The sequence below is a fragment of the Apium graveolens genome, chromosome 2 (assembly GCF_009905375.1).
Source record: "Apium graveolens cultivar Ventura chromosome 2, ASM990537v1, whole genome shotgun sequence".
NCBI lineage: Eukaryota > Viridiplantae > Streptophyta > Magnoliopsida > Apiales > Apiaceae > Apium > Apium graveolens.
Window position 1 is genome coordinate 321,019,650 of NC_133648.1, and position 72,089 is coordinate 321,091,738.

Sequence of the window (72,089 nt, forward strand, 5' to 3'; positions counted from 1 at the left end):
TGACAAGAATATTACTGGTCTTGAAGATTTTATTGATCATGATCAGCTGAGATTTGAAAATGAAAACTCAAGTACTAATACTGAAAATCCTGACAGTCTAAGTACTGATACTGTAAACTCTGATGGATTAAACTCTAATGTTATTGAAATTGTGGTGACTACGCCAAAGGAAGATGCACCTATGCAGGGGAAGCATACTCAAGAATATACCACATCTCAAGAAGCATCAGAACACACATCTGGCTCTTCAAGTTCTGATTCGTCAAGTTCTGATAAGCCAAGTTCTGATAGTGCTGAAAATCTAAATTCTGAAGAATCCAACTCAGAGAGCATAGTTTCAGGGGGGAGCATCAGAAAATTAAAATGAAGACATCATGGATCATGGGGGAGCATCCAGTTCTAGAGAAAACCTTCCATCTGCAAGGAAGTGGACTAAATCACATACACCTGATTTGATAATTGGAAATCCTGATGCAGGTGTCAGAACTAGAACATGTACTTCAAACGAATGTCTTTACAATTCTTTTCTCTCTCAGACTGAGCCAAAGAAAGTGGAAGAAGCTCTTCAAGATGTTGATTGGGTGCAAGCAATGCAGGAAGAGTTAAATGAATTTGAAAGAAACAAAGTCTGGACCCTAGTGCCAAGACCAAAGAATAGGTCTGTTGTTGGTACAAAGTGGGTGTTCAGAAACAAAACTGACAGTGATGGCATAATTACAAGGAATAAGGCAAGGCTGGTTGCAAACGGATATTCTCAACAAGAGGGAATTGATTATGATGAAACATTTTCACCAGTTGCTAGGTTCGAAGCCATAAGGATATTTTTTGCTTATGCTGCTCACAAAAAGTTTACTGTCTTTCAAATGGATGTGAAAAGTGCTTTTCTCAATGGAGAATTGGAGGAGGAAGTATATGTTGAACAACCTTCAGGCTTTGTAGATTCCAAACATCCAGATTATGTCTACAGGCTTAATAAAGCACTTTATGGACTTAAGCAAACTCCTAGAGCATGGTATGAGACTTTAGCTCAGTTTCTTCTGAAAAGTGGATTCAACAGAGGAACAATAGACAAAATACTGTTCTACCTCAACCATGGAAAGGACTTACTTCTGGTCCATATTTATGTTGATGATATCATTTTTGGGTCTACAAATGACAGACTTTGCAAGAAGTTTGCCAAACTGATGCAATAAAGGTATCAGATGAGTATGATGGGGGAACTTAGCTATTTTCTGGGCCTTCAAGTCAAGCAAAATGAAGAAGGCACTTTTATTTGTCAAACTAAGTACACCAGAAACTTGCTGAAGAAATTTGGAATGCAAGATTGTTCAAGTGCATCCACTCCCATGGCCACTGCAACAAAACTGGATAAGGATACTGGTAAATCAGTAGATATTACTGATTACAGAGGTATGATTGGCTCTCTACTCTATCTAACTGCTAGTAGACCTGATATCATGTATGCTACCTGTCTTTGTGCAAGATTTCAAGCAGATCCAAGAGAACCTCACTTAACAGTTGTGAAAAGAATTTTTAAATATCTTAAGGGAACAGCTGATCTGGGATTATGGTATCCCAGAGAATCAGATTTTAAACTAATAGGTTACTCAGATGCAGATTTTGCAGGTTGTAAAATTGACAGGAAAAGCACAAGTGGAAGCTGCCAATTTCTTGGAGGCAGATTGGTTTCTTGGTTTAGCAAGAAACAAAAGTCAATTTCCACATCAACTGTAGAAGCAGAATATATTGTTGCAGGAAGTTGTTGTGCACAGATTCTTTGGATGAAGAATCAGTTACTGGATTATGGGTTAACATATTTCAAAATCCCTATTTACTGTGATAATCAAAGTGCTATTGCTATGACAGGTAATCCAGTTCAACACTCTATGACAAAGCACATCAGCATCAGGTACCACTTCATCAGGGAACATGTAGATGAAGGTACAGTGGAGTTGCACTTTGTTCCAACAGATCAACAACTAGCAGATATCTTCACAAAACCATTGTGTGAAGCTACCTTTACAAGATTGGTAAATGAACTTGGAATGGTTTCAGGTTCTTTCTCTAAATCTGCTTAGTTTTGTTCTGTTGCATCAGACTTTATGATCAGTATTTACAGAATTTAATCTCTTTGTGTATTCTGTGCTTAATTGAAAAATATGTTTAAGTACTGATTGGTGTCTGATATATGTTTCTAAACTCTGATAAGTGATATGTCTATTTAAGTAACTATTTAATCCTATGAGGATAACTGTGCTAGATGCTGAACTAGTAGTCTTCAATAAATAAGGGATCCCATGTAAGAAGTAATTATTTCTGTGGAAATCTATTGACACAAGCAAATTCTGATAATTGAGCTTAGTTGAGTTTACTTTGTCTATCTTATTACTAAGTCACAAACTAGAATAATGTTACTCATCTGTTAAGTTCTGATGCTAGTAAATCTGTTGAATGTACTAAGTGATGATAAACCTCACTTATCAAAAGAAAAAAAAATGAAACAAGGATTAAAAATCAGGTACTCCTTTGAGATCTAGAGTAAAAATGTGGAAGGGAAGATCCAAGTGCATTGCTGGTATTAAGTAATATGCATCAGAAAAGCAAATAAAATATTTTCTTGGTGACTTTTCACACTCTATAATTACTGGAGAAATACTCTGATAATAGCATAAATTCTGATAAGCAGTCGTGACTCACTTACACTGAGAAGCCACTGTAAAAAGGAATTTAAAAAGATGCACAAAATTAGCACACAATAGTTGAGGTGGACTCAAGCATGAACTCATTCATCAGTAGGTTTCAGGATAATAACAGTTCCTTAGCAAAGTTTTAGTTATGCCTTATTTCTAAGATGTACTGAAGTGAATCAGACTTTACTCTTTGTCTGATATTTAGCTTAATGCACACACTAATCACTCCATATGAATGATGAAAATCACTGTGGTGATCTATGTTATTTTAGATGAACAGTCATTGTGTCACATTGCACACATTCTGAGGACAAGTTCTGATTACATATTCTGATGATTAAGTTCTGAAGAATATAAATCAGAATTTGTGAGAGGACTTACTAAGATAGGCATTTCTTTTTCGAGTTAAAAAATTATGTTCTGATGACTGTTAAGTTCTGATATAAGTCTAAGTTCTGATATTAACGTATGATTCTTTACTTGACTTATTTGTGGATAAAATTTGGAAACAGTCTCAGTTTAAACCTGAATATGTTGAAGTGGAAGATTAATAGTCACTATGGTTAGGGATAGTGGTACTCGTACTTGAACAGTCAACTTTTACTTGCTTCTTGTGCGCATTAAATCATGTTTTCCCTTTCCAATGAATGTTTTTCTTTTTCCAAGTCTGGGGAGACGAGGTAAAATTAATTCTACCTGTCAGCATTAAATTTCTTTGCGTCTCCTGGCATTCTCCTGCCTATATAAGCAACCACTTCACTTCAGCCTTCCCATCAAATCTTTTCTCACAAACTCATCTTCATACTTTTTCTGTCAAAAACACCATGGTCAGATACAATATGTTTTTGAACTACGAAACCTTCAACATGGAGCTGAGCTGTGCCGATTGGCAGCAGGAATGGCACGTCACTGCCATTCCTGATGAGATATGGGACTCTGTTCCCCAGGAGGTACTCACCCACCTCCTGTTCTTCTACATGGACTACCATCGCCATCTGGAGCGATTGGAGGAGGAAAGGCTGGAAGCTCTCTGCCAGCAAGAGCGAATCATTCGACTAGCCATTCTGTTTATCGAGAGTAGGAAGAAGAAATGGTTTATTTTCTTCTTCCTATTTTTCTTCATCATCAGCCTTGCCCTGCTTCTTGAGCTAGGACAAAGGTTGTTGACGTTAGGTTTAGCAGCTTAGGGAAATCTTGTACAAGTTCTGATATAATTTAAATTTCATGAATGTATTCTCTTGATATATTAATGAAATTTGTTTTTGTTTCAAGATCTTATCTATGAGATATTTTAATGCATTGTTAAATCCTGATACATATTCATATTCTGATGACCATATAATTTCTGTTTTAATTTAAGTTCTGATTTTCCTTTATCAGTACTTACTCATCTGATTTATCTTGGTCATTTTCACTCGATTTATTTTCAGAATATTGATGTTGCAGTGAACAATAATTAAATAAGTGGGAACGATTTCAATTCTGAATTAAAACTGTTTCACCTTGATTAATGGAATAAATGGGTAAGTGGAACGGTTTCTCCTTGACAAACTACAATTGGGTAAGTAATGATTACTGTTTTCTCGCACCCAGTAACTATCCGTTATTACTGCATGTCTGACAGGTGTCCAACGGTAACATTTTTTTTAAAAGTATAAGTAAGACAGAGAGAGGATTTTTTAATCTTTTATTTCCTTTCATACTTTTTCTCTCTACTTGATTTTACTCTCTTTCTTCTTCTCACGTTGGTTTTTCATACAGACATTTTATCAAACACCTAACAGGCACTCTTAAATATCAATTTTTCTCATGGCACCAAAGGATTTAATCATTGATGAAGTTAAATTTGTTCCAAACAACTATGCTGCAATTCTTGATCATGCTGAAGCTCCATCTGAATTACATTTTGTGCAAGATCTTCTTGCACACAGTGAGAATGGGTATGCATTGACCCAGCCTTCAGTCTTTTCGAGCCAACAAGTTCTGACATTTTGGCGGACTGGGCACTTTGATAATGGTGGTACGCATGGCACTCCCAGTATTGTTTTCGAAGTGGGTGATTCTTCATATGTAGTCACTCCTGGTACAATACGCAAGGCTCTACATCTCCCAAAAGGATGTACTTTTTCAATTCCAGAGGAATCAGCTCTCCAGGAGTGAATGGCCAGTTTGGGATATGAACAGAGTTTGGCAAAGCTTGGGCAGTTGAAACGGGCTCATATCAGGAGGGAATGGAGCTTCTTCTTCGACTGCATCACTAAAGCTTTCGGAAACAAGTGTTCGAATTTTGATGTTATTCCCATAATGAGTCAGCACATCGGGTATGCTATTATAAACCAAACTCATTTTGATTTTGCAACTGTAATAATTGGTTTTATTGGGGATAGGATGATAGAGGATAGGAATGTTGTTTACTTTGCTAGATTCTGTCAACTTATATATACTTTTTATACTGATGAACCTCAATTAGTCAGTTCCTCAACTCCACCTTTTAAGGTTGCAAAATGCTACTTTAATGACCTAATAAATGCTGACACTAAGAAATCAGTGGTTAGACCTTTACAGATTCCTCATTCTGTAAAACAGATCTTAGTAAATGCTGATCCTGATACTTATAGATCTGTTTATACTGATGTCCAACCAACATCAACCTCTCAAATACCACAACAACCATCAGCACCTACCACTCATTCTACTCAACCAACCCTCAGGCAATATATCAAATCCTATCTCTCCACTTCATAGACAGTTCAGCCCTCATCCTCAGCACCTACTGTGAAGCCTTCATCTTCCAAACCTAAGAGGACAAAGACTGTTCCTCAAACACCTCAAAAGAGAAGGAGGATTGCTTTGAGAGATGAATCTGATACTGAGGAACAGGTTCCTTCTTCAGAACCTGTTGTTAAAGAAGCTGAGAAAGTGACTTTTCAGAAGGATTCTGGAATTGGGGGATCTAGGCTTCTCAAGAGGCTTAGAAGAATGACTGTTCCTGACACTCCCAAGGAATCCATATCTACAAAGAGATACAAGAAACAGAGGGCAAAAAGGCCAGTTTCAGATGATGAAGAAGCAGCAGCTAAGGAAGGGGATCAGGAATCTCTGATCTCACAAGAAAAGGAATTTGCTAAAGTCACTTCTTCTTCATCAACTCCATCTTAGGAAGCTTTTTCTGAAAAGGTCAACACACCATCTGTATCTCCTGTTGATCCAGGCACAAGTGCTGATATTGATGTTCAGACCTTGGTTGTGCCTGAAGTAATTCTCTTAGAAGCTCCAACATCAACTAATCCATCAACAACACATGTTACTGATGCTGTACAAACTCCAGAGTTATCTACTACACCTTCTCTGCATCTAAATGCTGATGATCAGAATATAGGTGAGCATCAGGATATGGTTGTTGATCAGAACTTAGAATCAGATCAGCAATTAGAGGATGCTGAAGCCTTCATTGCTACTCACACTGTTGTTTTATCAGAAGATGCTGATTCTTTAAGTTCTGATACTGCAAATGCTGGAGATACTGGTGATGCTGCTTCAAATGTAGATGCTGATGAAGCAGGTCCTTCAGGACATGCTCCTCAACAAACTATTCTTAAGTCAGAACTTGTTAAGAAGTTTGTTACCAGAGAGGCACCAATGCCTTGGAGTGAAACTCTTGCAGGACAGGAGTGGACTAAGGAATGGAACTCAGTCACCTGTGTTCCAACTGCAAAGCATCTTGCTGAGCAATTGACAAAAGCTGATGAGATGTTAAATACTGATGATTTCAAAACACAGTTTAGAGTCACTGTATTGAGTACTAAACATTTAAAAGGTCTTCATTCACATACTCATGCAGAGTTACATCTCTTAAGGGAAGAACTAATGAAGTAAGAACAAGTTCACAAGATTGATAAGAAAAAGTTCTTCCAACCTACCTTTGATAGGATTGCTTATATTGAGAAGACTCAAGACACACAACAAGCTCAGATTGATGATATTCTGAAAAATCAAGCTTCTCAGCAATCTCAACTTACTGAAATCCAAGCTTCAGTGGAATTGCTTGTCTCTCTTCTACTACCTGCTGATGCCAAAAAGGGGGAGAAAGTAATAAAGTCCAAATGCAAGACTGACAAGACACTGAAAGGAAAGGATGATGAAAAGGATGATCAAGGAAACTCTGGAATGGGTAGAGGTCATAGTCAAGGTAGAGGTTTCTCATCAAGAAAAGCTGAAATCACAAGTCACAGGACAAGTTCTGATACTGGGAAAAGAATTAGTTCTGCTACTGGTAAAAGGATAAGTTCTGATGAACTTTTAGATCTTGATGAAGAAATGTCAAGACAGTTATTTCTTCAGGAAAATCCAGGAATGGACTTGGAGAGTTTAATGGAAGAAGAAGCCAGACTTAAATCAGAAAAAGTCACATCTAAATCTGAAGCTTCTGGTAAAAAGACACTTCCAAAACTCAAAGGAATTGTCATAAAAGAAAGGACATATACTGAAGCAACATTGGCTAAATCACAACCGCAGATAGATCCAAGATCCAAGGGTAAAGAAAAGGTTGGTGAACCTATCAAGGTTTATGTGCCTCCTGAGAATGAAGAAATCACTGATGAAAAGGATGATCTTGCTCTGACTTCAAGAAAAGTTCTTAAAACAACCTCTGACATGGCTCAAGTTGTTCAGAGTCAAGATAAAGTAAGTTCTGATATTCCAAAGAAGCAAGTAACCTCTGACACAGCTCAAGTTAACTTGATATCAGAAGATAGACCAAAGACACTCCTACCAGGATTCACTAAAGCAAAACAGACTCAACCTCTGAAGACTGATGCAAGTGGTTTTGAAGCAAGAGTAGTTATTGGAAAGGAAGCAAGAGATAAAACTGGATTGAGAAGTGCTGATGAAAGAAGAATACAGAACACTACCAATGATCCAACTTCCTTGAGTGAACTAGGTATTGGAGCAACTCCTGAGAGATTGAATCAACTAGAGTCTGTACAAATGGTTTACCATACCTACTTGAAAGAACACATCTTGTTGTACTTCATGACAGATGGTAGGGTTTATCATATAAGGCAAAATGCCATTCCATTGAAGTATTTTGAAGAATTGGAGCATGTACTATTCTTACTTCAAGTAGATGACAGATTGACAGGAAGTGCTATAAACTATTTGAAGGATCAGATTCAGAGACAGAAAAGGCTTTATTCTGTTAAGTCTGACAGCACATATGTTCCAAAGTACAGAGATCACAAGGGTGATATAGTTAAAATGAAGCCCAACACTGCTAAAATTATAACTACCTTTCTAGGTTACAGGGCTGTGGAATTCAATCTTGAGTCTGATAAAGCTTATTTGATCAGACTGGATCAGGATATAAGAAAAGCAAAGGTTAATGATCTCAGGGCTGCAATCTTTCAAATTGGTGAAGATACTGCAGAGCTTAAAGATGCTAAAAGGAGGATGATTGATGAACTTAGATATGCTGAGAGATGTTTGTTGAAGAACTATCTCAGAACAACTCCTGACATCAGAGAGATCAGAAGATGAAGCCAAGTCAAGATCTACAACTGATTAAATTCTGATATTTGTACAGACTGAAGCTGTTATCAGAAGTTAAATGTTGGTAAAGCTTTAAGGACTATAAGTTGTAGTTATCTAGTCTAATTCTCATGCATTTGTACTTAATGTTTTTGACATCATCAAATATATGTTAAACTTGTATATTATGCTAATTTACAAGTTGGGGGAGATTGTTAGATATATTTGATAATGTCATGGCTAATATGATTTATGTTTAGTTTTCAGATCTTACTTAAACAGGATAAATCAGTACTTACTGGAAGTCAGGACTTAAGGATATCAGTACTTATATTATCAGGAGATAATCATCAGAAGATGGATATCAGAACTTAAGTGTCGAAGGACGTTCAGATAAGGACAGTAGCTGATTAAAGGAAAGAAGATCGAGATAAACATAAGAAGAGATATGCATGAAGAAGGAGTTCCGTGAAGAATGAAATACTTGGAAGAAAAGATATCTGATTGATATATTTTAGGAAGCAGAATTATATTCCATATCAATTAGCGATTATCTTGTAACTGTGTAGTATATAAACACAGACATAGGGTTTACACTATAAGTGTTATCATATTCGAAGAGATTATTAATTGTAACCCTAGCAGCTCTCGTGATATTTGTTCATCACTGAGAGGTAACAGTTCAATACTGTAACAGAGTTTATTGTTTCAATAAAGTTTGTTTTCTGTTACTTGAAATATTAAAAGTTCGATTTGATTGTATTTTACACTGTATTCACCCCCTCTACAGTGTGTGTGACCTAACAGACTAGTATACCACAAGGTACTTCTGATGATGATCCCACTCACACATCAAGTTCCATTTCCGATCATGTGAAAAGGATGATGAATGTGGGGGTGGATCCTGGTAGTAGCTCTACTCCTAACGAAGTAGAGTAACCTAGAAAAAGTAAGCGTGCAAGGCTAGTCAAGGACTTTGGAAGTGATTACATCACTTACAATATCGAGGACGAACCTTCAACTTTCCGTAAGGCCATGGATTCTTCGGAGTCGAGGCACTGGAAAGGCGTTGTGAAGAGTGAGATGGACTCCATTGTTTCTCACGGAACATGGGAGTTAGTCGATCTCCCTCCTGGGTGTTCTACTATAGGATGTAAGTGGATTTTCAAGAGGAAGTTAAACCCTGATGGTTCAATAGATAAGTACAAGGTTAGGCTAGTTGCTAAGGGCTTTAGGCAAAGAGAAGGAATTGACTATTTTGATACATACTCTCCTGTTGCTAGAATGACAACAATCAGATTGTTTATTGCATTGGCTTCCGTACATGGTCTTATCATCCATCAGATGGATGTAAAGACAGCTTTTCTTCATGGTGACCTTGAAGAAGAGATTTATATGGATCTGCCTGAGGGATTTGTTGCTTTTGGTAACGAGAGGAAAGTATGTAAGTTAGTCAAATCCATTTATGGCCTAAAACAAGCTCCTATAGACTGGCACAAGAAGTTTGATGAAACTGTTTTAGGCTTTGAGTTTTTAGTTAATGAAAGTGACAAGTGCGTCTACTATAAGGTTAGAGAAAATGAATGTGTGATTGTGTGCCTATATGTGGATGATATTTTGTTGTTTGGAACCAATATTGAGATTATTAACGAGATAAAGAGTTTCTTGAAAAGGCACTTTGAGATGAAGGATACGGGTGAAGCTAGTGTGATTCTTGGGATCAAGTTGACTCGGTCAACCGATGGAATAACCTTGTCACAGTCTCATTATATAGAGAAATCTATACTTGAGAAGTATGATTATTCAAATTGTAGAATCGCTAGTACTCCATTCGATCATAAAGTTGGCCTTATCAAGAATAGTTCAGGTGTTCATGTGTCTCAGTTAAGGTATTCTCAGATTATTGGGAGTTTGCAATATCTTGCTAATGTGACTATACCAGATATTTCTTATTCTCTGTCTAAATTAGCTAGATATACAAGCTGTCCGAACAAGACTCATTGGGAGGCACTGGATAGAGTTCTTAGATATCTCAAGGGAACAATTTCTCTTGGATTGCATTACCGGAGATTTCCGGGGGGTACTCGAGGGGTACAGTGATGCAAGCTGGATAGCTAAGAAATCCGGTTCCAATGGAGTGACTGGATATGTGTTTACCCTTGCGGGTAGAGCAGTATCCTGGAAGTCTTCTAGACAGACTTTGATTACTCGGTCTACTTTTGAGGCTGAGTTGTGTGCACTTAATGCCACGGGGACGGAGGCTGAATGGTTACATGGACTCATGAGTATGTTACATGTAGTAAGCAAGCCGCTTCCTGCCATTTCTGTTCATTGTGATAGCCGTACAACTATCGACAAAGTCAGAAGTGTTAAGTATAATGCTAAAACAAAGAGACACATCCAAGTTAGGCTTAAGTCTATAAGGGGTCTTGTGTCTTATAGGATTATTTCTACTGAGTTCATAGGAACTCATGATAATATAGCTGATCCTTTGACTAAGGGGCTTGAGCATGTTGTGGTCCTTAAGTCGAGGTTGGGGATGTGACTGATAACCCATCATGGTTCATCTATAGCGGGAACCCAATACACCTGAGAGGAGATCCCTCGAAGTGTATTCAATGTGGTAATACGAAGTTGTAAGGATGAATCGGTAGTACCTTTACTTTATATAGACTGATACTTGCGTATCTGAGTCTATCCCCTGGAAACTCAAAAGGTACTGAAACTGCAAGTATATCAAGAGTTTTATAACTCTGAATGGGGTCAAGTCGTAAGACGAGATGTAGGCAGTACATCTTTGGAGATGCCCAGCTAAGCGAATGTTATTGTAAGGTCACAATTAGAGGAAAGGGTTATTCCTTGAGGCATTCGACGAACAACATCGAGACACGACCATAATGTCTCAAAGCCGTAGATCTGACCATAGCCTTTGACTTGTCGTCGTCTATGGAGTGTGGTTACACTTCACGGATAAAGATTCAAGGTGAAATATTCCATCTATATCCGGTAGCCATCGAAGTAGAGGACTTAGGAGGGTTCAAACCCGGGAGGGTACCGACTCTGAAAAACAAGTCATGATAAAATCTGATATGCATTTCTGTATGGATTTGTGGGGGATTGTTAGAAAATGGAAAGTTTGAGGCATATTTTAGACATGTTCTTATGTAATTTCCTAAATCTAATTGTTAGAGGTTGTTCTTTGTAATGAGTACTTAAACTTTCATGTTTGGATCTAAGTCATTTTCTTAGTGTAATCCATAAAGAAATTGAGTTGAAGTTAGTAGTTTGAAAAGGGTTGTGTGGGTTTGTCCCACATTGATTAAGTAAGCAAGGAAGTTTATTTAATGTTTAATTATAATATTTACTGACTTATTATATTATTTTAATATGAATATTGAATATGAATATCAGGATTTGGAAAATACACTGAATTGATTATCCACCGGGGTACAAAATGCACTGGACTGATTATCCGTCGGAGTACAAAGTGTACATTATCCGTCGGGGTACAAAGTGTACATTATCCGTCGTGGTACAAAGTGTGCATTATCCACCGGAGTACAAAGTGTGCATTATCCACCGGGGTACAAAGTGTACATTATCCGTCGGGGTACAAAGTGTGCATTATCCACCGGGGTACAAAGTGTGCATTATCCACCGGGGTACAAAGTGTACAATATCCGTCGGGGTACTAAGTGAGCATTATCCATCGGTGTACAATGTATGGATTATCCATCGGTGTACTAAGCATTATCCACCGGGGATGGGCTGTTTCTGATTCTGAAAGTATTCATTAAATGCATTTAAGTCAAAATATTTATTTTAATTAATATAACATATTCAATTATGTTTTGGGGTGTAATATATATACTGAACAAAACATTTTGGAATATAGAGGTTGAAATACGTTGAAATATACATACGTGAAACCCTAGCTATCATCTTCCTCTTTTTCTCTCCTCCAAAATTATACAGATTAGCATATGTTTTGGCGACTGAGGTCTGATCGTTGTTTGTACATCGAGTTGCTGTGAACCGGTGTGTTGTTGCTGTTTTATCCTGGGAGAGTTATTGCAGTCTCTGAACATAGTAAATGAGGGTAATAAACTCTTCAAGAACAACCTCTTCCTCTCGAGGGATTGGTGACTCAGTTGTGATTGAAAGTTTAATTACGCTAAGCTTTCTTTCTCTTCTTATTTTTTTTACAATTGCTGATTTATTTTTTCTTACGACCTTCGTGTTTTGTTTTCGTTATCGGTGTTATTGCCTTATTCTTGTTATTGGTTATATAACTGCCTCATTGTGTTAGTATAATAGTTATTTACTATTGTTGTTTTCCCAACATGCTATATCCTTCCCGGACACTATCATAGACGGTATTATTGGGTACGATTAATTGATTGATTGATTTCATGAGACGGACTAACATGAGAGCTGTATAGAATATAAGGTAGAATTATAGATGAAAATTGATTTTCAAGTTTGTGTGCTAGCACTAAAAGCGTTTTTGTCAAAAACAAAATTGCATGACATTAACAAAGGTTAATTTCAAGTATTCATAGTTGAAGTTAAAAGTGTGTGGAACATAAAGCAGCCATAGAGTCTAAAATATGAATCAACAGGGTCATATACTCGTATGATTTTAGCAACTGAAAGGTGACATTATTAAGAAAAGGTGGGGGGAGGGGTAGCAAACATAAATTATGGAGAAATTTGGGACAGTAAACTACAACACAACAAAAGTTATGGACAGATACCCCTTTCCGCTGCAAAATAAACAATCTATCTCCATTGACGTACAGTTTATACACTTCTTCCAAATAAATGAAACTGCGGTCTCACGAGGTCCTTAATCTAGTAGGACTACTCATATTATAGATTTGATTTTCCTTTTTTTCATAATTTTTACTGTGTTTCTGTCATATCCGAATTTAAAAATATTGGAGTCTAATTAATGAATGAAGTATATGATAAAAGTTTCTTTCTCTTGAAAAATTACTTAAAATTTAATGAACTTCTTTTATCCTCAATATATATTTGAATCTGTCTCATGTATCTTATTACTTTAATGAAATTATAAAAATAAATTATTTCCATCATATTGAAATATTAAAAAAAATTATTTTAAAAAATTAATATTTAATCAAATTATTACTTAATTATATACAATTTTAAAACATTATAAAATGGATGCAACTATGAAAGCACATATCCAAGTACAACCTTATCGCGAGGGAAGTGGAGATACTATTAGAACAAAGGACGATGCATTACCGTGAACTCTTAATATAATAGGTTGATCTTACTCATTGTTCTTCGATAAACTTCATTTATAATAATATCAAATCGCCAGTGATATTCCATGATTACCCATCTTAGGTTCCCAGATAATTTTATAGTAAGCATTTCTAGTAACGTATATACTTTACCTTACATTTTAATGTGAAGAGGATTTTGGTAATTATAATAAGATGTGATGATTTTTTTAGAGTATGCTGCAAACTATCTAAATTTATGAGCGGAATCCTAGTTACGGATTTCAGAAATCGGAACTAATCGTTTGAGTTACCGATTTGTGTTTTATTGAATGATTTTTAAAAATTCGGATGATTTATCAAATAAGTCAAATATATTTTTGACCAATTTATTAACAATATATTGAAAACTCGGCTGATTTATATAACAAGAGTGGAACGAAAGAAGTACAATTTTAACGTCTATAGTACGATTTTCAATTTTGCGGGTTATGCAGTAGAACAAGGCGATTAAGAAATGGCGGGAGAGGTTATGTATGCAGTAGCAGAACCTGGAACATGGTGCTGCAGCTGCTCAAGAATCAGCAGACCTGCCATACTGCAAAGTGGAAAATGTCACACCGTTCATTCAATTTAGTTTGTATTCAATCCATGATCAATTAATTCCTGCTGATAACTGCAGCTTTTTATGGTTCATTAAATTCTTCAACAAGATATTTACAAATTGCATTCTGTTGCTGTAAATCTAATATACCAAGTAAAAAGGTTTACATAAACTGTATGTACAACAATACCATTAATTTACATGTCAAACTAGCTAGTACACCAAATAAAAAGCTGAAAGACAAGTTTAACATATGTAGTGCAAACAGAGGTGTAACGGAACAGGATGATTCTGATGTCGAAAATCAGCAGGGACTGGCTTCCGAGGAGTCGAAAAGTTCAGGATGAAGCTTTCCCCTGCAAACAGGGCAAACGGAGTTTTTTGACAGCCATGTATCAGCACATTGTATGTGAAAGCCATGATTACAGCCCGGGACTAGCCGTACCTGATGATCATCAGCAATGTTATCTAAACAAACCGCGCATTCGCTCCCCATAACCAAGTCTTTTCCAGTCATTTTCGGAAGTTTCTCCAGCTCTGCAGCTGACAAACCTTTACCAGAAGTTGGCTTTTCAGCTAACCTCAACTCCTGGTTCGCGCCGTTGCTAGCAGCATACCATAGTAAACATATGTACACTAAGAACACGGCACTCATGCCTGCGCAGGGGAGAAATAGCGCGAGGAATACTGATAGAAGCATTTTAAAAAAAAAATGAAATAAGTTGAAAATAGGAGGAAATTAAATTGAGAAGGTGGTGTGATTAAGAAGGACAAAGGTAGGGAAGGAGAATTTATAAAGGATGGGATGGAAAGGAAGGAAATAATAAGGAGGTGTTTGGGTGAGATGGAATATGAGAAATGAGGTGGGAAAGAGTGAAGTTGTTCAGATTGTGGGGCTATAGAGGGGGTGACGTGTATTTATATCAGGACGGTAACCGCAATATTGGGAAGCCAAACAATGCAGAAACATATCAGAAATTCCAGTATTACTAATTGGTTTTGCAGTTTGAGAATATGACGTGTTTCTGTAAGGTGTATGAGAAAGGGAAATGAATCAACTCCAGAGATATCTGGCATAGTGTTTGCGAATTGCAGAATTTATAATAGCGTCGTAAATTTGAGATTAAAAGTCCGATTCTTCATAATCGTCACAGAATATATCAAGATTATCTATCGGTACGGCAACACGAGTATAATTAGTATAGGAGTTTGAAACTAGCGAGAGCGGGCTCTGTATTGAGGTGCTTTCCACTTTCTAGTGAAATGCACACATAATTCATATAGCAAGGACACTTTGTGCCCGTTTGGAAAATTTTAAAATAAGTAATTTATAACTTAAAATGATTAAGTGCGAAATAAGTGATAAGTTGATAAATACTTATAAGTTCTATAAGTGTTTGGATAAATTTACTTATAATTCAGAAGTTTTTTTACTTAATTGAATTAAAACAAATAATTATTAACTACAATTATATTAGTTCTTGAATCTTAAATTATAACATATTTAAAAATTTATATTTTAAAATCAAAACTTTAGAAAAATGTGAAAAAATGAAAATAAGTTGGAAAAAAGTACGTTATTGCCAACTTTCAACTTATCAACTTATAAGTTGTAAATTCAGTTTATAAATTGGGTCGACAAACACTCGTTGATAAGCTGTTACGGCCTATAAGCCATAACTGGCTTATAAATATATTTCCAAACAGGCCTTTTATGGTGCTAACAAAAGTCGTTTGTGTTGATTGTCTATACTTATAGAAAGAATATTCTTTTAGAAATAATTGTACATTTCTTGTGATTTACAGATTCTGATGTCACATTACTTATGTTATGTACTCGCCTTAGTACACCTTCCATGTTGGTTCCGGCCTTAGCTCATATACACGAAACTTTACAATTAAGCCTACGAACGCCAGGTGTCTGGTTTTATGTTAGATCGATGTAATGCTATCAAGTTCATCTACCTTCTTTGTACTCTCTCCGTTACGTACACTATTTACACGTAATTCGATATTTCAATAAAATATAGTTTTAAAATATTTTTTTAACTTTTTTTAATAAAAATTTAAACATTAAGCTTTTTTTCAGAATTTTTTTTTAAAAAAATATATTATGAAAGTATACTTTAAACGAGAATTTAAAAGCGTGCTGAAAAATAACGTAAATAATTCAGTGGGACTGAGGGAGTATATATGTGTAACCGTTGCCTTGTTTTAGTGTAAGTGAGTTCCAGACGGAACAAATTAGACACTGTTATCGCAAAGATTACATAGCAGTTGAGATTTAAGAGGTTAAATGTTCTAAAAATAATTGTATTTAAACTTCTAATGATTTCTTACGTCTTGCGTAAATGCTACTCTTTTTGTAGCTGAATAAATGCAACCCAACAATTGAAGTATTACGTGGACGATTTGAGGTAAGTTAATTTCTGGCTCAATCATTACAAAATGGTGATTAGTTAAGTAGTCTGATTTCGATACTTGAAGGGGCCACGTTTGCCTCTGACTTGACATGTTTGTTTTCTTGTAATTAATTGTTTACCTGCATGAAACTTCAAAATTATTTACCATATTATTAATTAAAAATATTTTTTTTCCTTTTTCAATGAGTAAGCAATTTTGTATTATCAAAGAACATGTCCGATGCTTGTTGGCTAAATTAAATAATTGGCTAAATAGTGTGAAATACTGATTATCTAAAATTTAAAAATAGTATGTTATCATTATTTGAAGTTGTTATAAATGGAATATTTTATTTTGATATGGTAACGTATGATGTGACATTTGGCTACAGGTTCGTAGAGATTGAGCAAATTTGGCCAACGTCGGGAGGTTAACTATATTTTTAGCTAACAGGAATTTACTATTAGAGTGAATACCTTTTTACAAAATCTTTATAATTGATAATTATGGTATGCCACCTATATTTTTAGCTAAGAGTTTTTTTAGCATGGTGCTGCATCTCCAATAAGATTGGTTAAAATAATATAAAATACTGATTATCTAAATTTACTAAACCTATAAGATATTGTACTTCAACGGGAGTTGCTATAATGATTGACTATATTTTTTAAAATGGTATGGTAATATTAATTTAAGTTATTATAAATAGAATATTTAATTTCAATATAGTAATAGATGATGTGAAATTATGTTAGAGGTCCTAATGGTTCAACAAATTTAACCAATATGATGAGTTTAGCTAAAATTTTAACTAAGGAGAATGCCCCATTGGAAAGTAATTTATATGGTATGCCACCTAGATTTTTAAGTAAGGGTTTTTGACCATTGGAGATGCTCTAAGTGTTCTAAAACCTATTGCTTTTTTTAGAAAATTTAAAAAATATGTGACCAATTTGTTCTGAATTAATTTTAAATGGGATAGTAAACAAGTATTATAAATTAATAAGATAATATATATATTTAATTTTTATTCCGATTAATTGTTTAAATTATTTCCAATTATCGATTAGTAAGAAATCGGTATCTCAGCATATAAGTTCGGATTCCCGGTTGACACAAATCATGATCGACATATTTAATTTTGAAATATATAAAAATAAATGAGATATTCAAAAAACAACTTAAGAGAGGGAGTATTGACAACATCAATAATACTATACTACTAGTAGTAAAGTTTCGTTTCACGTGATGTGTCATTTTATTAGCAGGGACTGCCATCTGCATCATTCTGAGATTGTATACAAATATTCTGTCATGCATTGTTTTATTTAATTTAATTCTCGAACCCCGATGAATTTTAAAAATATAAATTTTTCTTTGTTTCATTTTCGTAAATGATAAGATGGCTACGGAATATCAATATGAAGGATACTTCTAATGGCAAAACACTGCCCGTGTGGGCTTTGCCAGAAAATCGACTCGGCGGAGTTAAGATTTGAAATTTTTCAATAATTTTAGTATTTGGTGTATAAATTTTATTTTAAGGAGGTCAAAAATATTAGTTTTATTTTTAAATTTTGATTAAAATATGTCTCCGCCCCTGCGTGGGACCCAGAAAGATGCCCATTTTCGCCGGCTCTTGGCTCTTGTGGTCTATTAACTACTGTTTAGTTTTGAATGACATCAAATATAGCGCAGCTACCAAAAGTTGGCTAATGTCATTTTGTCAAATCTGATTTAGGAACATGCTTAGTTTATTTTGGTTTCATGTAATGGACATGTTAATCTAGTTTAATTAAAAAGTGATTTACATTTGATTGTAACTCTTTCCTGATTCTCATGCATGGTAAAGCAGTTAATAGTACTATCTCAGTCATTTTTTAGTTATCACATTTGACTTTAACCCAGTCAAATCGACTAAAATTTGATCGAAATTTATTAATATTTTATAATTGTAAAAAGTAAATAAATTATACACCGGAAAGTAGTTTTAATCTACTTTACTATATAATTTTTAGTTTTTTAAAATAATATAAGAGTAATGTTTAATCTTTGATCAAAAATTGATCAATTTGATTTTATAAAAGGTAATGTGACAATTAAAAAGAGGGAGTATTTCACCTTGTGAGGAATTTTTGGTGTGGGTAGTTCACTAATTGACACCAGCAGCAAGGCAATGTAAACTAACTAGGTTTGTTTCAATGCTACAATGTGTGAGTATCCTGGAGTTATAGATGTCTTCCATCTAATGCAGATGCCCATAGTTATGTATATTATCTGCATGAAACCATATGACATATAGTTGCCTAACAGAAGAAGCGCACTATTATTTTGAGAGCATGGTTTGGAAGCTAGAACAAAGCATTAAGCTTGAGTGGTCAGTGTGCTTGAGTGTGCATGCAGGAACACTAAATGAGGCTTATTATATCATCAGGGAAATGTCGTTCAAGCCTGATGCTTGTGCATGGGAAGCTTTGCTAAGTTCTTGTCGTATTTATCTCAGTACAAGTTTGGTTGAGACTTGAAATTGCTGCTTGAGTTATCCTGGGAATCACATTGTTCTCTCTAATCTACATCTGAAGGCAAATGCCAGGAAGTGGATATGGCGAGGGATATATGATAAAGTGAATGGGCACTGACTCCCAATCTTGTAGATTTGAGATATTCTTCATATGAAAACCAAAACTTGAAAGAGTACTTATTTCTCCATTGCCTTTCCCAGTCTTTATTTTCTTTGGTTATTTCCCGGATGCAATGGATTAAGATCAAGAAGAAAACAACAAGGTACTTATGCTTTTTTTAAGGAGGCAAATCAATTCGTCAGATGGCCCAAACTACCGATAAGCTGGATATATTGAGCATGCAAATGAAGAAGTTACCAGTTACAGATTTTGTGTTGAAAGATGTGGAAAGACCAGGAGAAGTAGCATGTACAGACATACTGTGTGGCCAGGTCTAAAATTTAGCTGTAATATTTCATCTCGTAGGTTCTCCTCTTCAAGTTACAAAACTCTTAATTAGTATCCTTGGGGACTGTCATTCTGTTACAAAATTTCTATTCAGCTAAAACTTTGAAGGTACAGAGATATCTGTCAATTTATATACAGCTTACAAGTATGAAGGCACAGAAATGTCTGTCAGACATACAAATCTGTTTTACTTTCTTAAGATGGAGTTTGTTCATGTGGTGATTGTTGGTCATTTGATCTAATGATGTATAAGTAACAGTTGATTGTTTGTGAAGAACACGCCTCAGGTGTGACGAGACGTTGTGAACTTGCAATTATTTTATTTTTAAATCAATGGTAAGAGAACCTAACTATACATTAAGTTTTTTCTTGGCTGCTGCTGTTGCTGTGTTTGTTGTAATAAGAATATTCGAAAAAAATCATAATTCTTGTGTCTCTATTGCTTCTTGAAAACTAGAACTTTTAATTACTTTGCCACCATTCACAATATAGCACTGCATTGCTGCCACCTTTACTATTCCACCCTCCAGAAAATCAAAATTGAAACACTCCCTGTCACATTTGCAAACTTCATAAGATTAAATTAAGAGGTACCGAAATGACAGCAAAGTGATGTAATTTAGGATGTCTGTGTCTTTTCTTGTTTCCGTACTTGCACAATGGAAATATACCCTCTTCCTTTGGCTTTTCTAATTGAAAATGAGACTCTTTCTGAGATTATTAAAGCATCATACTTAGCTATTTGGCTATTATGTTGTACAGATAGATAATCCTTAAGAGTACAAAGCCGCAAAAGGCTAGTCAGATCAGTTGGGGTGGATCTCTTCGCGACCCTGATACGTATCTCATGCCTCATGGTGAAGCAGAATTTTCATGTGTTCCAAAGTGTTGATTGCAAAATTTTCTTCCCTGAACCACCACTTAGAGCTAGAAGCATTATTAGCTTACTTGACGTGCAAAATGCATCCTTTCTTTAAAGTTGATATTATTATAAAAGTTTTTATGCTATACTAACATGTTTGCGTTCAATAGACCCTCTATAATGTTGCTGAATGCTGGCATCAAAGTTGTTCTAATCAAGAGATTGTTTTGATCAATACAAACTATTACTGTACTACTACTTGCTACTAATTGTCTATGTTTCTGCCACGAGTAAATTTCCTGGATAAAAGGTTGACATAGTAATTAAGGAGTTTGGAACTACCAAGTTAAACAAAGTGTTTAAGAATAACTAGAAACATAATTGGAGATCTTAAACATGCCTATTAAGTAAACATAGTTTTTTGGAATATTGTACCATCCTTAGATCTTACTAGGACCCCCTACTTCTCGGGGAAACATACTACGTGCATGGTTTGAAGTTTGGTCCCATGTCAATGTCATGCATCAAATGTCTGGCCTTCCTGGTTGACGGTGATATAATCCCATAACCATTTTCATGTATGGATAGGCTTAACCCACATTAGTGTTTTCTTAATCTTGTATGTACAATTAGATTGATGAAGGGTGTACTACCCAAATCCAATCAATCTCCCTAGCAAAAGAAGTTTACAGATACGAAAAGAGAAAAATGCTCCTAAGTACGTACTTAGAGGGCTTACCTGAGTACATAGTGTATCCATACATATTAAAACATAAAATTCCGTATTGACTTCATTTCATGGAGGATCAGCCTAAGGCCTGTTGGCTGTTATTTTAACATTGTTTTGATTTTCTACAAATTAAAACACGATTAAAAACAAAACTTACAGAAAAAAATCCGAAATAACACCAACACAACTCGATAAACATGATGAATATGACCCAAAACGTCTTATGAGAAAAACGTTTAAAACATAATTTACAGAGACAAAATCGGAAACAACACCAACGTAACTCATGAACATGATGAATATGACCCAAAACGTCTCATGTTTTGTTAAAATTTTAAGGTTCAGAACGACGAAAATGTGAAGACGTTCACGGACACAAGTACATGACCCGAAACCCAAATTTTACGCTCCCCTAGCTACAGCCAACAGAATATAAACACCAGGCAGGTGCTACCCCTTAACCATGTGCTGATGAGTACATCTGCCAATCTCTGGCAGCTGGGTAGGAACCATTTATTGAGGAAGCATTGAATATAGCCTTTAGCCTTCATATGGTATTTTACAAATTGCATATTTCGACTAATTTAACTAAAGTGACCACGGGATTGGATAAGGTTCCTGCTTATTTAGTTTAGTCTGTTCCAAATCAGTATCTATGTAATAAAAAGGCCTATGATGTCCTTATAAGGTTATGCAAGAATCATATGAGCTTCATATTAGATTGCTTAACTAGAATTTTTGTTCTGCAGTGAATTAGATATATTAGTTTTGCATTCACATAGAAACAGACCAGCACATTAAACAATTCAAAGGGTTGAACATTTTAATTTGTCGGTTAATTCAATCAAGACTCTTGTGTTGGAAAACCCCATGTGGTCTTGTTTTATTCATATGTAAGAGAACGTGGAAATAATTGAATCAGATACAGTTTTATGAGCCTTGCAGTGATTTTTCATTTAAAATAATTTGATTAAAATCTCTTCTCTTGCAGAGGTCACATGTGAGGTAGTTGCATTTAAGATGTTTGGCTTGTCTATTTAAGAACCATACTTGTGTTTACCACTGAAATATACTCAAAATCTCCTTTGTTCTTCAACTTCATCACCTGCTTAAAGAATGGCGAATCATGGTGTTGTCGCGGTGGTCCTTCTGGTTAGTGCATGCGTTCTTGTTGTCGATGTTAATGCATTTGTAGCTTCTGGATGGACTAATGGTCATGCTACGTTTTACGGAGGTAGCGATGCCTCAGGAACAATGGGTATGTAAACTTTTTATTCTATCTATTTGTGTAAATTTGTACTCTTATTTCTCAAGTATAAATGGAGCGAGGGATGGACTTATATATTTTCTGAATACAGGCGGTGCTTGTGGTTATGGGAACCTGTACTCGGCTGGATACGGAACCAACACTGCTGCTCTAAGTACTGCACTCTTCAATGATGGAGCATCATGTGGACAATGTTACACGCTCATGTGTGATTATCAAAAAGACCCTAGATGGTGCATAAAGGGAACATCTGTAACCATTACCGCAACAAATTTTTGCCCTCCAAACTTTGATCAGCCTAACGATGCTGGAGGTTGGTGCAATCCTCCGCTCCAGCATTTTGACATGGCTCAACCAGCTTGGGAAAAGATTGGCATCTACAGGGGTGGTATTGTGCCTGTTATGTTCCGAAGGTACATTTTTTTTCTTGGGCTTTTCGAGATTTTGCAATATTGTTCTGCATTTGTGTCTGTGAATGATAAATGATGAGAAATGAAATTTGAATTCAGGGTCCCCTGTGTCAAAAGCGGTGGAGTAAGATTCACAGTAAACGGTAGGAACTACTTTGAGCTTGTGCTGATAAGCAATGTGGGGGGAGCTGGATCAGTTCAATCTGTGCAAATCAAGGGCTCAAGAACTGGCTGGCAAGCCATGTCTAGAAATTGGGGAGCAAACTGGCAGTCCAATGGATATCTCAACGGCCAATCTTTATCTTTCATGGTTACTACTACAGATGGAGCCACTCGAGTTTTTAACGATGTTGTGTCATCTAACTGGCAATTTGGTCAGACATTTTCAAGTCATGTAACATTCTAAGCCAGAAAACTGGATTTAAGGTTATGATTTTCGTAGGCAGCGGCGTGTCAGTATATTACTTAAGCAGCCCGCCGGAGTATCTTACACGGAGGGCACCCCGAGGTTGATTCTTGTTTGCATTTATGAAGAACTTCAATGGTCAAGCTCTGAGTCACAAGAACTGTGACCATTGTGTTCATATATATTTTCAATTATTTTCACTTTTCCAAAAGATGAAATATACAAATATTATACCCTTTCCTTGTAAGTTTTTAATATGAATGTCATTTTCTATACTTCTTTTGAGATAATACAAGTATTTGACAAAAGAAAATGTCACTGGCACATCAATTTGTCACCTCTCACAAAATCAGAACTACTTTAATTGCTCTGAGCAAATCATCCTTATTCAATATCCTATCAGAATTAACAAGGTGAGTAGCCTCTGCATTGTGAGTAATGTCACAAAATTTCTGAATTTATAGAAATCAGCATAGTTTTATCTACAGATGATTGAATAAATGAAATTTGAAAAATAGTCTTGGGCAAGAGGGGCTAGGTACCATTCATTTTTTGTGTGTAGTAGTTGAGTGCATGAGCTCTTGCACAACTAACCTTCTTGATCTGTTTATGGTGAGAAAACACAAGTTTATATGTTCTTCAAGCTCCTTGAGCTGCTCGTTCAAGCAAGTCTCTCCAATGCGGAACTCCCTCACCACCTCTTTCATAACCTCAATCTTCCCATTTCTAACACACATATCTGCCATGGCTTTGCTGTGTTCAATCTCATCGTATAACCTTATAACAAGTCGGCTTATAGTATTAAAATCATTGATCAATATGTAAACCCCTTTAGCTGCAACATCAAGCTGTGCTACCATTCTTTCCCTAGAACTTGCCTTGATCTTCACCAGCTTGTTATGCTTCTTTAGTAATCCAAACGAACAAGTAAACAAGGCCGGAGCTGCTACCAACCCAACGATTGAATGAAGAGCAAGGGCCATCAAAGTAAATGTAAGTGCAGTGTACGCAACTACAATCGTGTATCCCACAATTTTCTTCATTCCTCTTCTGATTTTTATTTCCCTCTGAAGTTTCCTACATTGTAATGTTAACCGATTAAGCAAATCACTGTGACCATTTTGCATGTCACGGAATTCAGCTGGACTGATTGCTGATAAAGGGTTTCTTATAGCGGCAAATGAGGCAAGGTCTTGAAACATAACATAGCATTCATCATTAGAGAAAGTACTACTTTCACTAATCCTAACAAGCGCCTTTTGTCTTAGGTCAAGCACACTTTTGATTATACGATGATTGGCTCTGATCTGATGGATACTTTGAAGAAGTACTTCGCAGATAATGCAGGTTTCTATAGTGATCTTGAAGTAATCAATTAAAAGGGGGTGAATACTCAAACCTTCAATAATGTGGGCTACTGTTTCTTGTCCCGGTTCCAAGAGGGATTCAAAGAGATGAAGATGTAAAGGAAATGAAGATGACGTTTCCATGCTTTTACTTGCTAGATGACCCTCAACTTTGCTGCTTATATCTGTGTATGACTTAGTTCTTAAGGCTTCCTTGTACTCTTCATCTACATTTACCTTGTTCACCAAGCTATCATCGCGATCCTTTTGGCGTTTTCTACTTCTGCCTGAAAATTTGAAAGCACAATATGTTTGAGAAAGAATATCGATCGATCATATTAACTAAATCTTACTTGAAATCAGGGAGAATAAAATATACGCAGACCCTATGATACACAGAACAGATGTACATCATAAAATTTTCATTCATTTACAGGACTTGAATTTTTCGACTTACGGAAGAAAATGATGAATGATACAAGAAATTGACTAACCAAGTAACCGGAAAGGCGATTTGAAGTTGATGCAGGCCATTTTTCGAAAGCCTGCAAAGGATTATAACAAGTGAATGGAAGAAAGTTAAGATGATTCGATTCAAAATGTGCCCATAAATTTAAATATATATACCGGAAGGTGAGGTGGAATGTGTATTGTTTATCTGTTACTACAATTAAGGAAATAAAGTTGGAGAAGGAACCAGTTGGCAAGAAGCACCGGCTTAAATTGGTTATAATTGCCAATCTTCACACGGAAACTTCTTGCCTACGTTCCTCTTGGCTACCTCCACCTGTTATTTTTTTGTAAAATCCTAGTTTTGACCCTTATCCATTTCACATAAATTCCTTGTAAATAAGGAAACTTAACATAAATAATTTAACAGAACAATAGCTTGCCTTCGGAAATGTTTAAACAATACAAGATTGTAGTAATATTTTATGAGAACTCTGTTCAAAAATAGGTATCAACTTTATCGTATTTTATCCATAGATTAAAAATTGGTAGACGCTGCAGATTTAATTTGAGACAAAATTTGATTGGTAATAATTTTTATAAAATAAGTCCATCATGCATTAGATGTCATTTTGATAGTTTTTTTGGGACCAATTTTAATACCCCTAGCATTACTCATTTTTTATTACAGCTATAATTGTTATTTATATTTTTTGATTGAATTCAACATGCATGTTCTATGTGAAAGTAATTTGAATATCTAAGTATATAGATTTTTTTTGGTCATAAAATTTTTTGGAATTCATAAAAATTTCAAAATAAATCTTACGATATTGACTTTGTTCGAGTTTTGTGTCGGTTTTGTGTTTACTTTTCGGGTACACGACATGATACGAAAACAGAAGTATACAAATATACAAATACACGAATTTTAAATGAATAGATCTTATTTGATCTTTGAATACATAACACATAAATATACTATACGGACAAAGTCTAGTTAGCTCCCTATTCACTTTATGCGGTAAACTCCAATTTAATATAGCAGCCTATTCAAGAATGACCTATGATGCATTATGGCTATAATGTATCGGAAACGGACATAGGTCATGTTTGTAAGTTAATTTTTTGTCAAACAAATTAACTTTTTAATATAAATTAGAGGTTTGTTCAAACAAAATTTTTAATACATATAAAAAAAATAATTCATCAAATTTAATTTTATTCAAAATAATTAAATTTATCTCATCAATTAAAATAATTTATTGAATCACCTATTTAAAACAATTACATCAAACCGTTACACACAGGAGAATAAAAAATTGACGTGGATGCGGAATAAAAAAGGGAAGAAAGAAAAAGGGCATGACTCCGTAGAATAGAATAATAAAAAGAGGCTAATAAAAAAAATACAAACTAAACAAAACCTAATAAAACACCTTGAATATCATCCCCCTCTAGCACCACCAAACAAGCAATCCAACCGGCAGCCCAGGCCAGGCCACTGTGTGTGTATTGTTCTCCTGTATCTATACGCCGTGTTTGTTTATTCACACTCTCACTTCCCCTCTTTATTCTCTCCTTTTACTCGCCAAACAAACACACCCTTAAATTCTTCTATTTTCTTTTATCAATTTCGATTTAACCCTAATTTTACACTGCTATGCCCGCCGATTTAACTTCTTCTACTCCGATTCATTCTCCTCCAAATAAGCCGCCCATGTCGGCGACGGAGCCGGTCGCCGCCGTGACTGAGGAGAGTTCCGATTGTGGTAACGACAATGCTGGTGCTGTTTTGAAGAAGTCTGTGTGGAAAAGTGTAAACGGTGTCGTTGAGCCTGCTCCGGTCATGGGAGGTGCTTCTTGGCCTACTATTACTGAGTCTACTCGTGGTTCGCCTAAATTTTCGTCCAGCTCCTCAAAAAATTTATCGGATGCCTCTGTTTCGGATGTGCAGGTTCGGTGCTTGATACTTTGTGTTTTCTTGAATTTGAATTGCAATTGTTTAATTTCATCATGTAAAGATGCAATATTTGTGAGTTTTGTTTAGTGACATTGTTTAGTAGAGACTCAAGTCAGTTTTGTATGACATTTTGACAATTTATTGTTTGATGCGTATCTATTTACTCATCACTTTGCTCCGATTTTGTATGAACATTGTTTTCGATTTTTAACAGCTCAGTTTTTGGATGTATATATTTCTTTTTTTTAGCAATAAATTTGCTTTTTTAGTAGCATGGTTTCTACACGGACCTCTCATACAAGTAATGCACTTATACATATAAATCGTTTAGTCGAAACAAGTTACATATAACTTTTTGACAATCTAATCTTGTCTTTTTTTTTCAGAATTATATACTGATCTTGAACGCCTTTTTTGCTCTGATTATGAATGCATGTTCTTTTTTATTTTCAACAGCTATGCCTGTGCGTGTGTATATTGCTTTTGATTTATAGCACTGAATTTGCTTCTTTTTGAACTGAATGTCCTACTAATTGTTTGTTATGGTGATGGTAAAACTGTGAAGACATTTATTTTCAGTTTTTAAACTTTTATTGTCTTCGTGTTCCTTTTGGATATAGGAGCAAGTCATGTTAAATGCACCTCAGAAACAAGCTACCGCTAATGGACACCCTAATTCCAATTATAATCGCAAACAACCTCATCGACAAAAGTCTATGAAGAAAGGTGGCAGCACAGGGGCTGGATCAGGTCAGAGTGGTGCCAGTCGCCCACCTCCGCCGCCCCCACCACCTCCTTTTCCAATACCTTTTGGCAATGTATTACCGCCGGCAATGGAGATGCCTATAAGAGAGCCAGCTCCATTTCGAGGCAATAACCGGGACGCAAGACCAGTCGGAGGTGCAGGGTCTCATTCACCGAGACATCCCTCTAGACGCGGTAACTTTGCTTCCCGACCTGTTGGAGATGGAGGATTTAACCATAGTCATGTAGCTCGGCATGACCAAGATCGGGAAAGAAATGCTTCTCGAAATTCTTCTGGAAGAGAAGTTCATATGCATCATATGGTTCCTCCACCACCACCACCACCTCCTCCACGAGGTTTGGCTAGACCATTGTTGCCTGGACCTATCCCATACATTCCTCCCCCGCATATGAGACCGTTTGGGAGTCCTATGCCTTTTGGTAAGTTGATATGGTTTGATATGACACCAAATTTTGAATTGAACTAATATTGTTTTTTTTGTAGATATGATCCCTCCATATTTATATGTTCCACCAATATCACCCGACTCCTTCAGGAGTGTGCCACTCGTTCTCCCGCCTCCTCCACATATGTATTTTCCTCTTATTGATCCAAATTTGAGAACTTTGTTACTCAATCAGATTGATTACTATTTCAGGTATTAAAACTTACTTGGAGTGAAGCCCTCAAATTGTAATCTTATCATTTTTAGACTTTGTTCATAGTAGGTTCATATGCTATTTGTTTGCTTGTTACAGTGAAGATAATTTGGTTAAAGATGACTTCTTAAGGTCAAACATGGATGATCAAGGATGGGTATCTATTAGTTTAATAGCAAGTTTTCCTCGAGTAAGTAAATTTTCACTTACATTGTTATTATTCTCTTCGAGCAAGTGATAATTACAGAGTTACCTCCAAAAAATAGTATTTGATGTCTTAACTATTATTCTTGGATCTTTGCTTTTTAATTTTTATAGGTTTTCTTTGCAGAAAATTGTACTGCACTTGATTGAATAATTTTTTGTATTTTATAATATTCCCCCGCAATTTGACTTGAATGAACTATTCTGAGTTGAAGCAAGTGTCTTCCCCTAATGTTTTTATGAGGGAAGAGTTTTGGTGTACTCCTAGAGGTGCCCAACTCATCCTACTGAAAATCACCTACTATTTCGCTCTATTCTGACTTCTGAGGTGGCTAACCATTTATTGTAAAATGATATCCCGAGAGTGAGTAATTTGGATTTTGTCCTACTGAAAATCACCCAAACATGATTCACACAACTCACTCACCTTCTCTTTCGCTCAATAATTCTATCTATTCTTATGGAGGTCATATGTGAAACCCTATGAAGCACGAGTGCGGGGGTGCGGGTGCGCGGTACGGGGGTACGGCAATTCTGGAAATCTGAAAATATAGGGATTCGGGTGCGGGGGGATACGGCATATATTATAATATTAAATATATTATATATAGTCCAAATATGAAATTATTCATCATCTTTAGCTCCTAAAGTATCGTCTTTTGATCTTTGACTCAGAGAAGCTGCTGTACTTGTAGCCGAGCTTGTTGATTCCATGGCTGTTAGAAAGAGTTTACAATGTAAAGATCAACCAAAATAATCAACCAAATGAATCAAACAAAATCTCAATTAAACAAAATCAATCAAACAAAATCTCAAGTAAAGTAGTAAAGATATGCTTATACACAACACAGATATGCACACACGAATATATATATATAATTATATAATAATTATATAATATATACACACGCACAAACACAGCTCTTGAAAGTTGAAGCTTACCAATTTGGAGGCTGAAGCTTGAAGAAGACCGGAAAAGATGACCGGAGATCGCTAGAGATGCTGATCGGAGAAGGTTGAAGTAGTTGATTGAAGCTTGAAGAAGGCCGCAGATGTCGCCGCTCTCGTGTCTATAAATTAGGGTAACAACGGGCTGCCGGATAGTGTTACGTTTTTAAGTTTTTATTTGTCTTTGACTTAAGTCAACTGTTGATTATTTACAAAAGATGCCACTGCCGCACCCCCTTTCCCGCACCCCCAAGCACCCCCACCCATAAACGCTCCGACACGCCACGTGGCGTATCCCGTACGCACCCCCGCGCACCCCGCGCACCCCCGCACTGAGTACGTACGGGATACGTAGTTCTTCATCCCAGGGAAGAATCCCTGCTTTCTAGGTGAAACCTAATCTTTGTATTAGGTATGTGACGATAAAGGGACATTTAACTAAGAATTAAAAGTAAGAGTCATGTAGTCATTCAAATTGTTTATACGGCAGTTACCTAAGGTTCTAATATGGTGTTTGAGTATCATCTGACATGTTGACAAACAAACCCTGACAACATGTAAGCTATCTGACAATTTTTTTACAGTTTCATAGTTTAGATGTTCATTTCATTTTATAGAGTTAGCTTAGGGTTCCATACCATTTTTTTCTCCTGATTATTTGAGGTGTAAGATGGACCAGGGAACTATTGATTGTATTTTATGGACCCTGCAAATTAGACCATTTACTATAATTATGAAATGGAGCAAATCCTTTGATTTCTTGCTAATTCGTTTCTGGTTTGAGTTTCATTTGTAGTGTATTCAGTTAGGATAAAATTGAAGGCCCTACTGCATCAGAACATTAATGAATTTGATATACAAGTACTTGTCCTGTATTTTGTGGTAGACTTGAGTGATATTGTGATACATGTTCTAGCTCTATTATTTTGTTGGAAATAGATGGTAAGAATAAGTTGTCGGATTTAGTTCAGACTTACGGTAAAGTTTAAGACATTTAATTCTCTGTTTTGTTTAATGTCCCAGTTACTTTATTTGTGCATTATCTCATATGTAATATTTTTTTATATACATTTTTATTTTAAACATGCGTCTTCTGCTCTTTTACTTGTCTATCTGGAACTAATTATTGGTGAAGCTTAGCATTTTTCAATGATTTGTTACCCATTGGGTGTCCCATTAAGCTTAAATGGAGCTTGTGTGATTAATCACATAGGTGAGTGTCGGCTTTACTGCCTATTTGCCAACCCATTTCTGATTTTAACATTACCTTGGATTTAATGTCTAGTCTCTTCAAATGGTGCAAACTCGCCAAATTGCCTTTACTTATAATAGTTATATTCATACAAACACTTGAGGTAGCAGCCACAAGACGGGGAAGCCACATTGCAAGATTTCTTGGTTGCTTCCATTTTTTATTTTGATACAAATTACATGCACAAACACACATTGCCCCCTCCAAGCAGCTTCTGTGTGGAGTACTTACAAAATATATGTATCAGGATAACAGCTTCATCTGTATCGACTTTCGTACCAAGTGAGATGCATCAACCATAGGATTGAAAGAAAATCTTTACATATAGCAATGCAGGATATGAGATTTTTCGTGATGTGTATCATTGTCTGGTAGATGATGAAATGAGAGTTTCATTACATAGAAAGAACTCCTCATCTATAAGCATCAAACCAACCTTGGAAATCACAAAATTTTTTGGTAATAAGTGAACTAGGTTTGTCTTAACATTCTTCATCTGTATTTAAGTTTTAATTAGGAAAATTGATGTAAAAAAAAGGATACAATGTGTTACTCCTATAGGTCTAATATATACTACTATATGAAGATCCCCATTGGTTCACATCAAACAAGGTTATTTATAGTTTTTAAAGGATTCTGATGTTTGCATATAAGAAGATAATATTTAGTGTTTTGTCCAAGATAAACAAGTTACAAGGCAATGGAGATGAAAAGGCATTAGAAAAGTCAGATCAGAAAAGTGCTTTCCAAGTAACAAGTTATTTTGAGATACTTATTCTTTCTTTAGAACGTATTGGACAGATTCCTGCAAGGTGGATAAATCAATTTTGTGACATCTTAATTGAAGTTAACTCTTTCAATGCCAGAAATTGCTATACAAGTCAATTACTTAAGCTAGCAAGATGTAGTAGTCTTGCTCTAGTCATATCACCTACCGATTAAGAGTTTACTTGACGAGATATGCTTTTCTATGTTTGTGCTGCTTTACTTCAAGACAAAGGCGACGGTCATTTCTTATTTACTCATATTGGGTGTTACAATATTTTATGTACCACTCCGCATGTTTTGCATACCAAGACTGGTTTTCTTCCTCTTTTTTGTTTGTTTTTTGGTTTACACATTCAATTTTTGTAAAATATGGCAGGTTTCGAAATTGACAAGTGATGTCCAGTTGATTCTGGATACTTTGGGAGCTTCAACTGTTGTCGAAGTACAGGTAAGAGTTTAGATGTTATGTTTACCTAATCACATTATGTCTTCTAATGTTGACAATTTTTTGTAAAAAAGTGTTGGTCTATGTGATTTTTATTCTAAATACCATGTGCTAATTTGTGTAGCGTGCTAAAAAATTCATAACATTCTTAAACTGTTGACCTGTGTTCACCTTCTGTGGAGCGTTGACTGTCTTTAGTTGAAATGTAATGACATTGTGAGATGTCTTTGGTAGCTACTACATAATATGTGAGACGGTGAGAGGAAACCACATAGAGATGTTGGAAACATATCAAAACTTGCACAATATATTTACCTATTGAGAACATTTTCTCCAGCAGTTCCATTATAGATTACTACCACACATTTATTTATTCTACATTTATTAGTAAGTGGACTTTCTGCAATAGCTTACAAAAGCAATCTTAATTACCTTTACATTATACATGCTGCCTAATAAATCTCATTGAGTTTATCAACAGTGTGTACCAATTACCAACTAGTGCTCACCCGCAATTATTTATTGTGATGTATAATTCCAAACTGTATAGCCTCAGTCAACTGCTGATCCAGTTGGCAGTAGACAGTAGTACATGGCTTGCAGAAAGAGTGAAACAAAAACCTGACAACATCAAGTTGCAAAGTTTTTCCAGAAACTGTGTACGTTAAGTAGTGCTGCATATAGAGTAGTATGCACACTCACTAAACAATATATTAGGTAAGAAGTAACATCTTCCCCCTAAAACACCATCCTTCTTGCTGCTCTCTATGGCAGTACTTGCGGTCCCCACATGCATATATTCAAGTTATTCTTAATAACATTCTACCTTTTTTTTGCTGATTGTATATCAATTTTTTGCCTCTTTGTTGTCTGGAGTTGTGATAGAATCGGGGTTGGATTGTCCATTTTTCCTTGTTGGCTAAGTATGTTCCCCCTCGATTAAAATAATTTTGAACATGTACCCATGTATGTTTGGTTTGTTGTGGTGAAGATGTAAGATTCAATGACAAAAGTCAAAGGATGTCTTGTGATGTTATGTTGTTAGAGACCGTGGTTATAATGCGGATATGGTGATGGTTTTGGTTGGCGTGGTGCTTGGAGGTGTTGTTGCAACGGGAAAAGGTAGATAGAATTGTGGTGGGTTGCTGCAGCTAGACCCGGCGATTTTGGATACGACACGACTTACACGACACGAATATTTAGTGTTTGTGTTTGCCTTTTTAGTACACGAAACGAAAATATACGAACACGAAAGTACACGACCGAGATTTAGTGTTGGTTTTGTGTTTTACCTTCGAGCACACGACACGACACGAAGTATACGATATATATTAATATTATAATTAAATATTAATATTTATAATGAATATATGTATATTTATAATTGATATGTGCTTATTTATTTTTAAAATAATTACTTAATTATATAATATGCATATAAATGTGATCTAATATATATTTAATATATTTCGTAAAACTTTTAACTAAAAATCTTATATATTTTTTTTTATATATTTATTTAATTTAATATTAATATTCAATTTTACATGAAAAACACGACACGAAACGAAAGTACACGAACCCTAAACATGTCGGTTTTGTGTTTGAAGGAGGTGCTATACCTGCACAGCTGTGATTGTAGATGTTCTTAATGTGTTCATAATATGTTTTTAACCTGTTTATTTGCAGGGAGACATGATTAGGAAGCGTGTCAATTGGAACAAGTGGATTCCCTCGGTTGGTCAGAGTTTGCCTGACCTTGGTTTGCAATCTCAAAGCGAGTCAACTGATGTCATGCTGGCAACTTTCATGCAGGAGGTCCATTTGGTCAAGGAGACTACTAACAAGGTCAATAGTACGGGCATGGAAGTAGAGCACTCGGGGACAGAAGCCAGTGGAGTTCCATCACCGGACTCGACGATTACTCAATCAGAACCGGCAAAGTCGGAGAATTCAGCTGAAGCCTCCATCCAGGGGTGTACCTGAGCAAGAGCCAGCTATTGCAATTCCCATAGATGGATTTTTGAGAATTATGATAATAATTCTGTAGAGCCAAGTTCGGTCCATAGTTTTAAGCTTTCTGGAAGTATCTATGTTGCTCTGATTCTTTCTGGGAAATTATAACATCTTATATAGTTTACTGTTTTATGTGGAAAGTAACATTTTAGCTACATTTGGTAAGTTTGTTTATACCTTCATGAAAGTTTTTTTTTACTAACAAGAGTATATTTTTTATGAACCAGAGCATGTTGTGCGGTAAAAGGGGAAAAACAGAATGAGCAATACTATGTTCCTAAATATATTTTCTAAATGACGTGACATGATACATGTCGAATTTTGATTTGGTGCATGTTTCAGAAGAAAATTATAATTTATACATGACATACATTATTTGGGAGAGGATTTGAGGTGCCTAACATTTTTTAAATAAAAGATATTGCGGATCCCGAAATAAACGCCTAAACTATAATAATTAATGCCGAAAATTAGCGGGGTCGTTTGTTTTTATGGTACACAATGAAATATGAATTGAGAATAGATTAGACTTATGATTTATGCCCGGTATTTGGTTAAAATTTTGTTCAATTTCAAGTTCATACTTTACAGCAAGTTCAAAGTTTTAATACAAAATTATGCTTCCAAAACGTTGTATATCATTAAACAGTTCTAATTTTTTTTGAAGGACACAAATTTATCTTACAAAAATGAGATTTATTATTACAAATTTTTACAAGCAGCATTAAACAATATGGGGGAAAAAATCAAATATATATTAGACCGAACTTTTGTAAATTTATCGTGTATCTTGAGTGTGTGGGATGACTTTGTTTTGGAAACTGATTTTACTGAAAAAAAATTTTAGGGAAGATAATATTTTATATCTTATTAAAGATTTTAGCGGTAATAATTAATTTAAATGAAAAATAAACACAATTCCGTTGTCGTCCAGCGGTTAGGATATCTGGCTTTCACCCAGGAGACCCGGGTTCGATTCCCGGCAACGGAACTTTTTTGATTTTACATTTTAAAACCCACATGCATCTTCATATAGTACCTTTTTCTCAATTGACTTTGTGTCCCGTCGTTATTTTTGATTCAACCTTATTCCTAAACCACATAAGTTAGCCTTAGCAAGAATCTGAGTCTCTGGGGGTAAGCAATTAGCTTCAAACGTTTGCTGACTTATTAATGTTTTCACTGTTTTTTAATCTTTGCTCTAATTAAATTCAACCCAACTCTTTAAAAAGCTTATTGTAGCCATTATGTTTGCTTATATGCTTCACTTAACATTCTATGCTTATTTACTCCATTTCACATGTTTCTTAGTTACTAGGAAAAAATAGACTGCGGGTAGTTTCTAACCTGTTGACGGGGTAATTAACAGTATAAATTAGACCCTTTTAGGAGTTCTATTATTGATTAGTCTTGCTGTTCCGTTTCAAAGCTTCTTTTTTTCGTAGTTATCTAAGAAAGATATCTAGAAAACTACCAGATAAATTGTTACTATAACTTAATAGGACATTAGAAATATTTTGTGATGTTTAGAATATTAGTAAATTGCATTATGCATTGAGTTATTGTACTAAGTATTACATGCGCTACTTTTGTTATAATGATTCGGTTGTTTATTGTTACTCCAGTAATCATTGTTCTTAGAATTAGAGGATGTAACTAAGAATCGGTTCAAATGGAAGCTAAATATATACTGCTGCAAGGCACTTTTGGACTAAGTTAAGACAGCGAGAGCAACGAGGAGACAAGTGAAACTTCCTGATTGCTCTCACCATTAGCAAAGAGAGCAAAACATTTACTTGAAACCAAAATTTGCATTTATACTGGAATTATTGGAGTTACCTTGAACCATTTCAGCTTAATTTTAAAAAGCTTTATATCTGTAGATGACTTTTGAAGAGGGTATTTTAACTTTGTTAATGAAGAACTCTAAAGATCTACATCTTCTTTCTAAATTAAAATTTGAATCTCACTTTTAAATAATATACTTAAGTTGCATCACAGGCTTTGCTTAAACTATACAGGCTTTTATAGTAAAAGTTATGATGCATGACTGTGTGCAGGTAATTTATGTTTTTTTAACTCTATCTAGATCTCCAAGTATTTTAACATGTCTCTTTGTGTAGAAATTGTGACAATGGCTAGTAAAGTGATGAAATCTGTAGCGAAATCAATGGGAGTCTACCAGTATCCTTGGCAGGAGAAGTTGATGAAACACCAAGATGATCTTTCAAAGGGAGTTTGGGGCTACTGGCACCTTGGGGCTTGGAAACATTGTGGTATTAGTGCCCGCCATCGAGCTCGAGTCCGAAAAGAAGTTCTCCTTGCTGGAGAAGACTGGCCTTATGATCCAGAATGGAAAGAAATGAGAACCAAAAGGAAAGGACACAAATGTGATAGGATATCGGCAGAAAAACGAGCCAATACTGCTGAACTGATGCAGAAAATGCCACAAATGTTGGCAGATTTCAAAAAACGCAAGTGGGAGAGGAAGATAAATGAAGAGGATGCCGAGGCCAAGAAAACATAAGTACCTAATTATTTCTCTGTGTTAAATTAATCTTGTCCTAGCTGGATGGTACCTTGATAAATCTTTGCCCCACCTGCTTGTTACTTTTTGGAGGCATCAACAGCATATGGTATCATTTCCCTAATGGATCTGATCTAATGACATGCGATTTGACTTCTTATCGTATTTCTGTTGTTCCTTTCATGATTTTTATTTTACTCATGCATATTGCCCTTAAATAAAAAAATCATCATTCCGTGTTTTTCTTGGCTCATTACGCAACTAAGAACACAAGGTTTCTTTGTTTTTGTTTGGAATATTCTTGGATGTTGTGTTGCTTGTCTGTGATCTTCTTTATTATGTTGTGTCTGGCTCTCAATCACATCGATGGAAATATGCAAGTCCATTTTACAGTGTTTTCCGTTTCATTTATGAATAGAACTGAAATAGTTTTGTATTTCCTCCTCTCTTTGAGCTTACCATGTATTGTTTCAGTTTTAGTGATGGTCAAACATATATCGGACATGTTTGGGCCGTTTTAGTGATGCTTTTGATATATATATATATATATATATATATATATATATATATGCGGGTACTATATATAGAGTATTAATTATTCAAGCATTGGGCATATAATGCCTGTATCTAAGGATCTTCTTACTGTAAATTCTATTAGAAAAATTGATAAATATAATCCTTTAAGATAAGATTGACAAGAACCTTATATCCTTGTTCTGAAGGATGATAACTGTCCCAAAACAAATGTTTGGATTTATCTTGGCATACCCTGCTCCATCTGTTGCACAGTGCCACCACTTCCAAGTCACCAGTACCACAACAACCTTTATCCACAACATCAAATCCTAAAATGATTTTGGAAAAAGAAACATTAACATAATAGTCCAGAGATGATGAAAATTGTAGGATTTGAAAGATTGTTATTTACCATGATCTTGGGGATTCTGGATAATATCCATTAGAGGGTTATAGATGTCGACACAGACCAGTTTTGCTCGAGGAAGGCTATTTTCGAGGAAATTAAGCTGAGATGAAAGCTTGGAGTTGTACATTTGTGCTGCTTGGTTGTAAGTATCTACACAAAATCTAGAGGCTCCCCCAGCTAGTGTTCTTTGGAACGGCAAGCATCCCACTGGTGGAACACCAAATAAACCAATCCTTCGAGCTCCAAGTTTATAAATTTCCTTGATTGATCAGCGAATTCAGATATTCCAAAGATTAATATTCATTGAAATGTAAAGAAATCTTTAATTTGTAGAGAAGGGTCCAAGTATGCTGGCACAAGCTCTTTAATCCCTAATTCTGCAGCTGTAAACAGATTAACAGAATAACATTTAACAATACTCTTGTTTTCTTAAATATTAATTACTGACTCCTGGTACTTGTCTAGTAGTAGCTACCTATCATGTCTGAAGGTGTCCGGGCATTGGTAAATCTCCCCGTAGCTAAACCACCAGTAAAATCAATGCCGTAAGGAGGAAAGTTGCATTTCATAACAGAGCTGAGCTGAGGTTGTTATTGTTAATGAAACAATAGACAGCTAAAGGTGTATCACTGATTGATTTCAAAAAAGTGCAGGGTTTCACAGAGACTAACTTGTGCATGTTTAGGCGCCAAGGTTAATCCTAGCTAGTAGAAATATTTAACATTGGCAAAACATAGAGTCTCACTATTATTATTATATACAGTAAAATGATGGCCTTCAATTCAATTAATTTAAAAACGTCACGTCGTTTGCTTGTTGGTGGCCTCCCTCTTTTCTGTTTCAACCGTCAACCATCATATTAGTACATAGTTTTAAATCATTTCCGCATCAAGTCTGAGTCTCGTCTATTTGGTCTGCCTTCTGATTTACCAGTAGCAGCATTTACTATTTGCGTCTTCTTATGCATCACGAAAATACAATAGAATCTAGATATGATAATGATATGATAATTGCGATAACGATATCGGTTTTGAAAATAACCATTTCATTTTAATGGAGATTTGCAACGTCGGATCCACTTTCGCTTTATGATATATTTGGATACTGTTTGGTTTGTATCAACATCTATTCGATTAGTCCCTAATTCAGATTAAAATCAGTCAAATAAAGTTCGATTCAGATTAATATCAGTTTTGATTTTTTTTCGAATCATACTATTTTTAAAATGTCAAGACTTTCAACATTGTCTTATTCACTTAATATCAATATCGGTTCGGATTTATATCGAGCCGCATACTTCGGGTCATATTCACTTTCGATAATTTATTATTATACTTTGATCCGTTCAAAGTTATAATTTGATCTAGCATGTCAAATCATTTTCGGTTAAATTTTTGATTTAGGTAATTTTTTGATCAATTTAAATTGATTTTGTTGGTTTTTTTATTTAATCTAAAACTTGTCATATTTATTTGTTTTATTTACCGAATTATTTTAGGAATTATATTGCTGGTTTAATCTCAATTGATTTGGTCGTAGCAAATGTGGAGTATAGTAGGAGCATGAACAAGGATAATAGTTGAGTTTATTTAGGAGAGTAGCTTTCTATTTCCTAATTTCTAGCCGTTGGTTGTTTTATTATATATATATTGTAATTCCAGTAAGTTAATAAATAAAGAGCGACAAGTTCAGACATATATAAGCTTTGTTTTTTTTTTATTTTTTCAATTTAAATCAAACAGCTATATATATATATATATTGGTTGTCGATAAGAATTGGTATGAACTAGTGTGTAAGAGTGATCGTACGTCGAAGACTGTTAGGTAATGGACGTGAAAAAATTGAAAGGAGGGTCAGTTGGTTTGACATATCCTATGTTGGCTAAGACAAATTACACAGTTTGGGTCTTGAAGATGTGGGTGTTCATGCAAGCCCAGGGTGTGTGTTTGGCTATGAAACCAAGTGCTCAAAAGGGGACGGTTGAAAAATATTAACGTTGACAGCTTACATGTCTCAGCCACCTTGTTTCTTGCCATTCTTCATGGACCACTCTGATACATGGACCACCTGATTTTCTGTTAGACTATATTATCTCTATCTATGTACTTCCTTTTATATCCTATTAGCTCCCTACCGTTAGTGTTGATGTTAGTATCTATATAGATGTAATGGCACTGTCATTTTGGGGTTATGAATGAAATGATAAGCTCTGCTATCTTTGCTCAAAACTAGATCTATACTTTGCATTTCCTGCTTTCTGTATATTACTCTTTATGGTATCAGAGCCAGCAATGCAGATATAGATTTCCTTGTTACTCACAAAGATTGAAGCAACTTTTTCGTTCTATTCTCTATTCGATTGATTCCGATTTGAGAGCACAAAACCCTCCTTTCTTAAATAGGGTTCTTGACAATGACTACTCAAAATCGTTTCTCCTTTTCTGATATGCAAAACCCACTATTTATTCATCCCTCTGATGGACCTCTGTCTATTAGTGTGTCAAAGCTGCAGGGGGCGAGTGACTACAGGTCATGGAAACGTTCTCTTAAGATCTAGCTTTCATCGAAGAGGAAATTGGGATTTGTCAATGGGGCTGTTACACGCAGCAGTGCTGATGAGACACAAGCCGCTCAATGGGACACCTGCAATGATTTGGTAATATCCTGGCTTCATAACAATGTCTCTGAAAATATCAAGCAGTCTATTCTCTTTATAAATTCTGCTCATGATGTGTGGCTTCACCTAGAAAAGCATTTTATGCTAACTAATGGGTCTCGAAAGTATAAACTCACTAGAGATCTATTTTTCCTCAAACAAAACAAAATGAAGATAAATGATTATTTTCCTACTCTTAGTAGTCTCTGGGAAGAAATAGACTCTATTAACACTCTACCTATTGTGACCTCTACTGCTGACGATATTGCAAAGTTTATGACAGCTCTTCAGTCCCAAAAAGCTGAGTCAAAACTATTCCAGTTCCTCAATGGCTTGGATGACTGTTACTCAGCCTTGAGGAGTCAGCTCCTATTGTTGCAACCTTTACCCACAATTGAAGTGGCCTATGCAGCCATCCAACAAGAAGAGTCCCAGAGTGACCTGTTGAGTAGGGCTGACATTGAACTTTCTGCAATGTTCAGTAAGAGTAACCTGGAGTCTCGAAATGTTTCTTGCACGGCTTGTGGTGGGAGAGGCCACTCTGCTGATAAGTGCTGGACAGTGGTGGGATACCCCAAGTGGCACCACAAATATAAGAAGCCAACCCCAAGAAACTAAAAAGGGTCACACCCTAAAAATGAAAATTACAGAGCTAATAATGCTCAAACATGTGGCAGTGGTAACAAATCAGAGGTGGTATTATCACAGCAACAACTTCAACAGCTGCTGCAATTACTCCCAAATTCTCATGTGTCGAAAACTAAGGGGTATGACACTGAGGATGAATTGGAAAAATGTTTTTCTGGCATGGTCACATGTAATTTTTTTGCTGCTGACAAGGACATCTGGATCATTGATTCGGGTGCCAGTGACCATATGACCGCAAATTTTCATCAGTTGGTTAATGTGCAACCAGCTGAATCAAAACCGCTTATCAAGTTGCCTACTGGAGATACAGCTACAATCACTCACATTGGAGATGTGCACCTCAAGAATGGTCTAATTCTACAAAAGGTATTGTATGTCCCACAATTTAGGCACAACCTACTGTCCATACATAAACTCTCAAAAGACTCCAACTGTGTTGTCAACTTCAAACCTGACTCGTGTGACATTGTGGACTCGAGTTCCAAGATTGTAAAAGCTACAGGGAAGCTGCATAAGGGACTTTATTATCTGCAAGATAAAGCTCAAAGACAGGAAAGTATTGTCTATGCTAACACTAGCTCTGTTATAAACAATTCTTATGTTCTTTGGCACAACAGGATGGGGCACGCCCCTATATCTAGACTCAAGCATATCCCTACTCTTGGCATCAAGGCACAACATACAACTCAAGTGTGCATCACATGCCCAATGTCGAAATTCACAAAGCTCCCATACGATCTCAGCACTAGTCAAGCAGCTGTTCCCTTTGAGCTTGTCCACCTGGACACTTGGGGCCCTTACAAGGTTGAAACTCGAGGTAAATACAGGTACTTTCTGACTGTTGTTGATGATTGCACCAGATTTACATGGGTATTTCTTATGAAGCATAAATCTGACTACCTAGCTGTGATCAAGCAATTCTTTCGGTATGTTAAAACTCATTTTGACAAACCTGTGCTACACTTAAGAACATATAATGCCCCTGAATTTTCTGATCCAGAGTGCAAAAGCTTTTATGCCTCAGTGGGAACTCTTCACCAAACCTCGTGTGTAGGACGTCCTCAACAAAATTCTAGAGTTGAGAGACGTCATAGGACAATTCTGGAAATGGCTCGGTGCCTAAGGTTTCAAGCTTCTTTGCCTTTAAGCTTTTGGGGAGACTGCATAATGACTGCTGTACATCTTCTTAATAGGCTGCCTACCCCTGTTCTAGGTAATAAATCACCCTGTGAATCTCTTTATCATAAAGCACCAGATTATGTAGAAATTAGAACATTTGGGTGCCTTGCTTTTGCCACAAATCCCGAACACACAACAGATAAATTCAAACCTAGAGGTGTTCCTTGCTTGTTTATTGGCTATCCTACTTCTCAAAAGGGATATAAACTGTTTGATCTGACAACTCAAACTTCCTTTGTTTCTCGTGATGTTACATTCACTGAAAATATATTCCCATATAATGCTTCCAGTCCAGCCAAATATATACATCCAACTCCTGTTCTCCTACCACATCAAACCAGCCACACCTTCGCTTATGATGACTTCATTGTTCAAAATGATGTTGATTCCGACTCTCCCATTCACTCACCACCTCACACACCAGAATCACCCCCTCAAACCAACAATACACCACCTCAGCCACCTATCAGAAAATCCACACGGACTCACAAGCAGCCTGAATGGCTAAATGACTATGTAACACCTCAAAACCCATATGTCAATGCTGTTGAAATTATTGAACACGAAGTTACACCAGTGTTCCACTGTTTCCTTGCTACTCTTGAGAAAGAAGAAGACCCTTTGACATTCAATCAAGCAGTTCAACATCCTCATTGGATCACTGCTATGAATGAGGAACTGCAGGCCTTGGAAGAAAATAAAACCTGGACCATCACTACTTTACCACCTGGGAAGAAGTCGATTGCATGTAAATGGCTCTACAAGACGAAGTACAAACCAGATGGTAGTGTGGAGTGTTACAAGTCACGTTTGGTCATCCTTGGGTGTAGGCAAACGTATGGGATTGATTACATGGAAACATTTGCTCCGATTGCGAAATTAACAACTCTTCGGGCTCTCTTGGCTGTTACAGCCATTCAAGGATGGATCACCGTGCAAATGGATGTCCGCAATGCATTTCTAAATGGTGATTTAGAGGAACAAGTGTATATGAAGTTCCCCTCTGGATACACCGGTTACGGTTCAAAAGTTTCTGCAGAAAGTTCAATTAAAGGAGTCACAGAATTTGTATGTAAACTTCTCAAAGCCTTGTACGGACTCAAGCAAGCACCACGTCAGTGGTTCAGCAAGCTATCCTCCATCCTTCTTGGAATGAACTACACCCAATCTCAAGCAGATCACAGTTTATTTGTTAAGCATAAGGCTGATGCAGTCACTCTAATCTTAGTCTATGTGGATGATATTCTCATATGTGGAAATTCTGAGAAGGAAATTCAAAGCATCAAATCTATGCTATCTGCCACCTTTCACATGAAAGATTTGGGCCCAGTAAGTTATTTCTTGGGTCTCAAAATTTCCAGATCTCCAAGGGGCTTTTTTGTGTCACAGAAGAAGTACTGTATAGACTTGCTCAAGGAATACGGTATCAGTGAAGCAAAACCTCTCAAAGTCCCCATGGACTCTCACCTAAAGCTGACTCCAAATAAGGGTACTGTCATGGCAAATGTTCATCCCTATCAGAGACTTGTGGGCAAACTTATCTATCTCACGGTGACTCGACCGGACATAGCTTTTCCTGTCCATGTGCTCAGTCAATACATGCATCAACCAACCTCGGTTCATATGCAAATAGCTAAACGTTTGTTACGATATCTGGTGGCCAATCCAAGTCAAGGCATATTACTTGCTAGTTCATCTGCTGCTGCTTTGCAGGCCTATAGTGACAGCGATTGGGCCAACTGCCCAGTTACTCGCAGATCTACAACTGGATTTTGCGTTCTGTTGGGAGACTCTCCAATAAGCTGGAAAGCTAAAAAACAAGGTGTAGTTGCTCGATCCACAGCTGAAGCCGAATACAGGGCTATGGCGTTGACTGTGTGTGAAGTCTCTTGGCTACACACTTTGCTCAAGGATATGTGACTTCAAAATCTTCCCTCAACTGTCTTGCATTGTGACAACTTGGCTGCTCTATCCATTGCTGCGAACCCAGTTCTCCACAAATGAACAAAACATGTGGAAGTTGATTGTCACTTCATAAGGGAGAAGCTTAAGACTGACAGCATCACTACAACTCATGTTCCTTCTTCAGAACAAATAGCTGATCTTCTTACCAAACCTTTGTCAGTGAAACAACACCATCACCTTCTACACAAGCTTGGAGCATTCACTCCATCCTCTGCTCAGCTTACGGGGGAGTATTAACGTTGACAGCTTACATGACTCAACCACCTTGTTTCTCTGCCATTCTTCATGGACCACTCTGATACATGGACCACCTGATTTTCTGTTAGACTATATTGTCTCTATCTATGTACTTCCTTTTATGTCTTATTAGCTCCCTACCGTTAGTGTTGATGTTAGTATCTATATAGATGTAATGGTACTGTCATTTTGGGGTTATGAATAAAATGATAAGCTCTGCTATCTTTGCTCAAAACTAGATCTATACTTTGCATTTCCTGCTTTCTGTATATTACTCTTTAAAAAAAATTGACAAGGTTGCTTTGGCTATGATCTACCAAGGCATACCAGAGGAGATGTTATTGTCCATTACAGATAAGAAGACGCTAAAGGAGCCTGGGATGCTTTGAAGACTATGTGTCTAGGTGCTAAAAAAGGTAAGAAAGCGAGAGTGCAAATACTTAAGGCAAAGTTTGAGTCCTTGAGTATGCAAGATTCTGAATTACTAGAAGTTTTCAGCATGAAATTAAATGGTTTGGTGTAGGAGATACAGGAATCATATATATTCAAAATATTGTTATGTGTTGTGCCTTCGAGGTTTCTGCAGATTACATCAACAATAGAGCAATTTGGAGGCCTTGAAACAATGTCAGTAGAGGAGCTATCGACGCACATGAGGATAGATTGAAGGGAAAAGTAGACACAACTGGAGGTCAGTTGATGCTCATCAAAGAGGAATGCGAGAAAAAGGAAAATGAGGAAGGTAAGTTATTGTATACTCGTGAAGAGCGGGTGAAACATCAAAATAGAGGAGGCATTGATACGCCCACAAACTCGAGAGAACGTGTAAATAGAGACAAAAGCAAACTTAAATGTTTCAACTGTTATGGTTATGGACATTATGCGGCTGAGTGCTGGAAACCCAAGAGAAATAGGGAGGTGAAACCAGAAATAAATATGGCACAAGTAGGAGATGACGAGCCTGCTCTGTTACTGGAAAAATATGAGAAGAATGCAGGGAATCTAATGCTGGTAAATGAAAAAAAGTGATGCCTTCGTTGAGGCCTGATGGCAGTGAAAAACCAGTTGAGTGTCTGGTATCTCGATAACGGAGCAAGTAATCATATGACTGGCTGAAATCAAATTTTATGAAACTGAATGAAGGAGTGAGTGGACAGGTTAGATTCAGAGATGGCTCAACAGTCAATATCGAAGGACAAGGCTCCATAACATTTGAGTGCAAGAACAGAGATCGACATATTCTCAAGGAGGCATACTATATCCCTAGTCTTCGTAATAATATTATTAGTATTGGTCAGCTATGTGAAGAAGGTAACACGGTGTGGATAAAGAGAGAGTATTTATGTGTTTTTGATAGACATGAGAGGTTGATTATGAATTTTAAAAGGCCTGCAAACAGATTATACAAGTTGATTATTGAAAATTTCAAATCGGAGTGTCACCTATTAAGATTGGACGAAATGTCTAAACCATGGCATCTCCGTTTTAGGCATGTAAATTATGGAGCTATTGAGCTAATGTACAAAGATCGAATGTTGGGGGGCCTACCCAAGTTGCATCATCCTAAAGAAATATGTGCAGGTTGTTTAATGTCAAAACAAATGAAGAAACACTTTCCCTCTAAGGAAATATACAATGCTACGAAACCTTTGGAGCTCGTGCACGGTGATATTTGTGGACCAATTTCACCCGTGATAAATGTAGGAAATATATATTTTTTTTTTAGTGGATGACTACAACAGAGCCATGTGGGTATACCTCTTAAGTGCAAAAGTGAGCCCTTTGGTGTGTTCTAGAAATTTCGAGCTTTGGTGGAGATGGAACCGGATAATAAAATAAGGGTGTTCAGAACAGATCGATGTGGGGAGTTCATGTCAAAGGAGTTCAATACATACAGCGAAGATATATTAAAGAGTATTGTTGGAGACGAGAATATATTAAATCACTAAGAATCACTAATTTGTATTATTTATAAAGTGTAAGTTCAGATTGTATTGGAGATGCACTTACGTGTTCTGTAAGTAACTATTTGTTACTCATTATTTGTTGTGTAACGTATATGTTGTGCAATATTGTGTAACATATCTTATATTGTTTGATTCATGTGCACAAATAAAATCGATATGTGATTGATAAGAAATGATTTTTCGGAAATCCCCAGTCTTAGTCATATATAAGAATAAGATTCCGATCACCAAAAAGTATGATACATATAATTTAGAACTAGTTTGCACACGTTCCGGAACACATCGATACCTTGTTAAGCTTCAGTTTCACTTGACAAGGGACGTAGACTAGCCCCCCATCGAATAAGAATAAGAATCCGGTCACTTGAGAAATGTGGCATAAAGTATAAGATGTCGGTCACTGGCAAAGTGTGGCATAAGGTGTGATTTAGAAGTGCAGGACTTAATGAAATAATTTGATTGTGAGATTTATTGATTGATTATGTGAATTATAGTATTTGAGTGCATCTCCTTGATATATTATATGCATCTTTGGCATAATTGTTATAGAATATTTGTGTGATTCTATGTGATGTCGTTTATGTATTATATGTGTCAAGTGTGTTTTCAAAAAGATAAAAAATATTATTTTGAGCCGTTGGACGGTAGTTACTTGTTGAGATTCGTAGCTCATTCTTTAAATTTCAGGTTCAGTGTAATAGTTCGAGTGGATAACATTGGAGTTTGAGAATCTTAGTTTTCGAGTAGATTGACCTTTGGACTTCCGCTTTTAGCTGCGCTTTTGTAATATTAATATTTGTAAAAGAATTTTGGATTAGTTATTGGATTTTGTGTTAGTTTTGATTTTGAATTAATAGTCCGAAAGTGCGGGCTGTTACACTGGACTTCACATATCTAACTACAGGTTCTCATAGTTGGATGAACCTTACCAAAGATGTACCATAACTTACCTGTAGTTGGGCCTAATAACCGTTATCCATGCTTGATCTATAATAATTTGGCCTAATCTCTTTATGGGCCTTCATTTGAACCCATGTGAGATTTAAGCACAATAACTACCCCAAGATTCCTTGCAGCATAGAATGTAAAATGAACCTAAAAGAGTTATCACGTTCTATATGATAGAGACCATTTATGAGCCCGTTTCTTGATGTTAATTCGTGCTTCTAAAGTCTAGGAGATTAAGTCCTTGTCAAACACTGCTTCTACCAGGTGAGGTACACAGACCCGCCTATACCTGAACCTTTGTAGTTGAACTTCTTCCGACCAACCTAAAATCTATATTACCATCAGTACCTTTGCTGACGAATCACAGCTCCACATGGCTTGTTGGACTTCACATATCCAACTACAGGTTCTCATAGCTGGATGAACCTTACCAAAGATGTACCTTAACTTACCTGTAGCTGAGCCTAATAACCGTTATCCATGCTTGTACCATATTAATTGGGTCTAATCTCTTTATGAGTCTTAAATTGAACCCATGTGACATTTTAAGCACAACAACTACCCCCGGTTCCTTGCAATATATAATGCAAAAATAGCCTAAAAATACAAAGTTCAATCTTTCCATATCCTTCATATGATCAATAACTCAGGGCTCATGTCACAGTGGTCAATTCCGACCAATTTTGCATGAAGCCAACCGGGGTTAACCCGACCACCGTTTACGGTCGGTTTTGTGCAAAATTGACCGCTCCGTTAGTCAGTTTTCACCTTGTTTCTTATATTGATGAAATAATGTATTTGTCCAGAGTTGAGGGTTGCAAAATGAAATTCTCTCATATTTTTTTTTCAAAACCAAATATAAATTGAAACCTTAGGTAAAGCAAAGATTCAATCATTCATCTATAACTTGAAATGTCTACACTTTTTCCTTTCTTATCTTCATCCAACTTGGTAGCTGTAGAGATAGGTGTTGATGCAGGTGAGCAGTTAACCATCCCATATTTCTTCAACAGATCTTTGACATACTTGGTGTAACTGATAATGTTGTGAATATGTTGTGTACTTGATGATTAACTAAATAAAACATCTAAGTAGATTTTACTTAGTGAACTAATGTAGCACTCGACGGATAAAAATTATAGTCCCGACGGATAACTCATTACAGTCCCGACGGATGATTAACTTACTATCCATCGAGTGAGTAGCTTATGTAATAATAAGTTTCTAGCACAGTGTTGTATGCACCTCTGTATAGAATCTGTAGCAGCATATAAGTCATGTTGACTTTAACTAGATATGCAGAATAGGTTGATTAACTGTACATAAGCAATGTCTTGTAATTTTGTATAAGTGAAATGAAGTCTAGTGCCAAAATGGCTACCAACGGATGATTAAAAAAGCTTCGACGGATGATCAAATGACTATCAACGGATGTTTAACATAGCAGTCGACAGATGATCAATTAAGTCATCGACGGATGATCTAAAAGTCGACGGATGATCATATCAAGATTCAAACATCAGTTGAACAGTGAAAGCTGACACACAACCGTCGAGTTGGTTACAAACACACTGTGGAAGCCCATTAACTGGGTAATAGAGGACGAAAAGCAGCAAAGATCAAGACTGTTAGATTTTATATTTATTCAGTTCTTTTGACTTTGTAATCTTGGTAATATATAAACCAAGAGAGTAGCAAATAGAAAAATAAGCGTGAGAGCTAAGAAACAAAAACAGAGAAATCTTTGTAAGCACTATCTTTAGCATTTCCTGTATTCTTATCAGTTCTATTTTGCAAGCAGCTGTGAGCAATTCTGCACACAGAATCCTCTCGATATATTATATATATCTCTGGTGGAATTGTTTAAATCCACCAGAAATTTTTTAAAGACTCTTGTTTTTAATTACTTATGTTTTGATTCATTCAAGTTTATATTCCGCATTGTGCTAATCAAAACAGATATATCCATAATCGAGTTGAACATTTTTATTTCAAGAAAAAGGTTCAAGAATTCCATTCAACCCCCTTCTGTAATTCTTGCTATATTGTTAAGGGACTAACAATTGGTATTAGAGCAAGCTCTTAATCTACGAAGAGTTTAAAGATCAAAACAATTCAGCAAGATGAACAAGAAAGATGTTGGAGTCAAGATTCCTTTTCTTGATAAAGATAATTACCATCATTGGAAGGTAAAGATGCATCTTCACATGCTTTCTCAAGATGAGGCCTATGTGGACTACATAGAAAGAGGTCCTCATGTTCCAATGAGAGCTGCAACTGGAAATGAACCATCTGTTCCAAAGCCAAGACATGAATGGTCTGATCCTGATATTGAGCAAGTCAGGAAAGATAAAAAGGCCATGAACATTCTGTTCAATGATGTTGATGCAGACATGTTTGATAACATCATCAACTGCAAGACTGCCAAGGAAGTTTGGGACACAATATAGATAATCTGTGATGGTACTGAGCAAGTAAGAGAAAATAAAATGCAGCTTCTGATTCAGCAATATGAGCATTTTCACAATGAAGAAAGTGAGTCACTCACTGACATTTTTAGTAGATTCCAAAAGCTACTAAATGCTCTTAAATTGCATGGAAGAGTCTACCAGACTAAAGACTCCAATCTGAAATTTCTCAGATCTCTTCCAAAGGAATGGAAACCAATGACAGTCTCATTGAGAAACTCACAAGATTATAAGGAGTTTACTTTGGAGAGACTGTATGACATTCTGAAGACCTATGAGCTTGAAATAGAGCAGGATGAAAGAATGGAGAGAGGAAAGAAGAAAGGAGGATCCATTGCACTAGTTGCTGATCTGGAAAAGGAGAAGGAAGTGAAGATGGAAGCTGTGGAATCAAGTTCAAAGGCCTGTGAAAGCAAGGGCAAAGGGCTAGCTGCAGAAAATGAAGATTCATTGAGCCAAGATGACATGGAGGACATTGATGAGCACCTAGCATTCCTTTCAAGAAGATTTGCCAAGCTCAAGTTCAAAAAGAACTTTGGAGCTGCCAAACCCAATAGAAACATGGTGGATAAATCAAAATTTAAGTGTTTCAAATGTGGCTTGGCAGGGCATTTTGCAAATGAGTGTAGAAAGTCAGATTCCAGTAAGAAAAGATTTGAGTCTGTAGATTACAAGCAAAAATACTTTGATCTACTCAAACAAAAGGAAAGGGCTTTTATTACACAGGAGAATGACTGGGCAGCTAATGGTTTGGATGAAGATGAAGATGTCAACTATGTCAATCTAGCCCTTATGGCCAAGTCTGATGAAACAGAGACAAGTTCCTCAAGCAATCAGGTAATCACTACAAACCTTGCACATTTATCTAAAGCTGAGTGTAATGATGCAATTAATGACATATCTACAGAATTGTACCACTTGCGTGTTACACTTAAGTCCCTCACTAAAGAAAATGCTAAAATCAAAGAAAACAACTTATTTTTGAGTGAGAGGAATAATGTGCTTGAGTCTCAGTTTGTTGAGTTTGAGAAACTAAAAATTGAGTGTAGGATTGCCAAGGAGGAATTAACCGAGTCCTTGAAAAAGGAAGAAATTTTAAAGAAGCAGCTCGATCATAAACAAGAGGTGATTAAAGCATGAAAAACATCCAGAGATGTTCATGCTCAAATCACCAGGATTCAAGGAATTGAGTCTTTTTGTGATGAAGCCTGGAAAAAGAATAAGGAGAAACTAGAACCTGTTTTGGTAGATGGGTTGCTGACAGATGTAGACTCGACGGATGATGAGGACTATCCGTCGGATAACAAAAAGTGTTATCCGTCGAATGATAAAAATCCTCATCCGTCGGCTGTAAGCAAACCCATTAGCAAAGCCAAATTAACCAAGCTAAATGATATGTATGGGTCTGTTTCCAAGAACTTTGTTTCAGGAGAGTCAAGTCAAGCCAAGAAAGGAAGAAGGCTAATGTTGGTCACATGACTGTCAAACAGTTAAGTGACACACTTGAGAAGATAGAGGTAAAAACAAAGACTAAAAGGAAAACCAATAGGAATGGTAAAGTAGGGATTAACAAACACAATAACTACACACCTGACAAGTATGCTCCTAGAAAAATCTGTGTCAAGTGTGATAGTGTAAATCATTTGTCTGTTAATTGCAAATCTGCCATGCCTACTGCCATGTCTGTTCAGCCTCAATTCTCTAACATGAATGCCATACCTCCCATGCCTGTTAATGCTATGCCTACACAGAACATGAATGCACAGTTTGCTAATATGCCATTTGTACCTAATCCATATTATGCTGCATATAATATGCCTCAAATGCCATTTAGCATGCCTTACTGGAATAACATATTTGCACCAAGCATGCCATTTCCTGTTAGCCATAACATGCATGATAATTCTGTTGCATCTAGTGGTTTCAAAGGCCCAACCCAAATGACTAAGGAAGAATCTGAAATTCCTAAGTCAAATGAGTTAAGACCTAAGAAACAGAAGAAGAAAGCTAACAAGGCAGGACCCAAGGAAACTTGAGTACCAAAATCAACTTGATTTGATTTTGATGTGTGAAGGGAAACATAAGGAATCTTTGGTACTTGGATAGTGGTTGTTCAAGACACATGACTGGTGATTCTACCTTGCTCACAAAGTTTGAAGAGAGAGCTGGCCCAAGTATCACTTTTGGAGATGACAGCAAAGGTTATACTGTGGGATATGGCTTGATTTCAAAGGACAATGTCATCATTGAAGAAGTTGCCTTAGTGGATGGTCTCAAACACAATCTGTTGAGTATCAGCCAGCTTTGTGACAAAGGCATCTCAGTAACCTTCAACAAAGAAACCTGTGTTGTGATTAATAATCAAAACACAAAGTGGTTCTCACTGGTGTGAGAAGAGGAAATGTGTATCTAGCTGACTTCAACTCAACTAAAGCGGAATCTGTAACTTGTCTTCTTAGTAAAACAAGTCAGGATGAAAGTTGGCTATGGCACAAGAAGCTATCCCATTTGAACTTCAAGACCATGAATGAGCTGGTAAAGAAAGAGCTAGTTAGAGGCATTCCTCTGGTGGAGTTTACAAAGGATGGACTGTGTGATGCCTGCCAAAAAGGGAAGCAGATTAAAGCATCATTCAGGAAGAAACTTGATTCAACAATTGAAGAGCCTCTACAACTGCTTCACATGGATTTGTTTGGACCAGTCAATATATTGTCAATCTCAAAGAAAAGATTTTGCCTAGTAATTGTAGATGATTTCTCAAAGTTCTCTTGGACCTATTCCCTAAAGTCCAAAGATGAGGCTAGTGAAATCATCATCAATCACATAAGGCAAGTTAACAATCATCCTGATTTCAAAGTTAGAAGAATCAGGAGTGACAATGGAACTGAGTTCAAGAACTATGTCATGAGAGCATTTTGTGAGGAAAATGGAATCTTGCATGAGTTTTCAGCAACAAGGACTCCACAACAGAATGGAGTAGTGGAAAGAAAGAATAGGTCTCTTATTGAAGTTGCAAGGACAATGCTTGAAGAATCAAAATTACCAACATACTTCTGGGCTGAAGCTATAAACACTGCATGCTATATTCAGAACATCTCTCTGATTAATCAAGCAAGATGCATGACACCTTATCAATTGTTCAAGAACAAGAAGCCAACTCTAACCTCTTTCATGTCTTTGGCTGTAAATGCTATATTCTGAGAAATCAAACTGATCAAAATGGGAAGTTTGATGCTAAAGCAGATGAAGGAATTTTTGTTGGATATGCTGTTGGTAAAATATATAGAGTCTACAATCTAAGAATCAACATTGTTGTTGAATCTATACATGTTGTGTTTGATGACAAAAAGATTGAAGGACTAAAAGATGGAGATTACCATGAGAGCCTCAAATTTGACAATGTTAAGATGATCAGTGATGAAAGTGATGATGAGAGTGGTCAAGAAATAGTGTCTAAGGATAATGCAGACAAATCCACCATAAATGAAGCACAAAACTCAACATCCGTCAAGTTACATAATGCTTCATCCGTCGGAAGGCAATCTATATTATCCGTCGGTAGACAACCTGCCTCATCCGTCGGTACTCAAAATTCACCATCCGTCGGGTTGTCAAAAGGAGCAGGAAGTCAAGGCAGATCACCCATAGAAAGTACCCCAATCTCAAATCAAAGATTCACAAACTCAGGGGGAGTTTCTAGCAATCAAAACTCAATCACACATCAAGACAACATTGAGTTCTCTTCATCTAGGGCTAATCTACCTCAACCAAGGAAATGGACAAAAGATCACCCCTTTGAACTGATTATTGGTGATGTTTCTTCCAGAGTTCAAACCAGGAGAGCTACTCAAGAAGAATGTCTATACAGCAGCTTCCTGTCTAAGGAAGAACCAAAGAAGGTAGAAGAAGCCTTGTTAGATCCTGATTGGATTTTAGCTATGCAGGAGGAGCTAAACCAATTTAAAAGGAATAAAGTATGGAAGCTGGTACCCAAGCCTACAGGAAAGAATCCAATAGACACCAAATGGGTATTCGGAAACAAGATGGATGAAAATGGCATAGTAGTAAGGAACAAAGCAAGATTGGTTGCTAAAGGTTATTGTCAGCAAGAAGGGATAGATTTTGATGAAACAATTGCTCCTGTTGCAAGACTTGAAGCCATCAGAATCTTCTTAGCCTATGCAGCCCATGCCAATTTCAAGGTCTATCAAATGGATGTCAAAAGTGCCTTTCTGAATGGAGATTTGGAGGAAGAAGTATATGTAAGTCAACCTCCTGGCTTTGAAGATCCAAATTTCCCAGAGTATGTCTATTATCTACTGAAAGCACTTTATGGACTGAAGCAAACACCTAGAGCCTGGTATGACACTTTATCAAAGTTCCTTTTGGAAAATCACTTCACAAGAGGTACTGTAGATAAAAATTTATTTTTCAGAAATGTGAATGGCTCTTGCATACTTGTTCAAATTTATGTAGATGATATTATTTTTGGCTCTACAGATGAGAAACTTTGTAAAAAGTTTGCCAAACTGATGCAAAGCAAGTATGAATTGAGTATGATGGGAGAACTAACTTACTTTCTTGGTTTACAAGTTAAGCAAGTTAGTGATGGAATATTCATTAGTCAAACTAAATATATTTTTGATCTTTTAAAGAAGTTTGATCTAATGGATTGCACATCTGCAAAAACTCTCATGGCCACTGCAACTAAGCTTGAACTAAACACTACTGAAAAGTCTGTGGATATTTCAAGTTATAGAGGCATGGTTGGCTCACTTCTGTACTTAACAACTAGTAGGCCAGATATAATGTTTGCTACATGTTTGTGTGCTAGATTTCAGGCTGATCCTAGAGAGTCTCATTTGATAGCTATTAAGAGAATTTTCAGATATCTCAAAGGAACACCAAACCTTGGCATTTGGTATCCTAGAGATTCTCGTCTTGATCTAACTGGTTATTCAGATGCAGATTATGCAGGTTGCAGAATTGATAGAAAAAGCACAACAGGAACCTGTCAATTTTTAGGAGACAAGCTTGTGTCCTGGTTTAGTAAAAAGAAAAATTCAGTTTCTACTTCTACAGCTGAAGCTGAATATATTGCTGCTGGCAGTTGCTGTGCACATATTTTATGGATGAAAAATCAATTGCTAGACTATGGTTTGCAAGTTGAAAGGATTCCTATTTTCTGTGACAACACAAGTGCAATTGCCATCACTGAAAATCCAGTGCAACATTCAAGAACAAAGCATATAGACATCAAGTACCATTTCATAAGGGAACATGTAATGAATGGTACTGTAGAGTTACATTTTGTTCCAAGTGAGAAGCAACTTGCAGATATTTTTACCAAGCCACTGGATGAATCCACCTTTTCTAGGTTGGTAAGTGAGTTAGGTATGCTTAATTACTCTTGAATTTATCTGAATTATTTTACAAGTTGAAAAGTAGCCAGAAATTTAACTGATTTTTAGTCTTGGATGAAAAGTTTGGATAAGTCAAAATTTGCATCTCGACGGATGACCATTATCCATCGAGTTGAGTCATCCGTCGATATACAAATTGTAAATAAAAATCAATTACTTTTCTGGAGTATTTTAAAACTCGACGGATAACAACTTATCCTCATCCGTCGAAGTGTCTAAATCTTAACCGTTAATTCCCTAAACATTATCCATCGAATATACTTACAGTTTGTAAGCATTACACGACGGATAATGGGTGGAATTTTTACAGTTTATTCTAAAATGACTATTTTAGACAATTTCTATTGGGTAATTTACTTCTCTTTATTATTTTTATCAGTTGATTTTGAGTAAAGTATAAAAGCTTATTTCATTCTAATCATTTTCTTTTATCATTCTCAAATTCAACTGTGTTACTTCATTCTCTCTCAAGCAAAAATCCTCTTTCTCTTCAAGCTTTTCTTCTCTAACAATGGCACCCGTAGTTAAGATCATGTCATAGACTGGGTTCATCGATGAGAAGAACAACTTCACTGCTTTGATCAATAAGGGGATTCAGCAATCTGAAGACTATCATAAGATGATGGACTTCGTGAAGAACTGCAAGTTAAGTTTTGCCATGCTGGAATCACCCATAATTTATTGTGAAGTTGTTGAGGAGATGTGGACAACAACAATCTACAACTCTACTGACAAAACCATCACTCTAACCATCAAAGGTAATGATTTCTGTATCAATAGTGATGTAATAAAAGCATGTTTCAAGATTCCTGATGATAATGTAACTGCACCACACACTGACACTGATATTGTCAATATGCTCAATTCCATTCATTATGCACTTCCTACTGCAAAACTAAGTGAAATTAGATGACTAGGTCTTAGGAAGGAATGGAGTTACTTGTGTGATGTAGTAACTAAAGTCTTTTCTGGAAAAATCAGTAATTTTGATTCTGTGAACATTTCCATGCTTAACATGCTATACATGCTAGTTACAGACAAATATTACAATTTCAGTGACCTTGTTGTGTATGAGTTAGGTTTTAAACTAGGTGACTTAGCCAAAAGAGGAAAGAATATTTACTATGCTAGATTTTTTATGCTTTTGGCTAACCATCTTTGTCAAGAGATTGAACTTGAGAACCCAAACAACAAATTAGCTTGTTGGGTTCAAGAGAGAAGAATCATTGCAGACTTGAACAGAGCCAACCATCACAGGGATGTGCCAATGTTCTATTTTCCTGTAATGCTAACACCTCAGGTAAGTGAGGTAAGTTCATCTATACCCTCAACCATTCCAATCTCTTCTATTTCTTTGACTTCAGGCATGGCTATGGCAATTATGGCAATGACCAAACAGTTGCCTACCAAAGCTGCCAAAACAACTGTAATTTCCAAATCCAAATCAAAGAAAACCCCCTCTAGTATCTCTCAAAAGGTACCAGTTGAAAAATCTACCAAAGCCAAAGAGGGGAGTGTGAAGGAGGGCAAGATAGGTGAGGGAAAGGGTGAATATCAAAGAAACCCCAAGGATAAGGTTGGAGAGTTGAGTGAATCCCAGCTTAGCCACACTGCAGTTTCCCAACAAACTGCAGTGCTTAAAAAGGACAAAAGCTCACTTCTAGCTGCATCCTCCCAAAAGGATGTGGCTATTGAACAAAGCTCTCATCCAAGAGCACAGGCCAAGAGGGTTAGGGACACAAGCTCACACCAAACTTACACTAGAAAGAAGAAATCCAAAACAACTGGGGATGCACAAGGCACACACTTAGTGCAAATTGGTGCTAAAGACACAGTCCCTGCACCTTCTCAAATTCAGATTGATGTGGCTCCAATAAATGTGGAGTCACAGCCAAAATCTCTCATAATAGAAGCCACAGAAACACAATACTCACCAACTAACTCACTGGAAGTGGACATGATAAACACTTCAATTCCTGATTCCCCTTTTTTAACTCTGTTGGGGAAGCCAAAATCTAGTACAAGTGAGCATCATCTTTTAGATGATTTGTTGGCTCACTTGCCAATTCTTTCTGATTCTATTGTGACATCTGTGCCTCAAATAACTTCAATCAACACAGAGTCAACAATAGTTTTTCTTCCCACCTCATTCATTTCTACTCTCTCGATGGATATTACTCATCCGTCGAGTAGTGATTGTATCCCGACGGATAAGCTTAACAGCAGTTATCCGTCAGATAGCTTTACCACTCACCCGACGGATATCACTTATCCGTCGAGTGTCTCTGCACAACTTCAAACTTCAATAATTTCAAGTGCAGAAGACTTAGTGGTAATATAATCACTCTTAGGACTGAGAGAGGAGAGTGCATTGAGTGAGAGGCTGGGTTGCTCCCAGGCAAAAGGAGAGGAAAATAGTGAATCTCAGCAATCCATTCATTCAGGATTGACAAAAGTGAGTGAGAGGAGTCCCACCTTAGTAGGTGAAGGTGAGGGTGTGAGGGTGGGGAGCCAGGGTGAGACCCTGATGCAACAAAAGAGAGAATATGAGAGAAAGGCAGGTACTGGAGAAATAAGGATGGAACCAGCCATTGCTAGTGAGTCAATGATTGTGGATGATGCTGAAAAGGAAAGACAATTTCAGCAACATTACAAAGCTGTAATTGATAACATTTCCTTGGATGCTGACACTTTTACTCACCCTGTTTCAGCTTATCAACTGTTGGTTGCTCAGGGCAATGTGGAGGCAGAGCAGACTTTGAATTTAGTGCACACCACAAAATCTCTTCAAAGAGATAAAGCTGCTGTGAACATAATGCCTTCTCAAGCTGGAGAGCCATCTGAAGAATTTGGAGTAAATTCTGATGATGATGACTCTGGTTCTTTGGATGGAAGCATGAACTTAGGGGGAGCTGAAGGCCCAAGTTCTGCTTTAAGTTTACCTGAATGGGCATGGGCAAAGGAATTTACACCAGGGCAATTTGAGGTGTCTTTGGTAAAATAAGTGATAGCTATTCAGCAGGCCCTTCAGGAAGCTTCAGATGCTGGTACCAAGGCTGTTCTTCAAGCTCACCTAAACTCTTTACATTTAATGAAGATCCAACACTCAAGACAGAATCTCAGTGTGGATGAATTGAAAAAGGATATAGCTGACTTAAAGACATATAACTCTGAGAAGCTGGATTCAATAATGCCATATGGTACCATGCATGATCTATTACTAAGATTAAGGAGATAATCAGATTCTGACAAGAAGATAGCCAAGCTGGAGAACAGAGTTCAGGTTATTGAGAATTCAGTGGCTCTACTTCTTCAAAATCAACAGACTCAGACAAATCTTCTTATGCAAGTGGCTAAAGCACAAGGCCTAACTCCTCCACTTGATGATAACAAAAAGGGGGAGAGAGAATCAAGTAAGGGGGAGAAAGGACCAACTGAGGGGGAGAAACTTCTAGTTCAAATCAGCAAAGTAATTGTACCTTCAATTACTATCTCCAAGCCACCAGTTGCAGATGGTATAGATCTTATAAATGCAGCAGCAGGAAATTTGAAAGATGCTGATAAAGGAAAGTTGACTCTGATCAACTGGAAAAAGATTGATGAGGAAATACAGAAAAAGTTTCAATTAGTCAAGGAACCAGATCAGTCAGCCATTCATCACTCTCATGTCAAGCCAATCAATGTGAATGAGATGAGCATGAACTATCTGGAGAAAGGACAATCTTCCTGCATCAAGACTACAAAGGCTGAGATAATTCTTAAACCAAGGGCAAACTATCCAAAGTTATCTTTGAAGAACCCTATGGATTCTGTGTATGAGACACCCAAGCCTGATGAAAAGAAGATTTTGTCAAGATCTATTCTCCTATACAAAGATCCAGCTGATTCAGCCTCAAGAAAGAGAATTGCAAAGATATTCAGAAATGGGAAGGAAATTTGTGTGGTAGCTGGACATCCACAATTTGCTCATGCAAAGGAAGAAGAAAAAGCCAGATTGAAGCAGGAAAAGAGGCAAGCTGCTCTAGAAACAAAGAAGTCTAAACAAAAGAAAGAACAGTTTGCTATCTTGGCCAAGCTACAGGCTGTGAATTCTTTTCAACAAATTTCCTCTCAACCATCTCAAGCTACTGAATCAAAGAAGAAGATTGAAGAACAGAAGAAATCCCCAAGAAAGAAAGAACTGGCTAGAAGAACAAAAAGGAAGTTGGATGTTGTTGACAAGGAATTGGAAGATCAATTTCCAAAGGAATCCACTCAAGCTGAAACTCAAGCATCAAAGCCCTCTGTGGTATTTGAAGATATAAGGGTGGTGGATCCCTACAGGAACATTCATGGAGAGCCTATTGTGCCAAAGGATGAGCCAATAGAGTGGGATAAATTACCAATTCCTGACTTCAACTTGCCAATTCTTACTAAGCCAAGAAGGACAAAATCAAGGGCAGTCAAGAAAGTGAAGCTGTCACCTCTCAAATCCAAGTCAGTAGTCAAAGCTCAACCCAAGGTCAACAGGGGAGACTACTTGTACTTGTGTGACATCAAAGAATTCTCAGATCTAAACCTTTATCTAGAGGAGCTGGATGAGGTAAGGGCAATTGATGCATACAGAAACCTACCTGAAAGGTTGGTGTTCAAGTACAAAGGGGGAATGGAGATTCAGTGGCCTCTTCACAGGATACTTCAAGAAAGCCAAGCTGTGTTGATCAAAGTCTATTCATCCTTCAAGAAAAACTTTGGGTTCAATGTAACTGCAAGAAGATTAGTATTGAAGAAGATTGAAGAGCTAAGGAGTGTTAGAGCCAAAGATGCACTACCCAAAACTCTTATCATCCCATACACAGGGAGAAGAGTGCATCTAAGGCCCTACTGGCTGATGGAATTCATGGATGACAAGGGTGTGAGAAAATTCTTCAGATTAGAAGACCAATTGAGTATCTCTAGCAATGGGACTCTCTTGGAAATGCAAGAAATGTTAGATCTCTCAGAATCTGATGAATTAGAATTCCACAGACAGCTCTAGAATCAAATTGAACAAAACAACAGAAAGTTTGGAAGAAGATCCAGACCTTCAAGAAACTAGAAAAATCTGCTCAGGCTAGAGGAGCATCTGGAACTGACTGTGAGCCAAACCTTGTACATTTTTGTTTAAATTGAAGCACTTTCAGTTTTATCTACTTATCTTTAAAGATATATGTTTAGGATGTTTTGTTATCATCAAGTATCTCTTAATTTATGGCTACAATTCCAGTAGACATAAATTGGGGGAGATTGTTGTGAATATGTTATGTACTTGATGATTAACTAAACAAAACATCTAAGTAGATTTTACTTAGTGAACTAATGTAGCACTCGACGGATAAGAATTATAGTCCCGACGGATAACTCATTACAGTCCCGACGGATGATTAACTTACTATCCATCGAGTGAGTAGCTTATGTAATAATAAGTTTGTAGCACAGTGTTGTATGCACCTCTATATAGAATCTGTAGCAGCATATAAGTCATGTTGACTTTAACTAGATATGCAGAATAGGTTGATTAACTGTACATAAGCAATGTCTTGTAATTCTGTATAAGTGAAATGAAGTCTAATGCCAAAATGGCTACCAACGGATGATTAACAAAGCTTCGATGGATGATCAAATGACTATCAACGGATGTTTAACATAGTAGTCGACAGATGATCAATTAAGTCATCGACGGATGATCTAAAAGTCGACGGATGATCATATCAAGATTCAAACATCAGTTGAACAGTGAAAGCTGACACACAGCCGTCGAGTTGGATACAAACACACTGTGGAAGCCCATTAACTGGGTAATAGAGGATGAAAAGCAGCAAAGATCAAGACTGTTAGATTTTATATTTGTTCAGTTCTTTTTACTTTGTAATCTTGGTAATATATAAACCAAGAGAGTAGCAAATAGAAAAATAAGCGTGAGAGCTAAGAAACAAAAATAGAGAAATCTTTGTAAGCACTATCTTTAGCATTTCCTGTATTCTTAGCAGTTCTATTTTCAAGCAGCTGTGAGCAATTCTGCACACAGAGTCCTCTCGATATATTATATATATCTCTGGTGGAATTGTTTAAATCCACCAGAAAGTTTTTAAAGACTCTTGTTTTTAATTACTTATGTTTTGATTCATTCAAGTTTATATTCCGCATTGTGCTAATCAAAACAGATATATCCATAATCGAGTTGAACATTTTTATTTCAAGAAAAAGGTTCAAGAATTCCATTCAACCCCCCTTCTGTAATTCTTGCTATATTGTTAAGGGACTAACAGATAAAGATTCCATCACTTTTTGACTAACCTGAAGACCAAGAAAGTAACTTATTTCTCCCATCATTCTCATCTCATATTCACTCTGCATGAGTCTTGAGAATCTTTGACACAGTTTTTCATTAGTAGATCCAAAAATGATAATATCCATATAGATTTGAACTAGGATAATGTCATCACCATGCTGCTTCTAGACTAGGGTCTTATCAATTATCCCTCTAGTGAATCTATGTTTGAGTATAAATAGAGTCTTATAAATGTCCCTCTTGTAGAATAGAGTCTTATCAATTTAATCTTTGACATAGTGTATCATACCATACTCTAGGTGCTTGCTTCAATCATAAAAAAGCCTTCAACAGTTTATAAACAAAGTTTGGAAATTCTGGATCTTCAAAGTCAGGTGGTTGTTGCACATAGACTTCTTCTTCCAATTCACCATTAAGGAATGCACTTTTCACATCCATTTGATACACTTTGAAATTTGAGTGTGCAACAAATGTAAGAAAATTTCTTATTGCTTTAAGTCTTGCAACTAGAGAAAAGTTTTCATCATAGTCAATTCCTTCTTCTTATGAGTAGCCTTTGGCAATCGGTCTTGCTTTGTTCCTTGTCACAATTCCATTTTCATCCATTTTGTCTCTATACACCCATTTTGTTCTAATAATACTCCTGTTCTTTAGTGCAGGAACCAATTCCCAAATTTTATCTTTTTCAAATTGATTTAGCTCTTCTTGCATAACAGTTATCCATTCAGGATCTAGTAGAGTTTCCTCAGTTTTCTTAGGCTCAATTGAGAAAGAAAGCATGCATGTAAGCATTCATTTTACAGTAGCACTCCTAGTTCTCACTCCAGCATTTGGATCACCAATTATAGCATCTCTTGTGTGACCTGTATCCCAGTTTATGATGTGATCATTTTGACTAGAGTTGTCTACATTTTCTTTATTATTGGCATGACTTGCAGAACTGTCATCTCTTTCTCCTCCAGAGTTTGTGCCATCAAATTTAGGTGTATTTTTACTTTGAGATAAATTCTCATCTTCACAATTCACTGGTTCATTTGATTCTTCCTCCATTATTTTATTTGTGTTGATCTCAGCATCATCTTTAGAATCACTGTCAATATTAAGATTTTCAAATTTTAGGGCTTCAGTTTCATTTTCATCAAGGCATTCCAAGCCTGGACACTTGTCATCATCAAAGGTCACATCTGTACTTTCCATAATTTTCTTTTGCTCTAACACATAAACTCTGTAGGTAGTTTTTTCCAATGAATATCCCATATAAATAGCTTCAAATACTTCAGAGTCAAATTTTCCAACATATTCAGAGTTGTCTTTAAGCACAAAGCATTTGCTTCCAAACACATGCAGATGATTTACATTAGGCTTTCTTTTTGACAAAATTGAGTAAGGTGACTTTCCAAGGTTTTTGTTGATTAGATATCTGTTTTGAGTATAGCATCTAGTGTTGATAGCTTATTTCCAAAAACTTGTTGGCAAATTGGGATCTTGCAGCACTGTTCTTCCAGCTTCAACTAGAGTTCTATTTTTTCTTTCAACCACACCATTTTGATGAGATGTTCTTGTAACTGAAAACTCTTGAACTATTCCCTTGTCTTTGCAGAATTTACTTCAAACTGTATTCCTGAATTATGTGCCATTATCACTTCTGAACCTTTTAACACAATTCTGATCCTCAACATGCTTCTCAACTTTCTTTATGTGTTCAATGATGATGTGTGGAGTTTCATCCTTTGAATGCATAAATTCCACCCAAGTGTATCTTTAGTAGTCAACCACCATCACCAATGCATATTTCTTTATGGATATAAATAAGACATTAATTGGTCCAAACATGTCCATGTGAATAATCTGCAATGGAGCACTTGTTAAATTTACAGTCTTGCTCTTGTGACTGGGCCTCTTTATTTTTCCTTTTTGACAAGCCTCACAAACCTCATCTTGAGCAAATTCCAGAGTTGGCATGTCTCTCAATAATTCCATTCTCACCAAGATATTGATTGCTTTGTAATTCAAGTGAGAGAATTTCTTGTGCCAAAGCTTGCTTTGCTCACTGGATGCCTTGGTATAGAAATAACATATTCCATTCTAGTTTTCTGAATTCAAATTTACAACAAACAGGCTCCCTTTCCTTGCTCATTTCAAAGCAACCTCACCAGTTTTCTTGCTAGTGATTGAACAATCTTCTTTGTCAAATACTATCTTGAAACCTTTATCTATAAATTGGCTGACATTGAGAAGATTTATTTTAAGACCAACAACTAGTGCTATATCATCAATGACAACATTTTCAGAAATCAACTTGCCATATCCCATTATGAATCCTTTGTTGTTGTCTTCAAAAGTCACCGATGGGCAAGCCATCTCCTCAAACTGTGATAACAGGGCTCTATCATCTTTCATATGCCTGGTGTTAGTATTTGTGCCCTAGAGACGACACTACTATGTTTATATTATGAAATATTTGGATTATTAATTATGATTCTATGGATTATTCTTTAGTAATTTATTATATCTTTATTTTCTGCGATAAAATGTTAGATTAATAAATGTCCTTGGAATATGATATGTAAATCTATATCTCTAAGTATGTGACTTAGAAATGAGATTATGAGAATAGTATTGATATTCCTAAAGGTCCCTAGTCAAGTATTATTGTTAAGGGACGATAATAAATATATTGAGACTAGTGTGTTTGTTGACTGATGATCACATCTCATTGATCGTAGGTATGGTGATACTAAAGTCAAAACACAGGCACATGTATTAAATACACGGTGCTGGATTGACCCATTGTGAGATACTACATGTTTAAAGTGTCATAAGTTAATCTCACAGTGATAATGATGTATTGGTCCTTTGACCTGAAATCATTATATTTCTATACGAGAATTAATATACTTTGATACTATTGAAAGTTATCCTTGACCGGGTAATAATAAAAGTAGACATTGGGTACATTATGAATCGTATTAGAAATATGAATGATCTAGATTGGATTTAGCCCTCCTTTATTAAAGGAGTGATATTATTGGACTCCTGATTGAGTAAGACTATAAAATGCATGGACGTGCTCAAATACTGATTTGTTTAATAGTTTACTCATTGATGAAGGAAAGAAGGATTAAACGTTAACAGAGGATGACACAATGCATGCCTCGAGTTTGATCTATAATATTAGGCTAATGGGATTATATTACATTGTACATTATTCATGAAAGGTTTAATCGATCACCGATTTAATTATTATTACTTGTGTAGCAATGATGTATTACTAGATGCCACTCATTGTTTATAATTTAAATATGAGATGTTTAAATTATTGCCAACATAATAATAACCTATAGGGTCACACAAAGAAAGCATGGAGGAATATTTAATTCAAATTTAAATTTAAATTAAAAAAGGAAATTTGAATTATTTATTATTAATTAAGTTGGACTTAATTAATGGGATAAATGAATTTCGAATATTATTAAATCCAAAATTCAGTTGTTATTTAGTAATTGAGTTAAACTTAATTATTAAATATGTAGAATTTTAGATTTTAATAAACTCTAACTTGGATTAGGGTTAGGACTGTTTTGGCCTCTCTATATAAACATCTTTAAGGCTAAAATTACGGTAACGTTTTTATTAGATAAAAACATAAAACCCTAGCAGCTGAAGGTGAGAGAGAGAGGGGAAAACATGTCCGTTCTTGGTGCTAGTACACGGTTACACGCCTCATCCGTATCAGCTTTCATGTGGATACCTCTACGGCGTATATCGTCAAGGCGGGATACGTGGTGTTCGGGTAAAGCTAGAATCTCCTTTTGACAACCATAATCGTAAAGTTCTTTAAGGTAAACATCTATTCTCCGAAATTATCCGTTCATTATACATAGATCCTACGGTAGAGATTCAAAATTTTTTGTTTTTCCGTTACATTTTTATGCTCGAATCCCTAACACCTGGAACATCGACTGTCAATGATCCATATGACTTTATTCTTCCTGTCCTGCACATAATGAGCATTAAGTGTGTTTAGCTACCTAGGCAGTGTTGGGTACTTTCATCTTTTTTCATAGAAGTCGCAGAAGTAGAATTTGAATTTTCAAAAAGAACAACATTCATAGTTTGATCAACATTTTTCTTTTTAATCTCAGATCCAAGATTGATTTCCTTAAGATCTTTTCTCAACTTTTGACAGCTTGTCATCACCTTCATATTGTAAGAAATGCAATCAAACTTATCATAAAATGAATAGGGATCTTCAGCCAGTGCCTTATCGTACTTGCATACTTCAACTTTTGGCTCACTGACAGCCTTTCTACAAAGGTGAGTTAGATGATTTGTTGAGCCACATTTCTGACATTATTTCCTTAGAGCATCTGCAACATATGCATAATTGTTGTTCTTTTTTACACCTATTTTTTCATTTCGGTTCTTCTTCTTTTCCCAGTGTTTTCAGTCTTGATGTCCTTTGTTGGTGTCTTGGTAGCTTGATTTACTACATGCTTCTTCTCACATTCAATGATGGGAGTGGTTTCTGCATCTTTCTTCTCTTTGTCCTCATCTATAATTTCTTGCTTGATTTCCAATTCCACTTTACTGAAATTTACTTCACAAATTTTAAACCTAGGTGCATTTACTCTTTTTAGCATCACAGGAACATCTTGGTTCTCAATTTCTTTCCCTTTGTTAGCTTCACTTTTCTTGTGAGAGTTCAAGGTCTCATAGTCCAAACCAATAGCTATGTTAGCACATGGTTTGTTTTTCTCTGGATACTGACCAATCAACTGAGATACATTCTTGAATAATTTAAGCTTCAAATCATTTTTCTCAATTCTTTCTTTCAACACTGCCTCTACTTCTCCAGCACACTTTGGCTTGTTCTTGAGGTACTCATTTTCTTGCTTGACTATTTCAAGACCAACAACCTGCAGTTCTAGCTCCTGGTTTTCAATCTCAAACTTCTCATTCATTTTTGACAGCCTACTCACTTCCCATTGGCTTCCATTATGCTTGTGTGAATATGAAAAATCTCCACACTCATTTTCTCAATTGTGGTTAGCATAGGTACCTTTGATTGTGGTTAGCATAGGTACCTCTAATTTGGATGTAAATGATTCTCCTTGTTCTAGAGCCATGAGAGCATAATTTCCATATTCTTCACAGTCATCCTCATCATCTGTATCATCCCAATTTTTTCCTTCTACAATATAAGCCTTTTCCTATTGCTTTCTCAAGTGTGCTTCATACTTTGCTTCCAACTTCAAATAAGCTTTATCTTTCTTCACTTTATTTGGCTTTCTACACTCAGTGGCACAGTGACCTAGTTCATCACAGTAATAGAACCTTATCTTTGATCTGTCAATAGGTATTGACTTGTAGCCACTTTTTCCAGATGAATTGAACTGAGTTTTTCCTTTCCAATTGTTGTTATTGTTGGATGTCTGACCCTTACTCTTGAAGTACTTTGGTTTCTTAACCCTTATATTAGAGAATTTTCTTTCAAGGTAAGACATTGACTGGTCCATCTCATCCAGTTCATCAAGGGTGTATAATTCATCCTTTTCTAGCTCTAATATGACTTGCTTCTGCGGTTCCTTATTTTTCTGCTCAACAACTTGATCAACTGGCGTCTGAGCTTCTAGTTCATCTTCAGATGTTTTGTTGTCATTGGCTATCAAGACACTTGATCCTTCAACAACATGTCCTTGACCAGCTCTCAATGACTTCCTATATAACATTTCCAGCTCATAGGTCTTCCAGATACCATACAAGACTTCCAGAGTCATTCTGCTTAAATCTCTCCTTCTCTAATAGCAGATATCTTTTGTTCCAAATGATGAGGAAGGGTGAGCAAGAATTTAAGGTTAACCTCTTCAGCTTCATAATATTTGTCATGAAGCTGTAAATCATTTATCAGTTTATTAAACTTTTCAAGAATTTTAATTATACTTTCCTTAGGTTTAGCCATAAAATCCTCATACTGTGAAACCAAGACCCTTCTTTGATTATATTTAACCTCTTTGGTTCCCTCACACAATATTTTTTATTTTCTCCCAAATCTGTTTAACAGACTCACATTTAATAATGTTATTATACATCACATTATCAAGAGACTCAATCAATATGAGTTGTAAGCTGCTATCCAGTGAAACCTTTTCTTTTTCAGGCTATGTGTAGGTTGAGGGATCTTTAGGTACAAAATGTGCAGGTATGACCATGTCTTCAACTGTAGATTCAGGATCTTTCCATAGGAATGAAGGGTCTATTTTTGAGCATCTGAATGTACATAGGGTTGGTCATCCTTATGAACAACATCATTTTCTTTTTCCATAGTGTGTAGTTGATCTTGTCAAAGATAGGTATCTTAATTCTGCTTAATTTCTGAGCACTCATTCTTCTACTTTCAGATTTTGCTCTGATACCACTTGTTAGATATTGAGTGCAATAAAATATAACACGGGGGGGGGTGAATGTGTTTATTGGATTTTAATTCTCTTTTGAAAGTGTTTAGCTTAATTTGAACAAAATAAAATATGAATTTGTAGAGATAAATTGTTCAACAGTAAACACAAGGCAAAATATCAAAAACTCACTTGATTGTATTAATCAAATTTGTTTGGCTACAAATATGTGTTCTTAGAAATATGAACTCAACTACAAATCTTGAGAGAGAATACAAGAATTTCTAGATCTATTTTTGTTACTTCTAAACTAAGGACCCGTGCATGCTTTATAGACCAATAACACGGGTTTACAAAACTTGCATTAAAATATATTAACACAGTTTCTAAAGCAACCTCATCTATTTCCTTTTCTAGTGTTAGAAAATATGTGCATAATCTTGTAGGTCTGTGACCATCCTTTGTGCAGTGAATCTTTTCCCTTGATCTTGTATTCTTCAAGCTACCTTTTATATGTTATGAGGAAACACACACACATATTCGAGATTTAATTCTACCAATACAGAGTACGCACACAAACACACAACAATATATTTGACATGGAAAACCCGCGTCCCAACTTGTATCATTAATCAAAATAATTATCAATAATACATCAATACATAACACCTCAATGGTATCCCAAACTGATACTTGAGCCAACCAATGCTCGAGAATCTCTCACACGATACCTAAGACGACTACATCTCTTAAGCATACATCAAAATAATAACATAACTATGTACATATAGCCATCACAAACTTGGACAACAAGACATACCTAATCTGATTACAATAATAATTGTCTACCCATAAAATTATTACCCATTCCTATTATGTCAACAAATATAATTATTACCCAATCCCATTATGTCTTGTATCACCAAACCCATATCACATATTGGGTTTAACCCCAACAATCCTCCCTTTCGACCCAATACTCCAGATCAGGTTGAGTGGTAACCATCAAAACATCAACGTCCGTTTGCCATGCCTCCCCTCGAACAAGAATCCATTCATCTCGTTCTTTCAACTTTTGAGAATCACTAAGACCCGTATAGTGACCTCCAATAACTTCAAACTATTGTTCTTCATCCTAACTGCATATCCATCCATAAAATCAAGTGTATCAACCACGAGTGCCTCCTTTCAGCATTGAGTCACCCGATCCCTACTTTCACAATCCTTCGGCCTCTTTTGAAGAAGAACAATATCATCCAAAAATTTTCACCTGGTTGATCAACCATCAAACCATTGAAACTATTGCAATGATCCCATCCATCTTCCACCTCGAGTCCGAACGAATTGATCCACGGTACAAGTCAACCACCATACCACACACAACTTTGTCAGCAAATCAATCAACGTACTCCACCATACCAATTGAACCTCGAACATTCCTCCAACCCAATTCATCACGAACCTCGAACTTCAGCTCTGATACCACTTGTTAGGAGGAAATACACACATATTCGAGATTCAATTCTACCAATACAGAGTACGCACACAAACACACAACAATATATTTGACGTGGAAAACTCACGTCCCCAACTTGTATTATTAATCAAAATAATTATCAATAATACATCAATACATAACACCTCAATGGTGTCCCAAACTGATATTTGAGCCAACCGATGCTCAAGCATCTCTCACACGATACCTAAGACGACTACATTTCTTAAGCATACATCAAAACAATAACATGACTATGTATATATAGTCATCACAAACTTGGATAACAAGACATACCTAACATGATTACAATAATAATTGTTTGCCCATAAAATTATTACCCATTCCCATTATGATAATAATTATCAATACATACAATTATTACTCAATCCCATTATGATGATATTGTCAACAAATACAATTATTGCCCAATCCTATTATGTCTTGTATCACCAAACCCATATCACATATTGGGTTTAACCCCAACATTATAGTCTTTCCATTTTAGTGAATAAATTGTTTCTTGACTGATAATCATGAATCTTAAACTTGTCTGTATATTGAATTATGAGTTAGGTTGTCGAGGTCTCCTTTTGTTCTGTATAGAAATGACATATCGATAAGTAAAATGGCTTATCGATATCTCGAGTTCTTAACATATATAAATGACTTGTCGAGGTCTCTAGTTCTCGGCATGTAGAGTAGCTTATCGACATCTCTGGTTCTCGATATGGGCTTTTGACTTGTCGACATCTTGAGTTCTCTAAATGATGGTTTTTAACTTGTCGATATCTCTAGATCTTTACATGAAAATGGCTTGTCGATATCTCCAGTTCTCTACATATATATTTTGACTTGTCGATATCTGAGATATCTACATGCAGGTTGACTTGTCGATATCTCATGGGACTTCTCTACAAGTTATTTTAGAAATTTTGACAGACTTCTCGATATCCCTTGATATGTGATTTGTTAATATCTGACTTAGAACATTTTTCTTAGAACAGTATTTATTCAAATCCAAGCTGCTACACTTCTCTATGAGGCATGATCATGAATTGATCTTCTTCTAGAGTATATTCCTCAGCTTGAAGGTTGTCCACAAAAAAATCCCACAGTCTAATCTATTAAACATTTTTACAGACTCAAGGAATACAATTACAGGATACAAATATAGATTAACATACAACTTAACATTAGAGCTGTCAATATGACTTAGTCTTGTTACGTACATGCATGTCTTGCACAATAAATTAGCTAGTGGATTTTCAAATATTTGATGTTCAGTATTCTTAAATATTTCGTGTATTAATAGATAAATACAAGTATATTAGTTTCAGATTGGTGTCATAAAATTCTTACACGAATGTAAATCTGAGTCACATCCGAGTTTAAGAGATATCTGACATGAAAATACATCAAATGTTTGTATACGGGATGTTGACAGTGTTATTAGTATAATAGTTTTTTGTTAGAATATTGTATGTTATAAATATTAGACCGTTGGTTACAAAAAGTGGTTATAAAGAGTATGCGACCTTGTTCAAACTTTTCACTAAAGAATATAAGATTCCGTTAACCAAATATTATATATTTTTAAAAGCAAAGCCTAGTTATATTAAAAAACACTTATGACTCAAAGTATTTTGTCGATACCAAAAGAAATTTTGGTAATTTTTCCTCAATTTTGGTCAAAAGGTGGCCCACCAATAGTTCGTACATTAAATTATGTTTACAATCAGGAATATAAGATTCAAACAACACAAAAATGCAAAATATTCTCTTTAAAATTCCAGACAATAGCTATAATTTTACATGATTTATTCCTTCAACACAAAGTAACAATTCCTAGCGAACCATGATTAAGAAAATATTACTAATAAATATGTGTGAGAATTAGTACAAAACTTACCGATTATTACAAATATATTGTATATATTATATATAAGATGAATATGAGCGAGAAGACATCATATGAAATTATATTTCATTCAAGTGTGTATCTTACAAGATGAGACTTGAGTCCTATTTATAGGCTCACTAGAACATAGGTAGAGAAATCCAAAGGCCAAATACATGTACTTGAAAAGCCAAAAGTCAAGAGTTATGACTTTGGAAAGTCAAGAGGTTGTTCTAGAGTATTCTAGAGACATCCAAATTCTGACACTCCCTCTTGGATGTCCAATTTTCAATAATCGTGCCTTGTTAAAACCTTTCTAGGAAAAAACCCATTGGGAAAAAATCCTAGTAAAGGAAAAAGAGTACATCAATTTTGAAAATTTTATTTCAAGTTCGTAAGTCGACGCATGCCAATCTTATGTACCAAGCTTTCAAAAACTAATGGGGGTAGCGACTTCGTGAATAGATCTGCAAGGTTGTCTCTTGAGCGTATCTGTTGGACTTCAATTTCTCTATTCTCTTGAAGGTCATGTGTGAAGAAAAACTTGGGCGAAATATGTTTAGTATTATCGCCTTTGATATAACCTTTCTTTAGATTCTCGATGCATGGTGCATTATCTTCGAACATTACTGTTGGTGTCTTGTCATGATGCATGCCACATGACTCCCGAATATGCTGACATACTGATCTCAACCAGACACATTCTCGACTAGATTCATGGATTGCAAGAATTTCTGCATGATTAGAAGAAGTAGCAACCAAAGATTGTTTAACAGATCGCCATGAGATGGCTGTATCCCCATAAGTGAACAAATATCCTGTATGTGATCGAGCTTTATCTGGATCGGATAAATAACCTGCATCTGCATAACCCGTTAGCACTACTTTGGATTTATTAGAATAAAATAAACCCGTATCAGTTGTGCCTCGAAGATACCAAAAAATATGTTTAACACCATACCAATGCCTCCGAGTTGGGGCGTTACTATGTCTTGCTAATAGATTCACAGAAAATGCTATATCGGGTTATGTATTATTAGCAAGATACATAAGCACGCCTATAGCACTGAGATAGGGTACTTCAGGACCGAGTATCTCTTCATTTTCCTCCTTTGGTCAAAACACGT

General features: G+C 36.1%; 6 protein-coding genes, 1 long non-coding RNA gene and 1 other non-coding gene across 9 annotated transcripts; 5 read left to right on the forward strand and 3 right to left on the reverse strand.

The window, feature by feature from the left end:
- Nucleotides 1–14,379: 14,379 nt before the first annotated feature.
- Nucleotides 14,380–14,730, reverse strand: LOC141705106 (E3 ubiquitin-protein ligase ATL23). The gene has a single exon (XM_074508179.1). It carries the CDS (start codon nt 14,728–14,730, stop codon nt 14,380–14,382), a length of 351 nt encoding a protein of 116 aa, XP_074364280.1.
- Nucleotides 14,731–22,075: 7,345 nt separating this feature from the next.
- On the forward strand, nt 22,076–23,397 carry LOC141709091 (expansin-A11-like). The gene is made up of 3 exons (XM_074512991.1): nt 22,076–22,297; nt 22,398–22,719; nt 22,816–23,397. The coding sequence occupies exons 1-3, from the start codon at nt 22,156–22,158 to the stop codon at nt 23,120–23,122; spliced, it is 771 nt and encodes a 256-aa protein (XP_074369092.1). The 5' UTR covers nt 22,076–22,155; the 3' UTR covers nt 23,123–23,397.
- Nucleotides 23,398–23,547: 150 nt separating this feature from the next.
- LOC141709090 (UPF0496 protein At1g20180-like) lies at nt 23,548–25,136 on the reverse strand. The gene is made up of 2 exons (XM_074512990.1): nt 24,963–25,136; nt 23,548–24,755 (listed from the first exon to the last, which is right to left on the reverse strand). The coding sequence occupies exons 1-2, from the start codon at nt 25,000–25,002 to the stop codon at nt 23,668–23,670; spliced, it is 1,128 nt and encodes a 375-aa protein (XP_074369091.1). The 5' UTR covers nt 25,003–25,136; the 3' UTR covers nt 23,548–23,667.
- A 1,186-nt stretch (nt 25,137–26,322) lies between these two features.
- On the forward strand, nt 26,323–34,136 carry LOC141709092 (la-related protein 1C-like). 2 transcript variants are annotated; one of them, XM_074512993.1, is made up of 7 exons: nt 26,323–26,875; nt 27,502–28,066; nt 28,131–28,284; nt 28,385–28,475; nt 31,834–31,905; nt 33,592–33,639; nt 33,718–34,136. In XM_074512993.1, the coding sequence occupies exons 1-7, from the start codon at nt 26,582–26,584 to the stop codon at nt 33,886–33,888; spliced, it is 1,395 nt and encodes a 464-aa protein (XP_074369094.1). In that variant the 5' UTR covers nt 26,323–26,581; the 3' UTR covers nt 33,889–34,136. The 2 variants fall into 2 exon arrangements, with proteins under 2 accessions (XP_074369094.1, XP_074369093.1); XM_074512992.1 differs by having other exon boundaries at nt 26,325–26,875; nt 33,592–34,136.
- Nucleotides 34,137–34,837: 701 nt separating this feature from the next.
- Nucleotides 34,838–34,909, forward strand: TRNAE-UUC (transfer RNA glutamic acid (anticodon UUC)). Its single transcript has one exon. It is a non-coding gene; the product is annotated as a tRNA-Glu (tRNA).
- Nucleotides 34,879–36,686, forward strand: LOC141706465 (uncharacterized). The gene is made up of 3 exons (XM_074509225.1): nt 34,879–34,977; nt 35,021–35,055; nt 36,042–36,686. The coding sequence occupies exon 3, from the start codon at nt 36,053–36,055 to the stop codon at nt 36,443–36,445; it is 393 nt and encodes a 130-aa protein (XP_074365326.1). The 5' UTR covers nt 34,879–34,977; nt 35,021–35,055; nt 36,042–36,052; the 3' UTR covers nt 36,446–36,686.
- Nucleotides 36,687–37,071: 385 nt separating this feature from the next.
- On the reverse strand, nt 37,072–38,083 carry LOC141706466 (uncharacterized). The gene is made up of 3 exons (XR_012568830.1): nt 37,846–38,083; nt 37,374–37,753; nt 37,072–37,290 (listed from the first exon to the last, which is right to left on the reverse strand). It is a non-coding gene; the product is annotated as an uncharacterized LOC141706466 (long non-coding RNA).
- A 1,114-nt stretch (nt 38,084–39,197) lies between these two features.
- Nucleotides 39,198–40,645, forward strand: LOC141705113 (uncharacterized). The gene is made up of 2 exons (XM_074508191.1): nt 39,198–39,350; nt 39,941–40,645. The coding sequence occupies exons 1-2, from the start codon at nt 39,198–39,200 to the stop codon at nt 40,643–40,645; spliced, it is 858 nt and encodes a 285-aa protein (XP_074364292.1).
- Nucleotides 40,646–72,089: the final 31,444 nt, after the last annotated feature.

Bases quoted from the DNA above. Each gene is read 5' to 3' on its own strand.
- LOC141709092 (XM_074512992.1), top strand. From the start codon at position 26,582: ATGCCCGCCGATTTAACTTCTTCTACTCCGATTCATTCTCCTCCAAAT. The intron at 28,285-28,384 runs GTATTAAAACTT...TGCTTGTTACAG, and splicing joins CAGATTGATTACTATTTCAG to TGAAGATAATTTGGTTAAAG. The intron at 28,476-31,833 runs GTAAGTAAATTT...AAAATATGGCAG, and splicing joins TAATAGCAAGTTTTCCTCGA to GTTTCGAAATTGACAAGTGA.
- LOC141709090 (XM_074512990.1), bottom strand. From the start codon at position 25,002: ATGGCCTGCATCAACTTCAAATCGCCTTTCCGGTTACTTG. The intron at 24,756-24,962 runs GTTAGTCAATTT...TCAAATTTTCAG, and splicing joins ATCGCCTTTCCGGTTACTTG to GCAGAAGTAGAAAACGCCAA.
- LOC141705106 (XM_074508179.1), bottom strand. From the start codon at position 14,730: ATGAGTGCCGTGTTCTTAGTGTACATATGTTTACTATGGTATGCTGCT.
- LOC141706465 (XM_074509225.1), top strand. From the start codon at position 36,053: ATGGCTAGTAAAGTGATGAAATCTGTAGCGAAATCAATGGGAGTCTAC.
- LOC141709091 (XM_074512991.1), top strand. From the start codon at position 22,156: ATGGCGAATCATGGTGTTGTCGCGGTGGTCCTTCTGGTTAGTGCATGC. The intron at 22,298-22,397 runs GTATGTAAACTT...TTCTGAATACAG, and splicing joins CGATGCCTCAGGAACAATGG to GCGGTGCTTGTGGTTATGGG. The intron at 22,720-22,815 runs GTACATTTTTTT...ATTTGAATTCAG, and splicing joins GTGCCTGTTATGTTCCGAAG to GGTCCCCTGTGTCAAAAGCG.
- LOC141705113 (XM_074508191.1), top strand. From the start codon at position 39,198: ATGGACGTGAAAAAATTGAAAGGAGGGTCAGTTGGTTTGACATATCCT. The intron at 39,351-39,940 runs GTTGAAAAATAT...CTTTCATCGAAG, and splicing joins CAAGTGCTCAAAAGGGGACG to AGGAAATTGGGATTTGTCAA.